Source organism: Loxodonta africana, chromosome 1 (assembly GCF_030014295.1).
Source record: "Loxodonta africana isolate mLoxAfr1 chromosome 1, mLoxAfr1.hap2, whole genome shotgun sequence".
NCBI lineage: Eukaryota > Metazoa > Chordata > Mammalia > Proboscidea > Elephantidae > Loxodonta > Loxodonta africana.
In genome coordinates this window covers 111005949-111078037 of record NC_087342.1, presented here as the reverse complement: position 1 = coordinate 111078037, position 72089 = coordinate 111005949, and the positions used below count along the sequence as shown (strand labels likewise).

At 40.4% G+C, this 72089-nt stretch overlaps 1 protein-coding gene across 1 annotated transcript; it reads right to left on the bottom strand.

The window, feature by feature from the left end:
* Positions 1–32564: 32564 nt before the first annotated feature.
* Positions 32565–60236, bottom strand: OPN5 (opsin 5). The gene is made up of 6 exons (XM_064287154.1): positions 60107–60236; positions 55591–55710; positions 52460–52624; positions 48469–48803; positions 35915–36156; positions 32565–32628 (listed from the first exon to the last, which is right to left on the bottom strand). Exons 1-6 carry the CDS (start codon positions 60234–60236, stop codon positions 32565–32567), a joined length of 1056 nt encoding a protein of 351 aa, XP_064143224.1.
* Between the last annotated feature and the right edge of the window lie 11853 nt (positions 60237–72089).

The window sequence follows — 72089 nt, the reverse complement described above, 5'->3', positions numbered from 1 at the left end:
GGAAAGTTCGTGGAGGAGCCACCTGGGCTTTCGAATATATGCAGCAAGGTGTCACTCAATTGCCACCAAGATGAAGAGCATTGTATTCTGTCATAATTTTTCTAATATATTCTGAAGCCAGTTGAAAGGAAATACCTAAAATTAAAATTATACACAAAATCTCAGGAAGAATATTTTTGCTCTGCATCTGAAAGCAGACTTTCAAAGGCATTGCTATTCTAGCATTAGACTTATTCTTATTAGTGGAAAAGAAAGATATATCTAGTTATGATGGGCCCTGAAACTTCTGGATCTTTTGTCTGGTGGGCAATTTTGCTTCCTTAAGCATTTTGATAAGTTAACTTTGCTCACCTGCCAAAAGGCCTCTGCGGAGACACCCAGTTATTAGTACAAATCCAAAGAGCTATCACCCTGTCCTATTTTCAATTGAACTTGACCTTGAGGAAATATTAAGTATGACTTGTTTAGAGGGAAGAAGAAGAGAATTACTTCCTTCTCCTGCCTCTGTCCACTCTTCTTAATCAGAGGAATTTCACACCAAGAGGAGCCTGTGACATAATGAGTTACTAAAGTGTGAAATCCTCCAGAGGAGGTGTGTTGCTGCTTTACCGTTACAGGGCTGAAAATGTACTACTGTAAATAGATTTTCGTAAGACAACCCCCCTCACTTTCCTAGTGTAATGAAGTAATTTCTCCATCACTGAACCTTTGGGCATAAGAGGAAAGAGAGAAAATATTTGGATCTTTATGTAAGAAAATTTTGTTATTATATTTCACCTTCAACTTGATCTTCAATTATATGAAATCCATATTACTTGCATTTTCCAATAAAAAAAATGAAAGCATGGACATAGATTCAAAAATCCTCAACAAAATTTTCGCAAATTGAACTCAACAATGTATTAAAAAAAAAAAAAAAGATACACAACAAAGTAGAATTTATCCCAGGTGGGCTGGTGCAACATTTGCAAAACGAATAATGTAACTCATCGTATAAGTAGGCTAAAGAAGAAAAGCCATATGATCACGCCCATAAATGCAGAAAAAGCATTTGACAAAATATAACACTCATTTATGATAAAAGCTCTCAGAAAACTGGGAATAGAGGAGAATGTCCGCAACTTGATAAGGAACGTCTACAAAAAAAACCTATATCTAACTTCATACTTCCCTTACACGTTTGTCAGTTTGTTATACTGTGGGGGCTTGCGTGTTACTGTGATGCTGGAAGCTATGCCACTGGTATTCAAATACCAGCAGGGTCACCCATTTCAGACAGATTTTAGCTGAGCTTCCAGACTAAGATAGACTAGGAAAAAAGACATGGTGGCCTGCTTCTGAAAAGAATTAGCCAGTGAAAACCTTACAAATAGCAGCCAAATACTGTCTGATATAGTGCTGGAAGATGAACCCCCCAGGTTGGATGACACTCAAAAGACAACTGGGGAAGAGCTGCCTCTTCAAAGTAGAGTCAACCTTAATGACGTGGATGGAGTCAAGCTTTCAGGACCTTCATTTGCTGATGAGGCATGACTCAAAATGAGAAAAAAAAAAACAGCTGCAAACATCCATTAATAGTCAAAACATGGAATGTACGAAGTATGAATCTAGGAAAATTGAAATTTGTCAAAAATGAAATGGAGTGCATAAACATCAATATCATAGGCATTAGTGAGCTGAAATGAACAGGTATTGACCATTTTGAATTGGACAATCATATGGTCTACTACGCTGGGAATGACAACTTGAAGAGGAATGGCATTGCATTCACCATCAAAAAGAACATTTCAACATCTATCCTGAAGTAAAATGCTCTCAGTTATAGGATAACATCCATAGCCCTACAAGGAAGATACCCATGTGCATCTGTCAGTTTGTTGTACCATGGGGGCTTTTGTGTTGTTGTGATGCTGGAAGCTATTCCACCATATTCAAATACCAGTAGGGTCACCCATGTCAGACAGGTTTCAGCTGAGCTTCCAGACTAAGACAGACCAGGAAGAAGGACCAGTGGTCTACTTAGGAAAAGAATTAGCCAGTGAAAACCTTATGCATAGCAGCAGAACATTGTCTGATGTAGTGGCAGCAGATGAGCCCTCCCAGGATGGAAGTCTCTTAAAATACTATGGGGGATGAGCTGCCTCCTGAAAGTACAGTTGACCTTAATGACATGGATGGGGTCAAGGTTGTGGGACCTTCATTTGCTGATGTGGCACAGCTCAAAATGAGAAGAAACAGCTGTAAACATCCATTAATGATTGGAACATGGAATGTACAAAGTACGAATCTAGGAAAACTGGAAATCATCAAAAATGAAATGGAATGCACAAACATCGATATCCCAGGCATTAGTGAACTGAAATGGACTGGTATTGCCATTTGAATCAGACAATCATATCGTCTACTATGCCGGGAATGATACCATGAAGAGGAATGGTGTTGTATTCATCTTCAAAAAGAAGATCTATCCTAATTTACAACACTGTCAATGATAGGATAATATCCACAATCCTACAAGAAAGACCAGTTAATATGAGAGTTATTCAAATTTACACACCAACCACTAAGGACAAAGATGAAGGAACTGAAGATATTTACCAACTTCTGCAGTCTGAAATTGATGGACTATAAAATCAGGATGCATTGATAATTATTAGTGATTGGAAATGCGAAAGTTGGAAACAAAGAAGAAGGGTTGGTAGTTGGAAAATATGGCCTTGCTCATAGAAACAAAGCTGGAGGTCCCATGATACAATTTTGCAAGACCAACAACTTCTTCATTGCAAATATCTTTTTTTAAAACAACATAAATGGCGACTATTCATGTGGAGTGGTGTAGTGGTTAAGTGCTACGGCTGCTAACCAAAGGGTCGGCAGTTCAAATCCGCCAGGTGCTTCTTGGAAACTCTGTGGGACAGCTCTACTTTGTCCTATAGGGTCGCTATGAGTCGAATCAACTCGAGGGCACTGAGTAGGTTTTATTGGTTGTATTCATGTGGACCTCGCCAGATGGAATACACAGAAATCAAACCGGCTACATCTGTGGAAAGAGACAAGGGAAAAACTCAATATCACCAGTCAGAACAAGACCAGCGGTGGACTGTGGAGCAGGCCATTAATTGGTCGTGTGCAAGTTCAAGTTAAAACTGAAAAAAATTAGAACAAATCCACGAGAGCCAAAGTATGATCTTGAGTATATCCCACCTGAATTTAGAGACCATCTCAAGAATAGATTTGACAGGTTGAACACTAACAACCAAAGACCAGGCGAGTTTTGGAATGACATCAAGGACATTATACATGAAGAAAGCAAGAGGTCATTAAAAAGACCAAAATGGATGAAGAGACTCTGAAACTTGCTCTTGACTCTTGAGTAGTTAAAGTGAAAGGAAGAAATAATTAAGTAAAAGAGCCAAACAGAATATTTTGAAGGGCAGCTAGAGAAGACAAAGTATTACAGTGACATGTGCAAAAACCTGGAGATGGAAAACTAAAAGGGAAGAACACTCTCTGCATTTCTCAAGCTGAAAAAACTGAAGAAAACATTCAAGCCTAAGTTGCAATATTGAAGGATTCTATGGGAAAAACATTAAACAACTCAGGAAGCGTCAAAAGAAGATGGAAGGAATACACAGAGTCACTATACCAAAAAGAATTGGTCGGCGTTCAACCATTTCAGAAGGTGGTATGTAAGCAGGAACCGATGGTACTGAAGGAAGAGATTCAAGCTGCACTGAAGGCATTGGCAAAAAACAAGACTCCGTGAATTGATAGAATACCAGTTGAGGTATTTCAACAAATGGATGCAGCACTGGAAGAGCTCACTGGTCTATGCCAAGAAATTTGGAAGACAGCTACCTGGCCAACTGCCTGGAAGAAATCCATATTTATGCCTATTCCAAAGAAAGGCTATTCAACAGAATGCAAAATTATCAAACATTATCATTAATATCACCCACAAGTAAAATTTCCCTGAAGATCATTCAAAAGTGGCTGCAGCAGTACATCGACAGGGCACTGCCAGAAATTCAAGCCAGATTCAGAAGAGGACATAGAACAAGGGATACCATTGCTAATGTCAGATGGATCCTGACTGAAAGCAGAGAATATCATAAAGATATTTACCTGGGTTTTACTAACTAAGCAAAGGCATTTGATTGTGTGGATCATAACAAATTATGGATAACATTGCGAAGAATGGGAATTCCAGAACACTTAATTGTGCTCCTGAGGAACCTGTACATAGATCAAGAGGCAGTCGTTCAAACAGAACAAGGGGATACTGCGTGGTTTAAAGTCAGGAAAGGTATGCATCAGGGTTGTATCCTTTCACCATAGTAATTCAGTCTGTAATTTGAGCAAATAATCTGAAAAGCTGGACTATCTACATGAAGAAGATCAGAGCATCAGGGATGGAGGAAGACTCATTAACAATCTGCGATATGCAGATGACACAACCTTGCTTGCTGAAAGTGAAGAGGACTTGAAGAACTAACCAATGAAGATCAAAGACCACTGTGGCCTTCAATATGGATTACACCTCAACATAAAGAAAACAAAAATCCTCACAACTGGACCAATAAACAACATACAATAAAAGTAGAAATGATTGAAGTTGTCAAGGATTTTATTTTACTTGGATCCACAATCAACATCCATAGAAGCAGCACTCAAGAAATCAAATGACACATTGCATTGGGTAAGTCTACTGCAAAAGACTTCTATAAAACGTTAAAAAAGCAAAGATGTCACCTTGAAGACTACAATGCACCTGACCAAAGCCATGGTGTTTTCAATTGCCTCATATGTATGGGAAAGCTGGACAATGAATGAGGAAGACCAAAAAAGAATTGATGCCTTTGAATTATGATGTTGGTGAAGAATATTGAATATACCATGGACTGCCAAAAGAACAAACAAATCTATCGTCAATTCCTACTCATGGAGACCCCATGTGTGTCAGAGTAGAAATGTGCTCAATAGGCTTCTCAGCAGCTGATATTTAAGAAATAGATCACCAGGACTTTCTTCCGAAGTGCCTCTGGGTGGACTTGAACCTCCAACCTTTTGGGAAGCAGTTGAGCACGTTAACCATTTCCACCACTCAGGGACTTCTATAATATAATGCGATGTTCAAAAATATCATCTGAACTGGCTTCCTAATCCTTTATTTGGAATTGTGATCTTTTCTGGCAATGTTATAATAAATAGAATACGACATCTTTATTTAGATTTGTAGACCAAAACTGGAAAAGGAACAGACCAAATACCTAATTAATGGTGAACCTAGAATAAGGACTTTCAGAACTTGACACCACTGATCATAACTCCATCTCCCTTAGCACTAGCTACATTTTGAGATGGTCAAGAAGACATGATCTGTGTCTCAGTGTTTACCATGATACTCTCAGTTGCTTACTGCTACCACTAATCCCAAATTCAACCATTAAATGCAAAGATATTAAATTAAACTGCTTACTTTAATTTCTTGTAGTTTCATTTCCATGAATTTGTCCTAAAAATACATACACATTTATGGAAATGATATTGTAAAAATGTAAGAGACAATCTCAATGTCCATCAATTGGAGACTGGTTAAATAAACCAGAATATATCCTTACAATGAATAACTTTGCAGCAGATAAAAAGAACGCTGCAGTTCTATGTATAGACTGATGATTAAACTAAAATGTTAATTGCAGAAAAAACAAGGGGAAAACTCTACATAGTATGCTACTATTTCTTTTCCCACAAGGGAATTATATATAAAAACACAAGTTTTTACAAGTATAATCTGTCTCTTGAAAGATATACAAATGAAATTAATAATATTGATTGACTCTGTGTTGAGGAAATAGGCGGTGAGGGAACAGAAGTGATTAAAAGACCTTTCATTCTATATCCTTTTGTGCCTTTTGAATTTTGGATCATGTGGCTATATTATGTACTAAAAAAATAAGTCACATTTTAATTATAAGAATACAGTGCAGCCTTTATTTGAAAGAACATAATAAACTCCACAGCTGTTACCCCATTTGGTTTGAATGCCAAGCAAGTAGGAGGTGGGTATTTTTGCCCCTCTTTTGTAGATCACATACATCAGACACAGAAGGATGGAGCACCTGGTTTGGAATCAAATAGGGTAGCAGTAAACTCAAGCAAATATTTAAAGGACAAATGTTTATTTAGTCAAATAATATGGCTCAGTGAGTAAGACCCCAAGCCCTAGCATCAAATGGCCTGGATTCAAAACCCAGCTCTACCACTTACTAAGAATATTCTTGGTAAAGTGTCAGTTTCCTCATCTGTAAAATAATTATAATAGCATCTACCACATACACATAAGGTCAGTAAGGACTTAATTATACAAACATCATAGACTACCCAGTGTGTACTAAGAACTTAATAAATATCGAACATTATTAATCCTCCCACTTTATTTCAACAAGTGCTTAAAAACATCTGCACTAATATTGAGAGTTGATATCTTCACTGATGTCAACAAAACAACAATAACAACCATATGTGTTCAACAAAACCATTTTATTTTTCTCTTGTGCACACAAGGAAGATGCATTTTTATGTACCTCCTTGCAGTTAGATTGGGCCACATGACTCAGTCCCAGCCAATGGAAAGTGGGTGGAAGTGATGCATAACACTTTCTGGCATGACCCTCAAAGCTTCACTCACTGAGTCCCCACTCTCACTTCCCACTTTTCAGTGACCTTGGAGACTGCATGTTGAACATGGAGGGGTCACAAGATGGAAGGAACCTCACCCTGAAGGACTGCATGGAACAGAGCCCCTTTCCCCACTGGCATTGGATTGTGACCTGAGCTATCCATAAGCTTGTATTGTGTTAAACTATGTGAAATCAGAGAATTTTTGGTGTGATTACTACAGTATAGTATAGCCTCTATTTATAAACAAAATTTGTCAGTAGAAATATTTTAAAAGGTTTTAAAATATGGCTGCCAGTACATGGGAGTTGGTTTACTTCTATGTGTTTGTGTTATTCCCTCTTATTTGTGTGTATTACTTGCGTATATGACTCTTTCTCTTTGTTTCACTCTCTCTCTCTCACACACACACACACACAGGCATGCACACATGAACACACACATACATTCCCTCTTTCTTTGTCTTCTGTTCTTCAATGCTTCTTATCATGTTCTTTTTGGGGTTTTTTTTGTTGTTTTTTCTTTCTCAAATGGCCATAATGTAGAAGTGAGATATATGCTATGATGGTGGGTTTATTGGATAAAATTTCTCATTAAATTTCTGGCACCGTATGAATCAAAAAAACAGGAAATAATAAATGTTGGAGAAGCTGTGGGGAGATCGGAACTCTTATGCACTCCTGGTGGGAATGCAAAATGATACAACCATTCTGGAAAATGATATGACCATTTTGGAAAATGATATGGCACTTCCTTAGAAAGCTAGCAATAGAAATACCATATGATCCAGCAATTCCACTCCTAGGAATACATCCTAGTGAAATAAGAGTTGTCACAGGAATAGACATGTGCACACCCATGTTCACTACAGCATTGTTCACAATAGCAAAAAGATGGAAACAACCTAGATGCCCATCAACAGATGAATGGATAAACAAACTGTGATACATACACACAATTGAGTATTACACAACCATAAAGAACAATGATGAATCATGAAGCATCTCATAACATGGATAAATCTGGAGGGCATTATGCTTAGTGAAATAAGTCAATCACAAAAGGATAAATATTATATGAGACCACTACTACAAAAACTCATGAATATGTTTACACAAAAAAGAAACGATCTTTGATGGTTACGAGGGAGGGTAGGGATGGGGATGGAAAAACACTAAATAGATAAGTGGTAACTTTGGCGAAGGGTAAGACAGTACACAATACTGGGGGAGCCAGCACGACATGTACAAGGCAAGGTCATGGAAGCTCCATACCTAAACCTATTGCCATCAAGTTGATTTTGACTCATAGCTACCCTAAGTAAGGACAGAGTAGAACTGCCCCATAGGGTTTCCAAGGAGCACCTGGTAGATTTGGATTACTAATCTTCTGGTTAGCACCCATAGCTCTTAACCACTACACCATCAGGGTTTCCATAGACACATCCAAGCTCCCTGAGGGGCCGAATTGCTGGGCTGAAGGCTGTGGGGACCATGGTCTCAAGGAATATTTAGCTCAATTGGCTAACAGTTGATAAAGAAAATCTTCTATATTCTACTTTGATGAGTAGAGTCTGGGGTCTTAAAAGCCTATGAGCAGCCATCTAGGATACTCCACTGGTCTCACCCCTTCGGAAGCAAGGAATAATGAAGAAAACTGAAAATACAAGGGAAAGATTAGTCCAAAGAGCTAATGGACCACTGCTACCATGTCCGCTACCAGGCTGAGTCCAGTACAACGAGATGGTGCCCGGCTACCACCACTGACTGCTCTGACAGGGATCAGAGTAGAGGGTGCTGGACAGAGGTAGAGAAAAATGTAGAACAAAATTCTAACTCAGAAAGACCAGACTTCCTGGCCTGACAGAGACTGGAGAAATCCTGAGAAGATGGCCCCGCAGGCCATTTCAGCCTAGTAACAAAGTCACTCCTGAGGTTCACCTTTCAGCCAAAGATTAGACAGGCCCATAAAAAAAAGGGGGCTAAAGAGGCACACCAGCCCTGGGGCAAGGACTAGAAGGCAGGAGGAGACAGGAAAGCTGGTAATAGGAAACCCAAGGCTGAGAAGGAAGAGTACTGACATGTTGTGGGGGTTGTTAACCAATGTCATAAAACTTTATGTGTACTAACAGTCTGATAAGAAACTAGTTTGTTCTGTAAATCTTCATCTAAAGTACAAGAAAAAAAATTCTGGGGCCCTAAAGCAAAAGCATAGAAGTTTCCTAGACACATCTAAATGCTTTGAGGGACCGTAGTCTCAGGGGACATCTAGGTAAATTGGCATAACATAGTTCATAAAGAAAATGCTCTGCATCCCACTTTGGTGAGTAGCGTCTGGGATGTTAAAAGCCTTCAAGTGGCTATCTAAGATACATATATTGGTCCCAATCCACCCGGAGCAAAGGAGAATGAAGAAAACCAAAAACACAAGGAAAATACAAGTCCAAATGACTAAAGGACCACATGAACCAGAGACTCCACCAGCCTGAGACCAGAAGAACTAGATGGTGCCTGGCTACCACCACCGACTGCCCCAATAAGGATCACAACAGATAGTCTTGAACAGAGCAGGAGAAAAATGTAGAATAGAATTCAAATTCACATAAAAAGACCAGACTAATTGGTCTGACAGAGGCTGAAGGAACCCCTGAACTATGGCCCTCGAATGTACTGCTAACCCAGAATTGAAACCATTCCCGAAGCCTACTTTTCAGAGCAAGATTAGAAAGGCCTATAAAACGAAAAATAACCCATGTGAGGAACACGCTTCTTAGTTCAATCAAATATATGAGACCAAATGGGCAGCTCCTGTCCAAAAGCAAGACGAGAAGGCAGGAAGAGATAGGAACTAGACAAATAGAAACAAGGGATGGAGAGGGGGAGCGCGCTGTCACGCTGTGGGAATTGCAACGAATGTCACAAAACAACATGTGTATAAACTTTCGAGCAAGAAATTAACTTGAGCTGTAAGCTTTCACCTAAAAAAAAAAAAAAAGCGTGATTAAAAAAAAAAAATGTGCTTATTGCAACATACAATGATGGCTCTAAACACTCATAGTCAGAGAACCGGCTTTTGTTACTAGCCAATCCCCTCCTAAGATAAAGACCTAAAGGTTACAATAAACTATTTATTGGTTGTTTCAATTTTTAGAGGGTGATCTTGGAAGATTTGTTTTTGTTTAGACGTGGAACCCAGTGACTTAACTCACAGGGATATTCTACGTTGTTAGGATAATTCCCAGTGCTATCAAATGTTTAGAAATATTCCCAACCAGTGAGCATCTTTACCTAAACCACTGGTTTTAGAAAGGTCCACACAAATCACCATAATGGGAAAAGGGAGAATTACTGAATTGTGCAATGTGGCTGGTTCCTTTAATGTAAAGTAACCTTATTTTAGTTCTGTGAAAGCCTGTCATTTATAACCCACCGTGCTGCTGAATTTTAGATTTAAAATAAACAATACTAACAAAACCAAAATGATTCAGAATGTCAGTGCAGTATATTTTCTTTATTGGGGAAAAAAATACACTTGAATAACACAGCTGTGGCTTAAAAAGAAAGGAAATATTTTAAATGTGTGGATAAAGAGAAACTGACAGAGATGAAAATAACTAATCCATTTTTTCCCCAGTGCAGTAGTCAAATGTGCCCTTCAGTTCAAAACACAACTGGTCTAGTGATAATGAATTAGAAGCTAAAACATTGTCTGAATATTCTCATAGAGCGTACTTACAAATGCTTTGTACAAGTTAATGTGACAGATTATATTTCTAGAAGTTTCCCAGGTAATGTTCATAATTCTATCCATCTACATTAACACATAATTGGTGGTTGCAAGAACATTTTTTTACAATAATAAATGCATTAAGAGCTCAATCGCAATCACAATGAAGAAAAAACTTAAGCAACCCCTTGCCTTCCCGTTGCTTCAAATGTTCTTTTTATCCTGGGTCGCTATTTTTCAATCAAGTATGACGAATGAAGAGTGAGTGGTTAGCAACATATGTTACATAATGATGACAAAACTTCAATAACACTTCAGACAGCATTGGCCATGTATTTTACCAAGCTTAAAAAATAAATACAAATAATACACTAAAATTTTACTCATCGTTCAAAAAAACTTTTTGACTATGACTGATGCCTGAAGAACATGTGTGTGGTTTCTTGGCCTCAGAATATAGGCTCGTATTTCTTGCCACAATCACCACTATTACAAAAACTCCTTCCATCTAGATCATGGGTACAAGTAAATTTGTACTCGCTCTGTGCAGGGAACAACGTTTTTACGGTGTAACATATCCACTGATTTCAGCATCTATCCAACAGTTTCTATGTTATTCACTGAGGGCAAACAATGTGGACACTACAATTCCTGAGCCATGCTCTTGGAGGCCAGATGTCATTTATTTATTTACACACATCTCAGCAATGAGCACTAGGGTGGAGGTGGGGGTTATGTGATTTTTTTATAGAGCAGTAAGTCTAATGCTTGCCTTAGGTAATGTCGGCTCTTTCCTAAAGATAAAATCCCAATGGGAAAAAGAAAGCTTCTAGAGTAATGTTCAAACCCAGTTGAACCTATAACCAGAATGGTCTACTGCATTGTGTCCCACTAGGAGATGTGTAAAAGCAGTTGACTGTCAAGTTTTCTGTAAATAACACCAATTGTCAGAAGTGTAAGAAATATCTAATTTTCCCACTTCAAAGAACTCTGAAAATCATTCAGTTATTACTCACCACATGTCTTTAAAGAATTCTGGGGCGAGAGATAGGTCTACTGTACTCAGGCATACGTACATGTATATAAAGATATATATACATACCTACATATTATATAAATAGATGATATATAGGTAGGTAGGTAAGAAGGTAGGAGGCAGGGAGGTAAGCAAGTAGGAAGAAAGAAAGGCAGATAGACAGAAGGGCTGTTTCCTCAAATTCTCCCATGGTGTGGACAGACACATGGTGTTAACGATCTATAATGGTGTTTGTTATCTTATAACTTGGATAGTACACTGCCTGTTGAAAACACCCAAACAATTAAAAAAAGAAATCTTTGGTACAGTGGGGTTGTGCCCCATTGGATGTAGATTGAAGTTCCATCTTTGCGTAAGAAAATCACCTTTTATTCCTGCCCTTCCCCATCTACCTCCTGGGCAGAGGATGCAGACTGGCTGGAAGTGAGGCAGCTATTTCTTTCCAGGCCCATCCTTTCCAAACGTGTATCTCCTCCAGAGCATCCTCCCCAGCATCCCACAGAACACAAAACACACACCGCAAATATACTAAGTCCTTGGTTTATTCTGCTTCTTATTTTACTGGGCTCATCTGCCCCTAGGTCCTTGCTTTCTCTTTGTATGCTCTAGATGTCAGGGCTGTGACTCTTTAGCACAATTTTCTAAGCTTTGCACCATATAACCATGCCCACATAGAAGCATACTAAACACACTTTGATGAAAAGAACTGTCCTAAGAATATATGATGGCAACTGACAGATCACTTACTATATACTCCTTTCTGTGAAGCTACATTAAAGAAATGGGAGATAAGGATTAAGGGAAGAAGTCTGATTGCCTAGCATTTAGGATTCCACTCAGGGCTAATTTTCTAGAGCTAAATTTTTCTAGGTCTGCTCCTCTAGGTGCCCATTTTTGATCTCCACGTGACTCTAACCTCAAAGAGTTCAATCTAGACTCTTCTAACTTAGAACTGAACCCAAAGAAGGTAGTTCAGTTTATCTCTCATCAGGCAGAAAAGTCTCAAGCACTTTGAGATTCTCTCAGTTTTATCTAAGGTTTGGCCTCTTTTAAAAAATTTTTTTAAATGTGTGGATAAAGAATTACATGTTGTTGCTGTCAGGTGCCATTGAGGTGGCTCCGACTCATAGCAACCTTATGTACAAGAGAACGAAACATAGCCCAGTCCTGCTCCATGCCCACAATTGTTATACTTGAGAATTACACGGAAGGGTCCATGTCACACAGATAACACTGTGATAACTTTGGAGGGAAGGTGATTATCTTTTACACATCTTTGTTCCAATTGGTTCAATAATATTACATTACTATTTTAACTTGAAAACATCCAAAAAAGAAGTAAAAGAAAATCTTTAACATTTTCTGTAATGCCTTTAGTCTCGTTAGAATGATCAAAAATCTGTCTACATTATTCTTCATTTTGGCATTTGTAACATAAGGGGCAAACTTGCAGAGGCAATAGTCTTCCCCCAGCAATTCAACTTGCCACTCAAAATACTTATAATCTATGTAAGGCTTGATCTGAAAAGTAACTGGAAATGTTCCTTTTTGAGAGTTACCAATGGAGATCCTCAAATGGCAATTTCACCCTGAATGGTATGACGACAACAAAAGGAAAGTTACAGCCATAAAATTGCCAGAGCCTATTCTAAGACCATTGGGAAACCCTGGTGGTGTAGTGGTTAAGTGCTACGGCTGCTAACCAAAGGGTTGTTTGTTCGAATCCGCCAGGAGCTCCTCAGAAACTCTATGCGGCAGTTCTACGCTGTCCTATAGGGTCGCTATGAGTTGGAATCGACTCGACAGCACTGGGTTTGGTTAGTTTGGTTTTATTCTAAGAGCACAGAAGCCTCCCACCCATTCCTTTCCACCCTCACACCAACTTAAGATGTCATTCCTCACTGCGCCAGCTAACTCACCTTTAACTGAGTCACCCTTTTCATCTCTCCACTAAATTGTAAGATGCATTCTTCCACTGCTAACCTCCTGTTTTCCCTGGGACTTTCAGTCAGACATCATCCCCTTTTAATTTGGAAAGATTAATACCTTACCTTCTTCATTTAAGAGACCATTGCTGCTCTTCCTAGCTTCTCTTACCAGACCTCTGAAAATCCCTTCGAAAATTACCCTCAGCATATTCCAGACACTTCTAATACCCTTGCTATGCTTTAAAGTCTTTTTTTTTTTTCCTTAATGATACTATTTTTGTGGAGTAACAGCCATGCCTATGATATTTTACAAAACGCCCAATTAACTTCCAGTAGATAAAGCAGGTAGAAAAGCCACGAGTCACAAGTACTCTGTAGTTCTATCACTAACTTTCTGTGATTCCAAGAAGACTTTGGACCACTCTGAGTCCCAGAACCTCAGTGGATAAGCTGATGGACTTCCTATGGCAAGTGAGGGCTTTGAACACTCACTGATCTGTAAGTGTGGTGTTGACAGAAATTCTCTAGGAGCATGGAATGGTCATTTCTCATTGTGGCCCCTAAATTAAACCAATCAAAAAAAAAAAAGAGAGAGAGAGAGAAAATTACATTCTTATATCATAATGACCATGGACTACCATTACACATACTTGGAACAGAAAGCCTGGTGACGAGGCCAGAAAAAAACACCTATCTTTGTTCTTAGTATCACAGACACAAAAGTCAATATTAAGCACATATCTTAGGTTGATATTTAGTGCGTGATTGGTTCTTCTGTTTTGTCACAGATCATTGCTCTTGGGTGGCTGAACTTCCATTCATCAGTGAACCTGGGGGCAGCTTCCTGTTTCAGAGGAGTGGGCCTAAACCAGATATGTCAGCTCTTACTGGGGACTCTGTTGTTCCGTTTGTAGCCACCTTTCTGTTCTGGCTTTATTGCTTTCTTTCTTTATCATTATTATTAATAATAATTAATAAGGAAGGAGCCCTGGTGGTATAGTGGTTAAATGCTTGGCTGCTAACCAGGAGGTCAGCAGTTCAAATCCACCAGCTGCTCCAACAGAGAAAGAAGTGGCAGCCTTGGAAACCCTATGGGGCAGTTCTATTCTACTCTGTAGGGCCACTATGAGTCGGAATCAACTCGACTGCAGTGGGTTTGATTTTTAGTGGAGATTATTAATAACAACTTCTTTGGGATTTTGTAGGTTCATGTATCATATTATTTAATCCCCAGAAAAAAAACATTTTAAGGGTTTATCGTTATCTCTGTTTTCAAATAAGCAAACCAAGGCTCAAAGAGACTAAATGATTTTTCTGAGATCACACTGTCCAAACTACCGAATTTTTACTCAAATAATGACATTTGTTTGCCAACTGCTCCCTCCACCTGTAAGATACTTTCATGACTGCTGCTGTGCCAATTTTTTTTACATGTTGTTATTAAAAAAATATATATATACTTAAAAAAATGAGCATACTGTGCTTAGGAAAATAACTCTGGGTGGGGGGAGGGAATGATTGGCAAACAAAAGTAGAAAGCATGAGTTATCTGCATAAAAATAAGGTACCAGAAGTGATTCCTTAACCCTGGTTGTCTGGCTCCAGGTCCAATGCTCTTTTCACTAAATACTGGTGCCTTCACATGTTTAGCAACAAGTTTTAAAACTTATTATTGGATGTAATAAGTAGTAGAATCATGGTACTTTATTCTCTATTTCTCACTCCTCTTTTAATCTGTCCTGAGAAACTGATTTTAATCAGCTGCAATGAGTAATTGTTTATTATATAATTTTATGGTCCAGATATACACAAGACTAAAACCTATTGATTTGCCCTTGGTAATTATAGCATGTGGGGAAAAACTATCACATTTACTTACCTTGACCTATTTTAATGAAGTGATAATGTTCAGTATTAGTGGCTGCAAATCCAGACATTCCCTATCTCCATGCAAAGTGTATCTCAGCCAGAATAAATACCCAGTCAACCAGAAGTGTTTTAGTTTGCTCTGCTAAAGCTCTAATAATGTCGGTGCTTAATTCTCTGTTGTTATCACACAACTGCCTCACTTCCTGTGATACACTGGAAAATGATTGTATAATTTTTTTAAGTTTTGCATAATTTCGTATTCAGGGGAGAATATATCAAACACGTAATCTAGAAGGAAACACTCTGACCTTGACAAAGAAAGTGAAACAGTAAAAGATGCTCTTAAAACCCTCCAGTCATTGCTCTCTCCAGTTACATTACGGACCCTTTCACTATGTGATTCAAGAGAGCCTCTTTGGGGCTTGGGGGTTATCACAGTGAGCATTGATGGAATTTTCCTGGGTCTGAAGGAGCCCTGATGACACAATGGTTAAATGCTCAGCTGCTAACCAAAAGATCAGAGGTAGTTCAAAGCCACTAGCCATTCTACAGGAGAAAAGGCCTGGTGATCTGCTTCCATAAAGATTATAGAATAGTAAACTTCGGGGCAGTTCTACTCGGTCATACAGTGTTGCTATGAGTTGGAATCGACTCAGTGGCACACAACAACAAAAGGAACAAAGAGATAACTGTATTATATTTAGTTCCTAAATTGTCCTGAGAAAATGAAATCACCAGATTTCTCCTTTCCTATCATAAATAAGGAGCCCTGGTGGCACAATGGTTAAGAGCTTGGCTGCTAACCAAAATGTTGGCAGTCTGAATCCACCAGCCGTTCCTTGGAGACCCTTTGGGGCAGTTCTGTCCTGTACCTGTTACCCGTTGCCATCAAGTCGACCGTGGCTCATAGCAACCCTATAGGACAGAGTAGAACTGCCCCATAGAATTTCCAAGGAGCGCCTGGTGGATTCGAACTGCCGACCTTTTGGTTAGTAGCTGTAGCTCCCAATCACTATGCCACCAGTGTTTCCTTCTGTCCTGTAGGGTAGCAACATTCAAAATTGACTTGACTGCAATGGGTTTGGTTTTTGTTTGTTTGTTTTTTTGTTTGTTTGTTTTTATCAAATATAAATCTAAAAGCTTACAAGTGGCCATCTAAAATACATCAATTGGTCCCATCCCACTCGGAGCAAAGGAGAATGATGAAAACCAAAGACACAAGGAAAATACTAGCCCAAAGGACTAAAAGATCAAATGAACCAGAGACTCTACCAGTCCAAAGACCAGAACTAGATGGTGCCTAGCTACCACCAATGACCACCCTAACAGAGAACACAACAGAGAGTCCTGGACAGACCAGGAGAAAAATGTAGAGCACAACTAGACCCGACTTAATGGTCTGACAAAGACTGAAGGAACCCCTGAAGCCACAGCCCCTGAATGCACTGTTAACGCAGAACTGAAACCATTCCCAAAGCCTACTCTTCAAACAAATATTAGACTTTTTATAAAATAAAAAATAATACACGTGAAGAATGTGCTTCTTAGTTTGACTGGATCTATGAGACCAAATGAGCAGCTCCTGTCCAAAAGCAGGATGAGAAGTCAAGAAAGGACAGGAACTAGACAATGGATGCAAAGAACCCACGGTGGTAAGGGGGAGTGTGCTGTCACTTTGTGGGAATTGCAACTAATGTCATGAAAAAATATGTGTATAAATTTTTCAACGAGAAATTAACTTGAGCTGTAACTTTCATCTAAAGCATAATAAAAAAATAAACCCATTGCAATTGAGTCCATTTGGTTCTGACAATAGCAACCCTACAGGACAGAGTAGAACTGCTCCACAGTGTTTCCAAGGCTGTAATCTGTATGGAAGCAGGCTGCAACATCTCTCTTGAAGAGTGGCTGGTGGAATCCAACCACTGACCTTTCAGTTAGCAGCAGAGCACTTAACAACTGTGAACATTAGAAGCCTTTATTTATCTAGTAGGTTTTCAGGACAGGATTTCCCCGGACCATACTTTGGGAAATCTTTCTCCCATAAATCAGACATTAATTACATTTTGGTAAAATTCCAGGGTTTTATTTGCTTTAAAATAATGCTGGGCGGGGGGGGGAACAAGTGTGAGAGGAAGTGGTATGCATGAAACAAGATCTGGCTATGTTTTCATCATTTTTGAAGCTGGGTAAGGGGTATATAAGAGTTCATTCAAATATTTTTTTCTTCATTTTTATATGTTTGAAAAATTTCATAAAAATTTTAAGAAAATATTTTAAAAATCAGAAAAAAATTGTATTTTCTATGTTCATTTAAAAATAAATAAATAATACATATATATGTAAATTATATGCACATATATAATTCATATAGATGTTGTTCAGTACCATAGAGTTGATTCCCCCTCATAGCGACCCTACGTGACAAAGTAGAACTGCCCCATAGGGTTTTCTAAGTTGTAATCTTTATGGGAGCAGACCTCTAGGCCTTTCTCCCACAGAGTCACTGGGTGGGCTTGAACTGCTAGAGTTTCACTTAGCAGCGGAGAGCTTAACCATTTGCACCCCTTAGATTTACCAAAGTCTAAGAGAAGCGGCTAAATTCCTGAGGTGCACAGACTCACTCAAGCAAAGGTAAATTATGTGCTTCTGTCACTAACTTGGAGATGAAGCTACTCTCCTACCTGAAAGAACCTGGAGAGTTCAGCACTCAGTTGTCTATGGTGACAGCAATCAAGAAAAACCCAGCTAGGTCATTCAGAAGCAAGCATTCTCTCTAGACAGACTCTCAACCATCTTCCCCATAAAGCCTTCTGCAGAAGAATCAATGGAATATAAATTATATTTTTTGGTTCTTCCTTCTTTTCTCTCATATGCCTACTAGAAGTGCTGCTACAGTCAAAACCAATCAAAGGTTTGGAAGGAGGAAAAACAGAATCCACCTCTGGATAGCAGAGAATTTAATACATCAAACATTGAGTTGGCCCTGTGCGATAGTAGGCTTGACTTGAAGACTCATGCACAGCTTTCATTTTATTTAAAGTTGCTTTTGGGCATGGTTTCTAGCTGCCAGGGAACCTCAAGGAACTTACAATTGGTCTAAAACCCACTTCACTTGCCAAACTCACTGCTGTTGAGTCAATTTTAACTCATAGTGACCCTACAGGACAGAATAGAACTGCTCCATACAGTTTCCAAGGAGCAGCTGGTAGATAGATTCAAGCTGCCAACCTTTTGGTTAGCAGCCAAGCTCTTAATCACTGCACAGAGACTTATCTCTACTGATAACAATGAGATCACCAAGCAACTATCACTTTTGGCTTTTTAGACTAATTGCTGTCTTGTTCTGAATGTCATTATTTTAAACATACTTCATTTTTTTTTAATTATGCCCAATTAAAGGTGCATACATCTTTGTGTCATGTATTTAATGGTTGAAACTCACTTTGGGGCATAAGAATTCTATTATCATTCATTTAACCTTTAGAAAGTTTACAGATAGCTAGCCCCACTGTCACCAAGATTTGTGTTCATGCATTAGTCATTTCCCAACCGGACCATCTCACAGTCTCCTAGTGGGCTGTTTCTATTCATCTATTATGTGTTAAAATCCACTCAGCATTTACAAGGTACTTAGGCTGTTTCTATCCTCTAAAGTTTCTCTTTCTACTCTCTATCTGGCCAGGCATTAATGACTTTCTTCTTCACCTAAGAGTTACCTTTGAAATTAAGGTAGACTCTTCTTATTTTGTTTCTATTGTACAGTTCCAAAAAAAAGAAAGGAAGGAATGCAGGAAGGCAGGGAGGGAGAGAAAGAAAGAGAGAGAGTGAAAGGAAGGGAGGAAGGGAGGGAGGGAGGGAGGGAGGGAGGGAGGAAGGAAGGAAGGAAGGAAGGAAGGAAGGAAGGAAGGAAGGAAGGAAGGAAGGAAGGAAGGAAGGGAGGGAGGGAGGGAGGCAGGGAGGGAGGAGAAAGAAAGAGCTATTTTACTGAGTTACAGAGATAATGGGTCTCCAGTCTCCTCTTCACAAAAAATTAATTCAGGTTGCCCTGATAGGACTCCTTATTCTCCCAAGACTTCTGATACTTGCATTCCCAGGAGGCAAAAGCAAGAAGGAAAAGAGGAGAAAGTAATTCAACTGCAAAAATAGGATAGTTTCTGCTATATGTGGCCCACATTTGGGAACTTGCAGCTGGGACATGGCAATAACCTACAGTTAATGGCATTAACTGTAATGAGTAAGAACGTTCTGGGCATTGAAGGTCCATGCAATCCTCATGGGGTTAACCATCAACCTCAGAGAGGTGCTCAGTTCCTGTAGTGAAGGCATCAGGGCTAACCCTGCCACGTTAAGCTAGGATGACACTATCAGAAGACCCCTTTGCATGGCTTTGCTAGCTGTAAATATATATCTTCACCAATCCACACTCACTTCTGCCCCACACCTATCTGCAAGGTAACAGTGGAATTATAGATGCGGAGAGAAGCTACCTCAAAAGGAGACACAGCCTGATCTCCTTTAATCAAAGCTGTGTCCAGATCAGCTTTCACAAGCCCCAGCTCAGCAGACGGGGAGTCTCACACTCACTCGACCTATGATGTGCACCAGAGGATGTTGAAAGCTCGGCTACCAGCACCCTCTAGCCGATAGCTCCGCCATTATCCTAAAAACTAGTTGTCGTCGAGTCAATTCCAACCCATGGAGATCCCATGTGTGTCAGAGAAGAGCACTGCTCCATAGGATTTTCAATGGCTGGTTTTTTGAAAAAAGATTACCAGGGCCTTTTTTCCAAGGTCCTTCTGAGTAGGCTCGAACCCCCAACCTCTTGGTTAGCAGGCAAGCATGTTAACCATTTCCACCATCCAAGGACTCCACTACTATACTACAGGAGATGATTCAGCTAAGATATTTAACTTCCATGTTCCTAGGGCACATTGTTATTTTAATATCCCTTGTTAATCACTTTTCTCCCAAAAGGGTAAATAAGGTGGGGATGGGTGGTCGAACAATTTACATGTGTAAACTAACTTGTCTGTATGTGCCAGACACCATGTATGCACTTTAGATGCACTCTTCTCAAACAGTGCATAAGGCGAATTTCTTAGGTCCATTTTAAAGAAGAAATTGAGTTTCAGGGAGAGGCACACAGCCAGTAAGGAAAGAGATTCCAAAACCGTAAGTGGAAAGACTCTACAATCCTAAACACACCATATACACATGCCCGTGTGCACCACAAGGACAGGAATCGGGACGGGCACCATCATCAAGAACAACTTTTCCTTAAATTCCTTTCTCCTTTTCCCCACATGAAGTTAGTCCTGCAGGTTCCAGCTGTCCAGATGCGTCTCAGCCTGTTCCCCTCCTGGATGTTCTAATGGCCACTATTGTCGTTCAGGCCTCCTTTTTTTTTTATCGTACTTTAGATGCAGGTTTACAGAACAAACTAGTTTCTCATTAAACAGTTAGTACACATATAATTCTATGACATTGGTTGCAACCCCACAACATTTTAACACTCTCCCTTCTCAGCCTTGGGTTCCCTATTACTACCTTTCCTGTCCCCTCCTATCTTCTAGTCCTTTTCCCTGGGCTGGTGTGCCCCTTTAGTCTCGTTTTGTTTTATGGGCCTGTCTAATCTTTGGCTGAAGGGTGAACCTCAGGAGTGACTTCATTACTGAGCTGAAAGGGTGCCCAGGGGCCATACTCTCGGGGTTTCTCTGTCTCTGTCAGCCAAGAAAGTCTGGTCTTTCTTTTTGAGTTAGAATTTTGTTCTACATTTTTCTCCAGCTCTGCCCAGGACCCTATATTGTGATTGCTGTTAGAGCAGTCAGTGGTGGTAGCTGGGCACCATCTAATTGTACTGGACTCAGTCTGGGAGAGTCAGGCTTCCTTTCTCATCTGTGCCACCTCTCAGTCTCTCAACTCATTTTTTGGCTTCTGCTCCTACTCATTGCCTAGGATGAAATGCAACCTTCTAAAGGAGCCCCGGTGGCACAATGGTTAAGTGCTCAACTGCTAACCAAAAGGCTGGCAGTTCGAACCCACCCAGTGGCTCCACAGGAGAAAGACCTGGCAATCTGTTCCCATAAAGATTACAGCCTAGAAAATCCTACGGGGTAGTTCTACTCTGTAACATGGGGTTGCTATGAGTCAAAAATCGACTCAATGGCACCTAACAACAAGACTAGCCCATAAAGCCCTCCGTGATCTGCTCCCTACTCACCTTTACTGCCTGATTTTCTCCCACATGTCCTTTGGTCCATCTAACGCAAACTTCCCTCTGTCCTCTAGTCAGACCTTTGCAAATAACTGAGGTTTTGACCTTTTATACCACCCTTAGTCATGGAATGGAGCCCTGGCGGTGCAGTGGCTAAAACACTTGGCTGCTAACCAAAAGGTCAGCAGTTGAAACCACCAGTGGCTTTGCAGGAGAAAGTCATGGTCCTCTCTTCCATAAAGGTTCACAGCCTTTGAAACCCTATGGGGCAGTTCTACTCTGTCCTATGGTGTTGCTATGAGTTGGAATTGACTCAATGGCAGTGGATTTGGTTTGGGTTTTAGTCTAGTCACGGAACTCACACTATAATAAGAACACGTCTCTCCTAGCCATATTGATTGAAATCAACACACAACAGGCTACCACCTGAGGCTCAGAGCTTCAGATTTCCCACTACTGCTCATTTACATTTTTCATCAAAAATAAAACCAGAAGGGTATTTTCTGGGATGGTATGCTTCCTCTGCAATTTTAGTCATTCCGAAGGACAGAACTTATACTTAATTTGAAAAACCTGTAAGATACTATACTGGGAAATATATACCCAATAACAGCAGCCTGACTGATTTGAATGATTTTGGTTTTATTCATGTGGAAAATTATTTATGTTGAATGACAGTGTTAATTAATAATTGTATTAAATAAAACTAAGATGATTCTAAATGAAATCAACTAAACTGCTGAATAAGGGGTAACTCTTGAGATAAATTTCCTCCCTCCAGTATTACATTTCTCACTTTCTAGTGCCAAAAGAAAGAAAAGCATTCATAACTCTCAGAGTTGTTCAGGTATTTCAGACCAGAAAGGCATGGCATTAATGTCACTAAGAAATTTAGGAGCCCTGGTGTCATGATGGTTAAGCTCTTGGCTGTAAATTGAAAGGCCAGCAGTGGAGCCTACCAGCGGTTCCACAGGAGAAAAGACTTGGCCATCTGCTCCTGTGAAGATTACAGCCTAGGAAACCCTGTGGGACAGTTCTACTCTGCCACATTGGGTTGTTATGAGTCGAAATCAACAGCACACAACAACAACTAGAAGGGATGAGCCCAATGACTGGATGGCCTAGCATAACACTGCTGAATTGTGGGCTCAATGAACTTAACCACTTCTGATATTTTTCTCCAGGAGCTAAAACTAAAATAAAACTAAATAATTCAACATTTTTAAAATGACTTTAAAGAAGCCACACCTGCCCCCTTTTCATATCAACTTTTGCAGGCAGTATATTTTTTTAACAAGAGTTTTGCAGGGTTTGCCTAGAAGAAGTTGTTATCCTCTGCCCATGCAGTCCCCAACTCATTAGATTCTCCAAGTGGCTGTCTCCATCTGCAAGGCCTGGGCCAGCAGCAGTTGCTATGGTCCGGAATGAGATAGGAAATTCCCTTGTTCATCAACTCTTTCAGACACCCACGTATTTTTAATTCTCCTTCTCTTTTTTGCCTTGTCTGCACAACCCCAAAACACTCCACCTGCTTTGACTCCTGCTGTAAACACCTGTGAGCCAGTCTTGGCATGTCTCCTGTCTCCTGTCTGGTGTCCTGGCTCCCAGGCTGGCCTGACTGCTAATTTTTGGGCCCACCATGCTACCAATCTAAGCTTCCATTGCTACTCATTGTTGGTGCCTGCCCAGGGACCTCACCTAACAATAACAGGAAAAGTTTCCTAGGATCCCTTGCTCAAAAGAGGAGGCTAGGACCTTCTCTCACTTTGGAACATCTTCCTCTTTGGAGAGGTATACTCTGTGTGGAGTGCCTGTTTTCATCTTCATCCTGAGCTAACAGCCTCATCTGTGCCCCAAATTCAGTATCCGTTGCAGAATTACATTATCTTTTGGATAGATACCTTGCCAATTCCCCACTGGCAGTGAGTTTCTGCAAAACACTAGCTTGGAAGTGTGTAGACAATTTTCAGGCCTGCTGCTATATTTAGTGAGGGGTGCCAGTTTCTCCAATCCCTGGGAGTGTTGAGAGTGACTTACTGCTATAATGCTATTATTCCTCACTTCCAATTGTTGGAAAACTGTTGATCAGCCTGGGCTCACACATGGCGTTGCTTCTACATGGATGGAACGTCAAAATTTGTCAATGCAGATCTAATTCTAGACAGTTGTTATAAATCTCGCATTCTTGCTGCCAAATTTGGCTCAATTTTCGAATGGATCAGATGCTATTCTTTTGCTCTAACAGAATTAGATTTTGTTCATTTGGGTGTGTGTATATGCGGGGAGGGTGGGTGTTGGAAGTGGTTGCCTAAAAGTTTAAAATAGAAAATAAGAAAGTGTAACTCTCAGATTTAAGGAAAACTATCCTTCTAAAAAAAAAAAAAAAATTTTTTTTTTTTTTTATCCTTCTGTCTCAACAAGTTTGCTCTGAGCAGTCAATCCTTGCTAATCTAGCTGTACGTGAGATAATGCTGACTCAACAGCCTCATGTTCCCCTTCCCTGGTTTTTTGGGGCAGTACATGGGTCCTCATCTCCAGCATTCACACAAGGTGGTCACTTCAGGGTCCTTCACTCTGAGACACCTGCCACCATATTGCTCCTTTGTTCTAAGGGTAGAACATAGCTTAAAGAGCATCCTTCTCACAGAAAACTCACATCCCCAGTACACAGAGCACTTTCAAGACTCCAGTTCCCTGCTCTTACACCAGATGTCCATTGGCTGGGGCACTATTGCTCAGGTAAGTTCCAATTGTTACCATGTCCAGTGGGAAAAGACTCATAACCACATTAGTCTTAACATAACCACTGACTTAACCAATTTTAATGGCATGCAAATCACATTGCTACAATACAGATTCTGGTTCAGTAGGTCAGGAGTAGGGCCCAATCTCTGCATTCCTAACAAACTCCCAGGACATAGCCACGCAGACTGCACTCTGAGTAACAATGATTTAGGCCACACTCTCTATAACATCATACGTAGACATTAACCAGTTGCCATGGAGTCAACTCTGACTCATGGTGACCCCACATGTGTGTAAGTAGAACTGTGCAACATAGGATTTTCAACAGCTGATTTTTTGGACGTAGATCGATCACCAAGCCTTGCTTCTGAGGTTCTTCTGGCTAGACTTGAACCTCCAACCTTTTGGTTAGCAGTCAATTGTGTTAACCATTTGCATCACCCAGGGACTCCATATAAATCATACCAAACCAGGTGCCTTCAAGTCAATTCCGACTCATAACGACCCTAAAGGACAGAGTAGAATTGCCCCACAGGGTTTCCAAGGAGCACCTGGTAGATTCGAACTGCTGACCTTTTGGTTAGCAGCTGAGCTCTTAACCACTGTGCCATCAGGGCTTCAAGCATGCTAACCATTTGCATCACCCAGGGACTCCACATAGACATTGCCAAAAAACCAAACCAAACCCATTGCCGTTGAGTCAATTCCAACTCATGGTGACTCTGTAGGATGGAGTACAACTGTCGCCATAGGATTTCCAAAGCTGTAAATCTTTATGGAAGCAGACTGCCACATCTTCCACCACATAGACATTAAAAAAAAAAAAAAAAAAAACCCTGCTGCGGTCCCTACAGGACAGAGTAGAACTGCCCTATGGGGTTTCCAAGGAGTACCTGGTGGATTCAAACTGCTGACCTTTTGGTTAACAGCCATAGCTCTTAACCACTATGCCATTCGATTTTCCACATAGACATTGTCAGGTTAAAAATCCTAGATAAGCCTTCAAAGTAGAGTCTTCTCTGCTCTAAAGATACTCTCCAGCCAAGAACCAGTGAATCAGGTAACTATTTGAGAATTTCTATAACTGGGTTGAAACCCTCATATAATTTCTGCACCTGCCTCTACTCACACAAAGATTCATAGTGGGAAACTGTTCTCACCTCAGTGAAATGTCTAATGAAAGGCTGATCACCTAGATCCTCCCACCAGAGCCAAATAGACAAGGTGCTCTGGCCCCCTTCTCCTCCCAGGATGACTTGCTGAAATGGAGAAAGCCCTTACTCTCCCCAGCTTTATGTACCATCTGCTGTCCCCATCCATGGCTCAACTGGCAATTCCTAACATTAGCAGTTTCCTGTAACAGAGATACCGATGACTAATCCCACAGAAAGCTGGTGTTGTGTTTTTCTCACTTTGCGAAACAGCTTTGAACATTTGCAAATACATGACGACCAGACATTTCAAACAATGCTGTCTCTCATACCACCTTTAGAAAAAAGCTCACAGCTGGTAATAGGGAACCCAGGGTTGAGAAGGGAGAGTGTTGACATGTTGTGGGGTTGTTAGCCAATGTCATAGAACAATATGTGTGGTAACTGATGAGAAACTAGTATGTTCTGTAAATCTTCTCCTAAAGTACAATAAAAAAATGTAAAAACTATACAAAAAAAAAAAGATAAAAGCTCACAGCTGTCCATATATAACCCATTTAGAATAAGTATGTCGTTCTGATGATAATGATAATAATAGCTTCCATTTATTTTATATTTCAATGGGCCAGAACTGTCCTAGGATCTTTACACAGTTGACACAAATTATTTACAACAAACACTAATGAGGTAAGACAGTCCCTGTTTCACAGCTAGGGTAACTGAGGCCATGAGAGATCATGTCATTTGCCCACACCCATGCAGCTGGTAAATGACTGTACCTGAGTTTGAGGCGAGATCTGTGGCTAAACTCCTGTACTATGCTGTGTCTCTGATGTTTAAAATGTGTGATAAACAGTGCCTCACATCACCTGACCATCTCCATTTTGTTGTACTCGGAAGAAAACTGATTCATGAACTTTTCCTTTGCTCTAATGGAGAACTGAAACACCCAAAGTTGACCTACAGGAGATCACTCACTCCTGGAAATGAATGAATTCAGCTCTGAAGGGTTGGGTAGAAGCCCTACATTTCTCTCCTGACCTGGAGCACAGAGGCCCATATGCAAATCAATTCCCAGAGGCTGTCCTGATACTTCACAGTACAGTCAGGCGCCACATAATGTCTGTTTGGGCAACGTTCGACTTCACGTAGTCCATGGTCTTGTAAGGTTATAAGAGAGTTCAGAAATCCCAATCAGAGAACGGGACTTAGCGGACATAAGCAGATGTACAAAATGCAACAGCTTTCCGCACTCAACACATGTTTATCTCGTGTCTCTTGTATACAAAGCAATTGCATTGCCAGGCATAGAATGGAACACTACATACACAACCTATAATACATATGTCTTGATAGTCATCGTAAACACCTATGTTACTGGTTTATGTATGTACTGTGGAGCCCTGGTGGTACAGTGGTTAAGACCTCGGCTGCTAACCAAAAGGTCAGCAGTTTGAATCCACCAGCCACTCCTTGGAAACCCTATGGGGCAGTTCTACTCTGTCGTATAGGGTTGCTATGAGTTGGAATTGACTCGACAGCAAAGTTTTTTTTGTTTGTTTGTTTTTGGTATGTACTGTACTGTACGTTCTATCATTATTTTAATGTGAACTTTTCCTACTTAAAAATAAAAAGGTTACTGTATATCAGTGTATGCTTCAACTCACAGGCAGCGGCAGTATATAATATGGTGTTCATACAACACCCCAATCACACACCCTCCTATTTCACAGAGTGTATCATAGACATAAGCAACACATGACTGTACTCAAAGTAGCCCCTCAAAGTAAACCTTAGCGGTGTCCATAGGTTATGCATCTAAAAATGATTAATATTAAACAATTTACAATTCAGATAGAAGTCAAGAATCTGCCAAAACTCCCAAATTCCTTGAGAACTGAAAGCACATACCTTCCTTATTTTTGTATCTCTCAAAACATTCAGAACAGCATATGCTACAGGCACTTAAAAAATCCTTGCTGAAGGAGTGAATGTACTATTTGTCTATGTAGATTTGGCCAATGCTAAAACCAAACCAAAACAAAACCAATAAAGCACATATACAATTTGGAATTATTTTTTCTCACAGACATGTTTTTAGTAATGTATATCTGCCTACTCTAGAGCCCATGGCACATAAAAAAACAAAACCAAACCCATTCCCATCGAAAGGATTCCGACTCATAGTGACCCTATAAGACAGAGTAGGACTTCCCCACAGAGTTTCCAAGGAGCACCTGGTGGATTTGAACTGCTGACCATTTGGTTAGCAGCCGTAGCTCTTAGTTACTATGCCACCAGGGTTTCCCATGGCATATAGAAGAGCATATATATCTGTGATCAAACTGGGAAGGTTGCTACTTATAATTATTACAGGATTTCATCTGTTGGCATGGTGAAAGAAAGCAGGTTCAAGGTAATTGAGAAAAGCAGTTTAAATGCCAATGCTTGTTTTGATTTAAATGACTTGGATAGAAATATCTTCAGAATGTATTTTACATAGTCCCATAACTTGATGAACACAATACGTTGAAAGTTACACAATCTCATTTGTAAAAAATCATTCAAAGTCACCTCGGGGACCACTGGTTTTGCTATGTGGTGGATGCTAATAGCTTGAGAGTTTAAGTCTAACCTGGGGGCATGCCCTGGAATATGGTTTCTTACTAAACTGCCTATAGTTCTTATATTTCTTGCCATTTATAGAAGAGGAGTACAGAGCAGTCACCACTTTGGTCTTCGGAGCAATGAGACTTGGGCTTCCTTCCTATAAAATTAGTTACTGAATCAATAGCAGACGCAACCTTTGCTAACCGTTTTGCTATAATGGCTTAATATCTTCACTATATAATATCCTCTGACTTTTTGGCAACCTTTAAGACATTTTCATACGCCAGCATCAGTAGTCCCTTCAACATCCTGCTAGTTGGCTTGCTCTCCATCTTTTCCTGTCTCCCTCCCCTCCTTGTCTTTTCCCCCTCGTTTGCACTGACTTAATAGAGAAGCATTTCCATTGGTGGATGTGGGGCTAGTATTGCTAAAGACCGTTAAAGGTAGCAGTATGTTTTTCAAAGGAAAAATAAATGAGACTTAAAATTTCTAGTTACCATTTCAGTTCTTGATTCTTGAGGCAATGGCATTACTGAGTCAAATAATTGAAGTTTTACTGTGTAATATATTTCTACTGCCTCATTCTTCTTGGAAAAATGAAAGTATATTTGGATTTTATTATGATGGTTGAAATCCAGCCTTTCTGGTTAATAGGACATTGCTACTCTCAATCCTCTTTTAACAAATGTATTTATTCATTTGTTTATTAATGGAGAGGCCATGTTTAAACTGAGGTTCATAGAAGCAAGGGAGCTTAAAATAAAAATAAACCAGAGATGGGAGATTTTGCATTCTTGATTTAATAATTTATTCCATGTTTCCAAATTCTCCCACTTATACATTATACATAAAATATATATTATAGGTACATATATATTATCTATTTTTGTTATTGTTAGTTGCCATTGTGTCAATTCTGACTCATGGCGACCCCACGTATTACACATTAGAACTGCTCCATAAAGTTTTTTGTAATCTTAATGGAAGCAGGTCTCCAGGCCTTTTCTTCCATGGTACTGCTGGGTGGGTTAGGTTAGCAGTTGAGGGCAAACCATTTACACCACCTAGGACCTTATATATTATACATATAAAATATATATTTTACATATATATATACACACTAAAGTAAGCGTAAATCAAATTTGTGGAAGTGTTTGGGGACTTTGCAGAGCTTTCTCAAATCACTGGAAGCTCCTGGGGAAGCAAAACCCGTGCAGGAAATTATCCATCCACACAGAGTCTGGTGTATGCAAGCAGACTCTCAAGGATCACTCATTTTTTCTTCCTTCTTTGTACCCCAAGGCCAGCTCTCTCCTTCTATATCAATACCAGTAATAATTCTGGTGCTCCTAAAGTATTATAAAAAAAAAAAAATTCTGGAATCAGAGCATGGAGGATCACTTTTTAAATCATATTTTTCAAATTGGAAACAGAAGTTAATTCTAGGATCTTCCCCCAAAGCTCCTATTATTTAAACTCCTTTTTGGCCTATAATTATGCTAATCCTCTCTTATACCTGCTTTTTTAAGCTATTAAGGACTGCCTTTTAGTTAAACAGTTAATAAATGGCAGGGTACAGCCTGCCTTGAGGGATTTTTGTACAATGTTAGTGTTGAATTCCACCATCAAGACAAATCTACACTAACCTGACTTCTTTTCCCTGTCTTCCACTCATCATTCATTTGCACACCCTCCCATCCAGTAAAAATTTCTCTGTCAGTTCATTTTCTTCAAGTATTTTGAAACCAGCTTTGAAAAGGTACTTAACATCCTTTCCCTACCTGCTCTACTCCCTAAGTCTATAATCCCCTATTATCAGGTATAACAACAGAGTATCTTTACCTATGTTGGATATCTTCACCTGTGCTAGGCACCCTGTCTTCTACACGTCCCAAATATAATTCATTATGTCCGCTCAACTAGACTCATCATCCCTCCTGCATCTTGCCCTTCTGTGGACACCATCAACCACACTAAGCTCCAAGTCATCCTTGACTCCTCTGTCTCTCATGCCATCAATTGTCAAGACCTACTTCTTAACATATTTTAAACCTATATTCTGGTCTCCATCTCTACTACCCTTCCTCATTTCAGGCCCTCATAAATTATAATTTTTTTATAAGGCTCCCTACCTTATATCTCAGCCTCTAGGCTTGACCCACTCCCCCTTCCCATATAATCCATCCTCCGTAGTGCCAGACTCATCTTTATAAAAATTATAAACATCATCATTTCCTTCTCTTCCCTGAATTCCTGAAAGTTTTCTCCCTCACCTTTAAGGTAAAATTCATATAACAGCATAAACCACAAGGCCCTTGGGGTCTGATCTGGCCCTTGGCTACTATTTCCTGCCCTACTTCTGGCCCCGCCACCTGCCTAAATAATAATAACCAGTAACCAGCTGCTGTCCAGTAGATTCTAACTCACAGCAACTTCATGTTGCCAGAGTAGAACTGTGCCCCATAGGGTTTTCAGTGGCTGATTTTTTGGAGATAGATTGCCTGGGCTTTCTTCTGAGGTGCACCTCTGGGTGGACTCAAACCTTTCAGTTTGCAGCTGAGCACATTAACTGTTCTCGCCATCCAAAGCCAAACCAAACCAGTGGCTGTGGAGTTGATTTTGACTCTTGGTGACCCCATATGTTGCAGAGTATAACTGTGCTCCATAAGGTTTTCAAGGCTGCAACCTTTCAGAAGCAGATTGCCAGCCCTTTCTTCTGAGGTGCCTCTGGATGGGTTTGAATTATCAAACTTTTGGGTAGTAGTTGAGTGTTTAAATATTTGTACCACCCAGGGACTCCAATAATAATAAACCCATTTCCATCTTGTCAATTCTGACTCATAGTGACCCTGTAGGACAGAGTAGAATTACCCCACAGGGTTACCAAGGAGTGGCTAGTGCTAACCTTTTGGTTAGCAGATGAGCTCTTAACTACTGTGCCATCAAGGCTCCATATGTAGAGGGTTATAGGCACTCCGTTATACGCACACTGCTATGTGACTTCTATGGGCATTACCTCTCTAATCCTCACTATAGCCTGTGAGCTGTTGTTAATACCTCCATTTTATACACTCACCAAAGGGTACGAACCCAGGCAGTCTGACTGTGCAGTCTAACCCTGCTCCCCCTTCACCTAGAGTGCACGCTCTCACAATTCTATACTTCACATGTTTGCCTCTCTGTCCAAATGACAGTCTGCCTCTTTTCTACAGACTCTGGGAAGCAATCCTAAGCTACAGGCTGAGTTGATCCCCGTTTTTCCTTACACCCAGAGTACGTGTGCACACAAGCCTATTTAGCACTTATCATACTGTTGACACACGTCGTTCCATTCTTCATTCCCCACCTCAACTCTCAGGAAAACTAAAACACAAAGACACCGAAAGGGCATGTACTGAGGGCTGAGCCTTAAAAGAGAGTCCAATTCCCCATATGCCCTCAGTGGAAGGAGTGGAGGATGATCCATGGCACTGGAGGGCCACTTGCTTTCCATTTTCACTTGCCTCATCCGCTGTTAGCAGAAAGGAAGATCAGAAGAGGTGGATAGGGCTTAGGTTCACAGGGGGCAGGCAAGCAAGGAGGACCAATACCTCGGCCTTTAAGTAAGGTATCATGGGGATCCACTCCTAAGAATTGCAATGCAGAAGGCCTCCGGACAAAAACAAGACAGGTATTGAATGAAAGGCCTGTTTAGACCTAGTTTTACCTGCCGGCCCCTTTCATTAGCTCTTAAAGGGCAGGGATCTGCCTTTGAAATCGTATCATCTCTCATTCACATCTGCATCTCTCTCCCTGATTCTTACAAGGTGTTTGTTAAAGAAAGAAGAACAAAGGGAAGGACAAACACAGATAACAAGGAACAGCCAGTGAAAGAAATAACACATGTAAAAAGCTATTTTCGCTAAATTTGTTGGTTGACTGATTACAATTAGTAATAGCTTATTACATCCAGTATATTAGTAAGGAGAACTTAATGACAAAAACCCATGTAGGTAAAATTATCATCAGAAAGGTTATTTTTGTCCTCACATTTGGAGGAAGTTTGCTCTTTAGGGAATTAAGGTGAAACTGAATTTGCTAGAAGAGTAGAAAATCATTGCCATGAGAATGTGACTCTGTGCCTATGAGAAGAGATGGCTACAAGAATCACCTACTAAAGAGCCATGGTCCAACACTCTGTCTCAATGATCACCCACCTAACAGGATACCAGATACTGTCTCCCTGACCCTACATTAAAAACAATAATAGTGATGATGTGATAAAATATAATTACGCCTTAATAATACAACTTTACAACATTTTTTCTTAATATCCCAGATCGAATACTGTTTGGCATGACAATAAGATTTAAAGTGTGAGACAAAGGGAATTCAAGGGAGGCTCATACTAATGATATTCCTTAAAGTAGTATCATATACTTCAGTTTTCATTATGCCATTGGAATTTCCCAGCAAACCCCGGCTTCAGGAAAAAGAGGAAATGTGTACAAAATATAAAAATATAATATAAAGAGAAAACTGTGGGCACAATCAAACATAACAGCGTGGGAGAGGCAAAGAAGTGGATAAATGTGTCCATGAGTGATGCTGTGTGTCCATCTTCATACCTCTTGATGGATTTCCAGCACAGCAGAAGACTTCCTGACTGTGGTTACAGTGTGCAGCCTAGAGTAGGGGAGAAGAAAAGTGCAGTGATATATATATACAATGTCAACCATGACTACTATGAAGGTTATATGCACAAGACTTGAATTAGAAAGACACTCAAACGAATAACACAATTTAGAATATTCAAAGTCAAGGAATTCCTTGGTCCAAGCTTTCCGATGTTTGGCACATCGAGTGACCATCCTGCTCTCTTATATAAAATTCATTGCACACTTACCCACCACTAAGGTGGCCTCTGTGACTCACCTACTGAGAGACATTCTTTGGAAAGATAACTATGGCAAACCAAGGGGAGGTTTGATTATGATAGCAACACCAGAGTCGGGAGCTTTGTACTCCTTAGTCCTTTCTCTTTACTAAAATACTAGGGAAATAAAATGTCTCAGTCCTTCACTGTACACCCCCAATGTCTTTTGGATATGTATTTTCCATCTAAGATTGGTCTAGCATTTGAAGCCTGGTTTTACTTGTCACTGACCAGATGGTGGCCTCATCAGTCTCTATGTGTTGTTGTTGTTAGATGCCATCCCTCTCATAGTGATCCCATGTGGCAGAGTAGAACTGTCCCATACAGTTTTCTAGGCTGTAAACTTTATGGGAACAGATCGGCAGGTCTTTCTCTTATAGAGCCGCTGGGTGGGTTCTAACTGCCAACGTTTAGTTTAACAGCCTGCTTCAGCCCTACTGCTTATTTCCACCAAAAGCTAAAACTCTAGAAATAGCCTTTGCCCCCCTTCAGCAAAGCCGTTGCTATATTTCTTCTGAATGTCTAATGGGAACACGTGAGCTGAGCTGTCTCTTGCCTGGCTGATTTTTCCAAAGCTTTGTGGCCCAAAGTCACTTTCATCCACATAAATTTCCCTCTCCCTACTGCAGAGTTTTGAATATATATGTGCTGCTCATGCTTGTGAGGAAATGTACAGAACACAGAGCTAGTCTGCGGCAAAATTATGAGGTAGGTAAAATTTGCTTTCAGCCATTCCTTTCAAATTCCCATCCCCTTCAGATCAGGAAGTGCCCCATTATTTTTCCCACAACTGCTCTATTAAATATATTCTCACCACCTGCATTCATAATAAAACATTAACAGCTGATAAGGGCAAAGTGTTATTCCTTCCAAAATAGAAGCGTTTTAACATTTGAATGTAAGTACTCAATTTAACAGAGAATGGATTAACCACCAACAATGTGGAAAAAAAATGAAAAACACTAACATTTGTCTCCAAGCCCTTTCACATATCGGTTTTGTCTAATTCTTACAACTTCAGCAGAGGATATTATCATCACCTCATCCCAATCCTAGGCTCTTAGTAGTTAAGCAGTTTGCCCAAAGAGCTGGTCTTGAACACTGATCTTCTGCCTCCGAATCTTGTGTTCTTTCCACTGTACCACTTACCACTGTACCACAGCAACAGTGTACATTTTTGTAGTCTTTTTCTTTGTTCCTGTACCTACATGGTGAAGAAACTAAAGTTCAAAAGATTCATCACTTGTTCAAGCACCAAGAAAGAATAAGATAAAAACCCACATCTTCTCATAACCATTGTTGTTGTTGGATGCCATGGAGTCAGCCTCTGACCCATGTGGAAATCGTGCACAACATGGTCAGCCCACTAAAATCCATAGGGTTTCCATTAATTAATTTTTTTTCCAGAAATAGACCAACAAAAGGTAGAGTGAAGAAAACTAAAGACACAAGGGAAAGATTAGTCCAAAGGACTAATGGACCACAACTACCACAGCCTCCACTAGACTGAGTCCAGTACAACTAGATGGTGCCTGACCAGCACCACTGACTGCTCTGACAGGGAGCACAATAGAGGGCCCTGGACAGAGCTGGAAAAAAAATGTAAGACAAAATTCTAACTCATAAAAAGACTAGACTTACTAGCCCGATAGAGACTGGAGAAACCCCAAGAGTGTGACCCCTGGACATCCTTTTAGCTCAATAAGGAAGTCACTCCTGAGGTTCACCCATCAGCCAAAGATTAGACAGGCCCATAAAACAAAAGGAGACTAAAGGGGCACAATAGCCCAGAGGCAAGGACCAAAAGGCAGGAAAGGACAGGAAAGCTGATAATGGGGAACCCAAGGTCCAGAAGGGAGAGTGTGGACATGTCATGAGGTTGTTAACCGATGTCATAAAACAACATGTGTACTAACTATTTAATGAGAAGCTAGTTTGTTCTGTAAACCTTCATCTAAAGTACCATAAAAATAAAATAAAAGGAAAGACATAGATCAACAAGCCTTTCTTCCCAGTCTGTCTTAGTTTGGAAGCTCTAATAAAACCTGTTCAGCATCATGGCAACACACAGGGCTCAATGCCAGATGACTGGTGGCTGTGCTTGAGGTACATTGTTAATTCAACTTTTTTCCACTGGCTTCTACTTCATCAAGGAAAGACGTATTTAAAAATTGAATCTAGACATCAACTGTGTAAGAATTAAAGGGCTCAGAGAACCTGGGGCTTTCCCAACACCCTCACTTCAGACCATGAATTCAGGTGTCTGCTCTATCTTTCTACCACTAAGACTGACCCTAAAAGAACCCAGATCACCTATCATTCTCAAGTCTTTATTCACCCCAAACCTTTAGAACCTTTTGGAAAAATGGTGCTCGATTCCAAAACTCACTTGCTCATCGTGTAGCTCAAACAGCATAGTGAAAAAATCATGGGTTTTGAAGCCCCATAGACCTGAATTTAAATCCTTGCTCTGCTCCGTCATGGCTATGCAAATATGGACAGCTTACTTAACCTTCCTGAACCTTAGTTTCTGCATGTGACAAAGAGAAGGAATAATATGGGCTCTTGAGAAAATAGCACAAAAAACCTGGCACAAATTAAAAATGTCATCTCTATCTTCACCTTCCTTTGCCTGCCCAACTCATTTACTCTTACCCAATGATAGAAATGCCCCAGATAAGAGATCCTAATTTTGATCAATGCCATGTAGAGCAGTACTTTTGGAGTTAGATGGATTTTGGTCCCAGATAAGTGAGAATAGAGCCACTGATCTATAGTTGTTGTCCAAGTGGAAGTAGCCCCGTGTCTTAGTTGCTCTAGGATCAAAATCGGAAGAAATTTTCTTATTACCTACTCATGTTGTCCAACCCCTACTTATCTGATTACTGGATTTCAGGAATTTCAATGAACAGAAAATAAAGTCCGCCTTATAGTCCATCTCAATGGCAAGTTCTAACCCTAATCCAAGCGGCTTGAATTCCATGGGTTGTTGAAATACAGAGAATATCATACATTTCCCAGCTTCCGAAGTTTTACCTGAAGCCTTCCAAAGACTTCTTCTTGGTTGCTCTCAAACCGCCAGTTTGGCAACAGGCAAATTTGTAATCGATGACCTGGTAAATGATCGGGTTGTACATGGCTGCTGATTTTGCAAGTAGGGTTGGCACCACAGAGAGCTGTATGGGGATGGAGTCGGGCCTTCCAAAAGCTGACCACACAGAGACCACTGCATAAGGAATCCAGGCAATTAGGAAGCCAGCACAAATCAACATCGCCACCTGGTGAGAGAGGGCAACAGAGAACAGAGTCAAGAAACTCCATGGAGGAAAAGAGCTCAAAGTAATGGGACGGCAGGGGGCAGGCAGCTTATTTACACTCAAGAAAGTTTACCTGTTTCCATTTATCTTGCTCATAAAAATAATTTCACATATACTTCTAAAAAGTTAAGTCAGATGACGTTGTTACAATTCTTTATCTTATTTCCTTCATCCTACCCTTTCTCCACTCTAGATTTTGAATATACCCAAAGACCCTAAGTATAGTCCTATAAAAGCTGTCAGACTGTGCTTAAAAGACAGAGGTGTTCCCGAGCTTTTCAGGCTTCTCAACCCATATTCACTTAAAAATTAGACTGAGACTATGTTCACCTTGAGGAAAATTTAAATCATCCATATTTGCCTCAGGAAACTTAGAAATTCTGCCCTGTTTTGAAATTTTAATATAAATCTTCTTCAGAGATTTCTATTAGGTGTTATTTCTTTTGGCTTAAGTTTTTCTCAAGCTTGATCTTCACATAGTGGAAATTCACTAGGTATAAAGTAAAACAGAATCATCGAGCTTCAACCAAAAGTGACACAGTTGTATAAACAAGGCTTTTCTAGAAAGCATCTTTCTCCCTCACAAAATGATAATTACTTTAGGAGATTTTTAACTTTCAGACAAAAGAATAATTAGAGATAGGGATTAAGTCACCCATACTGGTTCATCACCATATTCAATTTCGTCTGTTTAACAGTGTCCCAGTTAGTCGCCTGGTGAGGGCAATGGTGGCTCAGTGGTAGAATTCTTGCCTTTCATATGGGACACCCAGGTTAGACTCCTGGCCATTGCTCCTCAAGGGCAACTACCACTTGTCCGTCAGTGGATGATTGCTTGTTAATATGATGCCAAACAGGTTTCAGAGGAGCTTCCAGCCTACAATAGACTAGGAAGTAAGGTCTGAGAATTTACTTCTGAAAATCAGCTGATTAAAAACCTGTGGATCACAACAATCCAATCCTGTTGTACATGGGTTCACCACGAGTTGGAGGCCAACTTGACAGCAGATAACAACAATTAATGTCCTGCAACAGGTACTCTCTGCTTGACCCCTATAGATCATCTCACTTAAATCCAACAAAACTTTTTAGCAACTGCTTTGTGCAAGTCACTATGCCAAGAGCTGTGGAGAATACCAACACACCTGAGTGCCTGAGCTGACAGTGCCTCCTAGAATGCAAATAAGTACACTACGAGGCTGAGTATGATTTAAGGACCAGCTTCGAGAAGAAAAAATTATATCTATTGGTCAAATTAAGAGCTTTTTGGTGAAGGATATGGCATATAACCTACACCCTGGCAAGTGAAAATGAAATAGTATCCCAGGAAATGAGACAGGCATGAGCAAAGGCATAGAGACAGAAGTGTGTGAGGTTGTATGGGGACCAGTGAGCAATTCACTGATGGATGAGAAAGCAATAAAGGGAGTTGAGGCTGGAAAGAAGTGTAGCACGCATGTATGCAGTTTTCTATAACAGATTACTGAGCTTGCACTTCATTTCATGCTCTTTGAGGCATCAATAGATTTTTGAGGAGGAATGTTTAGGAAGTTAACCTGTAGAATGAAATGGAGCAAGAAGAAATAGAAAGTACAAAGAACACTGCTCATTCATTCAATCAACAAGTATTACTGAGCACCTTCCATACATTTTGCATAGAGAATAAAGCAATGAACAAAGAAAACACAATCTCTGCCCACATAAAACTTCCATTCTTAGCAGGTTTGTTTAGGTAGCAAGAAATAATGAGGAGTCTTAACTAGGGTAGTAGGGCAGGCAAATGGAATCCAAGCTTTGGCTTTTGTTTTAAACTTGAACTACTTCAGGTCCTAGTCAAGAGACAGTCTATTAACTTCCAAGTATCCTTATACTGCTGTCTACCAGAATATTCTGTATGCCAATCAGCCCCCTGTGTAGTGGACATTTGTTTTTGTTCTCATCTTCCCAGTATTCCTTCTACCTTAACATTCCTAGCAACTTTTCTACCACCTAGGTTGTTTTTACGGAGTGTCTGTCATAGGTATCACATGACCAGAGTCTACCAATCAGAGGACTACACGCCCCTGGCTACAATAATAGGAGCAGGGATTGGCACGTGACTGAAAGAGCATAATTAGGCCCTTCCTTTGGGATTTTATAAAAGAGTTCTAGGCAAAATGGAGTTCCTTTTTATCTCTGAATTCCCAAAAATCCTCCAAGATGTAAGGGCGGAGCTATCAGAGGCCAGGCACCGCTTCCTCTTTCCCCCAAACCCATCCCCTTGCCCTTGAGTCGACTGCAACTCATAGCAACCCTATAGGACAGAGTAGAACTGCCCCATAGAGTTTCCAGGGAGTGCCTGATGGATTTGAACTGCCTACCATTTGGTTAGCAGCCATAGCTCTTAACCACTACACCACCCGGATTTCCCCTCTTTCCCCAGTCCCCTTATTTGAGAAATAAAATAACTGTTCTCAGCATCGAGGTCTTGACAAGCTAGTGTGGAGGGTCAGTGAGGAAGCACAAGACACAAAATGTTTTACTAACAATAAAGTAACAATATTTGTGAATCCTTTGTTTTAGAAATTCAATTGGATGTAAATTTTTTTCAGAACAAAGTCATCTGTGTGCGTGTGAATTTCAAAATGCTTTAGTGGGAGCAAAGCCACTGAATGCAGAGAATGGTCTTCAATGCTCAGTCTACCTAACCTGTAGAATATCTTGTCTGTATGGTGTGTCTACACTGTGAACACCACATTTGCAAGGGCAAGTCAAGAAAGAAGCTTAGAAAAATCTCCCCTGAAGTCTTACCAGATTCTAAAATTCCATTCAATGAGTGCAGGGCTCATCTCTAAAAATTACTGTGTCAGGAAAAGGAAAAAAAAAAAAAAAAAAACTCAACAAAATTCAGTTTGCTCCATTTTGCAAAAAAAAAAAAAAAAACCAGTGCCCATTTTGCAAATAGAGAATCTAAATCTAAATCCCAGAGAGAAATGCATCAACCGAGCCCAGAAGTCCAGCATGTCCTGTACTCCTGCTCGATGGTCCTGAGCCAAAATTCTCACCTGTGCTTAACAGTTATCCACGAGTCCTAATGGAGGCATTGGGTGGTACAAATGCCCAACTGAAAGGCTAGCAATTCAAGTCTACCCAGAGGCACCTTGCAAGAAAGGCGTGGTAATCTACTTCCAAAAAACCAGCTTTCAAAAACCCCGTGGAGCACAGTTCTACTCTGACACAAATGGGGTTGCCATGAGTCAGACAACTCGTTTGGTGTCGGTTTTTTTAAATGCACACATGCAATTCATGCAACTCTCCTGCTGGGCTTGTTTTTCTGTCTTTCTGCAGAAATTTACTCAGGAGAAATGTTTTTTGGGTTTTTTGGGTTTTTTTGGTTTGGTCTGTGTGACTTTTGTTTGTAAATGGAATAGATGCCTCAAGCCTCCACAGTGAGAACATTTTTTCCCAAGTTCCCAAATAAACAAAAACTACATAAATAAAACTTGCTTTAGCAGATGTCTGGGGGCTTAATATAGCTCCATCCTTTCACTTTGGTGAAGCATATCATGATTTTGCAATATCTCAAAAGCTGTTCTCCTTGCTGCTGCCAAAGTCATTGACAAAAAATAAGTTAGCACGTAGCCCATAATATTTTCTACTTTATGAGAGTGTGCAATGGGAAACAGGAAGGACTTCAAACATTTTCATTATGCTATACTTTTAAAAGAACATGGGAGAATTAAATATACCATGGATTTTTTAAACACAAAGCAAATGAATTATTGCTGTTTTCCTGGGACTAGAATAAAGGTAAACACTTCAAATTGAATGACTTAATCGAGTTTAAAGCAGGAGCCGGGTAAAAAACTAGATCTAAAACGTACTTGCAGAATGTTATTTAGGTTTTTAAAGTGAATGCAAGGTTCATGGGAGGCACATCCTTTTTCTACAACCTTCTCATTTTAAAATACACTCCACAACATATTACATATGAAAACTATTTTAAAATATACTCCACAAAAATTTCCAAGACTTTCGTTTACACCCAGTTTTTCTAGCACTTTCTGCTCAACGTGGAACCTGTTTAATCTTTTCAGCCGTCTCTTCCTTGCTTTCCTCACTTCTAAGTGTGTCCTCATTTCTATTTTCCCAAATTTCTTTCCCAGATACCCTTAATGAAGTTCTAACTCAGGTACTTGTGTTCAACAACTTTTTTCTAAGTTGTTTATTTCTTAATTGCTTTGCCTTTTTATCACTGCCTTTTGGTTCACTAGAAAAGCAATACAACTTCAAATTCCTAAATTAGACAGTTTTTGTGGGAGGTGATTCACAGAATACAGGTTTAGCTTCTACGAAAGAATCACACATCTGCCATGGAGTTGATTCCAGCTCCTAGTGACCCTATAAGACAGGGTAGAACTACCCCCACAAGGTTTCCAAGGCTGTAACTTTTATGCAAGCAGACTGCCACATCTTTCTCCCACGGAATGGTTGGTGGGTTCAAACCGCTGACCTTTCAGTTAGCAGCCGAGCTCTCAAGCACGGCACCACCAGGGCTCCTTAACTGCAGCCCAGTTTGTTTTAATTATGTCTTGCTGCAGGGGACCAAGAGACATCGGTAATAGTTCAAGTGGGCGTAATGTAAGTGTCATATAAGCAATGTTGCCCATAATGGATCAATGCAAGTGAATCAACCGGTTAAAGCAATAATGGAATCATTAGGTTGGAAATAAATCCTCCAAATTATATACAGCTCTGCCTTTAGTTCCAATACATCTGAACCATTCCAGCAGATAAGGTTCCAAGGAGGGAGGACCTAACCTCTCTCAGTGTGCTGAGCAATACGGAAAAAGTCATTGATGTGGAGACATTCTGGGTTTTAGACTACATTCATGGTTCACCTCCACTGACCAGTGCGAGTGGGACAGAAACCCTGATTCTCTAAGAAACACCATTTCAGAAGGGTCACCCAGTTCCTCCTACCACGTTCCTTCGCCTAGATAGATATGAATAAGACTTCAGCCAGCATTTGAGGCTTCATGCTACCTTGAATACTGAAATAAATGAGAAGAGAACATGAAATTGATATGGAATTGAAGGCTTAGAAAGAGTGCAAAGAGTTGGAATAAATTCTCCACCAATAACAAGATCATATCACATTGCAGAACCAGGTAAACCACTGATAACAAAGATGTTTCAGTGGCTGGGATGAAATAAGGTCACAAAAGGAGAAATCACCGCATCTGTGCATTGAGAGGACTGAAAGAGGGAGAGTCCCTGCCTGCTTCAGGAAAGGGTGCAATTGGCAGAAGCACAGGGGTGATAAGGTTTGTTTTTTCTATCTTGGGTCTAGCTAGCAAGTATATGGCTTTTCTCCTAACCAGTGGGAAACTGGTATTTAAAGATGGTAATAGAGCAAGCAGGCTCACTGTGATGTCAAGTGACAGAGTAGCACCGCCCCATAGGGCTTTCTAGGCTGTAATCTTTATGGGAGCAGATAGCCAGGTCTTTCTTTAGGGAGCCACCGGGTGGGTTCAAACAGCCAACTTTCAGGTAGTAGCTGAGTGCTTAACCGTTGGGCCACCAGGGCTCCTCTAGGAGTTGAAAATTGACATGATGGCACCTAACAAGAACAACAATAAATGCCAGTTATAAGACAATTATCCTCCACATGTGGGACAGCCTGTCACTGAGTGATATTACTAATGGCATGTAGGAAAGTGGGGACTTGACAACCATGATCTACCTTCTTTGGCCCTTAGTTCCCTCAGATATAAAAACGAGGGGGGTGCTACTTAGCTCTCATACCACTTTTAAGAAGCTAAGTAAATTAGTTTGAGTTTCTCCCTTCCTTCTATTTTACCCGCAGAATGACAACTAAGCAAACTGCCCCAGACCCACCTCCATATACTTGCAAAGAAAAAATTTCTGAGATCTTTGGCATGCCTGCCATGTGTTAGCCCTGGTTGTGATCCAAGAGGAAAATACTAATTTATACTAAAAAAGATTTTTAAAAAAATTCTGTACTTCCTAGTTGCACTATTCTGGAATCTTAAAATACTCTATAAACAATCAAAAGCTGTGATTGAAAAGAGAAGATGCAAATTAGGTCATGTCACGCTATGCATCTGTGTTTTTGAGTTTTGCTCTAAAATTGAGCACAGTGCTTCCCAACTAAGCAGTGGCTGGCTTCAAGAACCAAAGATGAATTATAAATGTCAGGTTCAATAAAACAGGGGAGACTTCACTGTTCACCATAGATTACCCAAGGCCACTGAGGTAGGGATGCTTCACTAGGAGGGAAAGGAGTACTCAGGCAGAGGGACCAGATGGTTTTAGTAATTACAGATATTGCCATAGACCTTCAAATAATCAAATCAATCTATCCATTTTCATGGAACCTCAGAGTTTCAGGAGATAACTTAGAGATCATTTAATCCAGAAGAGAAAACTAAGGCTCAGAGAGATTAAACGGCCTGCCTAAGGTGAATCAGTTGGGATTTCTGAATTGCAAGCAATAGAAATTGACTCTTGCTGAGTGAGACAGAAATTTCCCATCAGGTATAAAAAGAAGAGAGGTATTCATGCTCTGTGAAAAATAGAACCATGATGGCCAGGGATCAATGCTCTCTTTAAGGTAATTAGATTAACTTAGTTTATTCAGTTATGCATTCATTTAGGCAATCTTGATTAAGCACCTAGCAGGTGGTAGGCTGTAACATGCAGTAGCAAAGAGGTCGCACAGTGCCTGCCCTCACCCAGCTTAAAAACCAGTAGACTCCGATTCACGGCAACCCCATGTGTGTCTCCATTAGATTTTTAATGGCTGATTTTTTCAGAAGTAGATTGACAGTCCTTTCTTGTGAAGTGCCCCTGGTATTTCAAATATGAGCAGAGTCACCCATAGTGGGCAGGTTTCAGGGGAACTCCCAGACTAAGGCAGACTAGGAAGAAAGGCCTAGTGATCTACTTCTGAAAATTAGCCAATGAAAACCTTATGGATCACCACAGAACATTGTCTGACTTATTTGTTTTTGACTCATGATCAGGAAAGACGAATTGCTGGAGAAGACCACCATATTTGGCAAAGTAGAGGCCAACAAGGGTGAGGGAGACCCTCCATAAGATGGACTGGCACAATAACTACAACAATGAACTCTAATACGCCAGCAATTGTGAAGATGATGCAGGACTGGACAATGTTTTGTTCTGTTGTACATAAGGTTGCCATGAATTGGAGTCCAACTCAGTGACAATGAACAACAAAAATGGAAATTAAGAGAAATTCAGGTGCCCACAGGATCTGGATACTAACTATAGACCTGAAACCTTATACATAATCAATGTGTGGTGAATGAATGAATAAGAAATACCAACAAGTACAGCATAATAATATTTAGAAATGAATCTATGCTTTTCATATTCCCTACCATCCCCACACTTCCCCTCCTTCAAGGAGCAGTAAGACTGTTCTATGTGAAGATTGTGTGAGGATTTTTAGAGCAGAAATACAAAAACAGATGTAAAACATGCATTTCTGAGCTCCTGGATTTCAAAATTGACATTTGAAACTTGTGGGAGAGACAGCAGTTGATGGAAAGGGGATTTAAGTTTAAAAGCAATGACTTTGAGTATCCACAGCAAAAGGCCTCAAGGATGTGGGACATTCAACCCAACATGTAACCAATTTAGAGTGATACTCACGGATGTCAGAGTCAGTTTCCCCACCCCGGAGTGAATGGGTGAAGGGTCTGCACCCAGAGATGAGGAAGCATGTCAGAGGAGCTGGTCACTGACCTTGGAAAGGGGTCCTGAGCCTACCCAGTGAGCCAAGCACCCAGGCCAGGGCTGAAGTGGGGAAGCATTAGGACCCTCATAGTTTGGGGATATGAGAGCAGAAAATGCATGCCTGACTTCCCAGGGCCCTAGCAGAGCCCCCAATGTCCACATGGTGTGTTGCAGGAACAGTGGGGAGATATAGCATGGAATGCTACCGACACAAAGTGACCTATAAGATCTGGTGACTAAGAAACCAAAAACAAACAGGAAAGCAAACCACTTGCTGTGGATTTGACTCTGACTCTTGGAGGCCCCACGTGTGTCAGAGTAGAGCTATGCTCCATGACGTTTTCAACGCTGTGATCTTTCAGAAGCAAATCATCAGGTCTTTCTCCCGAGGCACCTTGGGTGGATTCAAACAGCCCACCTTTCTGTTAGAAGCCAAGCACTTAACTGTTTGGACCACCCAGGGACACTACACAAAGAGCAGAGGGGACCATAAATATCTCAGTAAATGACAGAGTCAATAAACAACAGCAACCAGACCAGAAGCCCCTACCCAGTGGTACCAGAGGACTTTAAAAACTTTGCTGGAATGTGTATCCAGCCCTGGCAAAAAGAGGAAAATCCTCCCTCTCACTGAATTTATCCTGATTTTTCTATTATTGCTTGTTTTACAAGGCCAAACACAGGCATAAAAACAAAATTATGTTGAGTCATAGAAATATAAGGAGAGTCCTATGTTTTTCTTGCACACTGCTGTTTGTAACCTGCAAAATTTATAACTGCTACAGAAGTCCTGCAAAACCATCTTTTTTTTTTAATTAACCAGAGGAAAGCTACAAAATGGAGAACGATTTGCAGACGGAAGGCCAATTTTTAGCTTGAGTAGACCTGACTGGCAAAATGCAGGTCCGGATAATAACCCAGCTAGGAATAAGTAGAGTACACAAAAAATTAAATGATCTTGACCTTGGAATCCAGGGAGATGGCCGTTAAGTAATAAGCTTCTAGACCAGGCTGCTCTGAAGAGCAGAAGCACCAAAGTGAACCGGTAAATTGCCAAGCCTGAAAAGTAGTTGAAGGGAAGGAAATGGCTTCCAGAAGGCAATGAGAAGACCCAGTGTGAGGATGTTTCTACTTAGTTTTCACATCAGGGAAAATTGAGGTGAAATAAACTAGTTTAAGGTTAGTAAAGAAGATACCACAAAGCAAGTAGTGCTTATTTTTTAATGTGGATTGAATTTTGACTTAAATCTTTGTGCAAACATTTTACATTCATGTTTAGTATCAGTTTTGTATGTACAAATAAAATATAGACATATTAAGTAATATGTAATGTTATTTAAAATATGCTAGAAGAAAAAAATGTAAAAAATATATATTTTCTGTTTTTTATATATATATTAAAGAAAAGCATACATACATAATCCTATATTTTCATTTAACATTTCTTTGGTTAATCTGGAAACCCTGGTGGTGCAGTAGTTAAGTGCTACGGCTGCTAACCAAAGGGTAGGCAGTTCGAATCCACCAGGCACTCCTTGGAAACTCTTTGGGGCAGTTCTACTCTGTCCTATAGGGTCGCTATGTGTCAGAATCGACCCAGCGGCACCGGGTTCAGTTTTTTTGGTTTTTGGTTAATCTGGTCTGAGGTGGACTGACTATTTGGTCTACGTAGTCAGCTGAATGATAACAAACCAAATGAATTGCCAGCTTTAGAAGCGCTGTCTTAAAAAGTTGCCCACCCTCAAGAACTCAAAATGCATAAGATGCTAGGATATTCTAAAATGGTAGATATGAGCAGGTCAAGTTGAGCAACTCAACCAACAGGAAAAAGGATGATGATAACTCAGAGAAACTGGAAAAGGACCTCATGGGAAGGAGGATCCAGACTCACTTAGCAAGACAAGCAAAATATCTCATAGCTCGTATCACCAGGAGAATGGCAAGCTGAGAGAGGAATTCAGGTGAAATCTCCACAGCTTAAGGTCATGATGTGTCAAATGACAGAGCTGCAAAGTAAACTGAAATCCACATACCAGTGTGATGGACACATGTTACCTCCATAAACTGGGTTTACCTCCATAAACTTTTGAATGGCAATTTTTTACTAATTTTTTTAATCATTTTTGCATTCTCCCAATGCCTAGCACAGTACCTGGTAGGGTTTGGATTAAATGTTATCCAAATTGAATTTGGATTAAATTTATTTTTAAAAATTGCAGACAAGGACTAAAGGGAGTGCTGGAAATGAGGAAAAATTTAATTCATGATACTGTATTTTATGGAAATATTTTCCTGCTTTCAAGTCAATTGTAAGATAGACGTAAATCATGATTCCTGATTCTGCATTTTTGCCCAAGTAGAACTGCTCTATTACTGGGTTATCAGTACAGATTTAGAGTCATGCAAACTTTCCTTAAGGAGCCCTTGTGGCACAACAGTTAAACGCTCAGCTGCTAGCCAAAAGGTTGGTGGTTAGACCCCGCCCAGTGGTTGCATGGAAGAAAGACCTGGCCATCTCCTCCCATAAAGATTACGGCCTAGAAAACCCTCTGAGAAAGTTCTACTCTGCCACCTGGGGTCACTATGAGTTAAAATCAACTGGACCGCACCCAACAACAACAGCAACAAACTTCCCTCAAAGCTTTCTCTTAACTCAGCATGTAGGGGTTGAAGGAGTAAAGGTGAACTGGTACCATCGAGACTCTGTAGCTCAAATATGGAACCAAGAGATTCTTACCCAGCCTCAAAAAATCTGCAGGTTTGGAAAGAGGAATATTCCTGGGACCACGGCCCTAACTTATTAAGGAGTCCTACTTCCCTGGTGTGGAGGGAACTAAGTTTCTGTCAGTCCCTGAGACCAGTGATCTTCAAAATAGGTTGTGAGCACCCTTTAGGGTGGGTATCAGTCAGCATGATTGATCAGGATACAGGTAGGAGCTTCAATCTACATATCATATGTATCTTTGCAAAATAAGATAGAAAATAGGGTTTAGTCGTATTTAATGAGTCCCTGGGTGGTGTAAATGGTTAATGCACTCAGCTGCTAACCAAAAGGTTGGAGGTTCAAGTCCCCGCAAAGTCTCCTTGGAAGAAAGGCCTGGTGATCTATTTGAGAAAAACCAGCTATTGAAAACTCTATAGAGCACAGTTCTACTCCGACACACACGGGACTGCTACGGGTTGGATGGATTCCATAGCAACTGGTATTAATGTTTAATACAAGCAGTCCTCAAATTATGAACATCCAACTTACATACAACCAGTAGTTACAAACCAACCCTCATAAAGCCTATTGTATTAAAAATTCGAAGTACATACAATTGTTTGTAGTAACAAACAGGTGCTACTTTGCATTATATTATTATAAAAATTACTACTATTCTTATGAGTGTATTATTATGTTAAAGATATTTTAGTGTATCTGGAAGTGTTTCGTTTTTTATGCATAGAAAGGTAAACCATATACTATATACTAAGACAAACATTTGACTAACTGGTATTAGATACAAACCTTACTTAACTGTTCCAATTTGGACACAAATTTGAATTAAAGACAGATTTAGGAATGAAACTCATTTGTAATCTGGGAACTGCCTGTTTCCAGTTTGATGGTATTATCTGTATGTCATTTATATTGATATTGAATGTATATACTGAAAATATTTTTTCATCATAAGAGTAAGACATCAAGACTATGTGGGGACCACGGCTTAGACTATACCAGGGATTCCTAAAGGCTTTAGAGGAGAAGGAGGAACTATAGTTTCTCAACACCTACTATGTACCAGGAGACATTTTATTAACACATTTTATTTCATCGAATGCCCATCACAACTCCATAAGACAGGTGTTACTATTCTTGTTACACTAGCAAGGAAATAGACATTCAAAGAAGTTAAGTACCTCGCTCTAGGTCACAAATCTGGCAAGTGTCAGTGATGGGCTTTAAACCCTAATCTGTTTTCAAATTGTGCACTCTTTTCCTTACACTACAATATCTAAAGAGTTGCCAACTCTGAAACTAGCTTTTACCAAGGGACCTAATCCTGCAGAAATTGCTCTTGTGTTAAGACAGGCCTCCCATGGGAAAATATACCAGGTAAATAATATGAGGTGGCAGAATACCCTTAATCAGCCCCACCAAAGTCCACACAAAACAGTGAAGACTGTGAAGCATTTTGTGATTCATAAAAATTACTATTCCTTTTACTAAAATAATTATTAAGACCCAATAAAACCCTACTGAGTAGAGAGATTGAGTCCACAGAATAAGCCCACAATGGATCCATTGTACAAACTTGGTGGATATTACAAGTGCGTTTGTGTGTGTGTGTGTGTGTGTGTGTGTGTGAGAGAGAGAGAGAGAGAGAGGTACAAAGGCTTAAATAAATAATTACAAAGTTCAGAGATTCTAAATTCTCCCAGACTCCAACTTTCCCTATTCTCTTTGCCCTACAAAGTTTTAACTGGTCAGAAAACACCTCTGTAAATTATGACTGAAGTTACCTTGGTCAGTTTCATTTCCAGCATGTGGCTGCTATGAATCCGACTGTCAAAATGAGCTATTTCTTTGGAGGAGGACTTAACCTTGGCAATGATCTTCACATAGGAAAACACAATCACAGCCGTTGGGAGCAAGAGGCAGAAGAAGAGGATGTTCAGGATGAAAATCTGGCCCCCTACGGAGGCCTGGGCCAGCCACCAGTCCAGGGTGCATGATGTTCCGAAGGGCTCAGGAGCGTAGTCCCCCAGACCTACCAAGGGCATGGTGGTCCAGAAGGAAGCATAGGCCCAGATGACAGCCAGGCAGATGTAGGCGTGCTTTCTTTTCAGCCAAACCCCTGGAGGTGGAAGAAAACCATTACCAGGATACAATCTGCCCGACACCAAAATGCCTCCCCCTCGCTATGTAAAATTCCACCTCCAAAGATTTATTCCTTTGCATTCTGGGAGGAGTGGGTGGATAATTGAAGCCTAGGGGAGAGTGGAGTGAAGGAGAAGTTTCAGAGTTTGGGCCTTTGTCCAGGAGAATAAAATGTGAAGAGATTTCACAAGGAAGATTTTCTCTAGGCATCTGGACTTTGTGAGGGGGCAGTGACAAAAGCTGGGGAAGGAGACAGTGTAAAGGTAAGAGGATGCTGAAGACAACCTTGGGGAAGCATCTGGAATGACCTTGGAGATTCTATCCAATATTTGCGGTCAATTGGTAGAATGTAAGAACCAAGTCAAAAAAAAAAGCTCCTGTTCGTAGGTTATCCCAGGTAGAATTCTTTGTGGGAGGAAAGAAATGATAAGATATTCCTTGTGGCTTTAAAATATCCTTCTTCCAAAAAGTTTGTATGTCTCTAATCTCATTTGTCTTCCTAAGAATTTGCCAGTTGAGAGTTGGTAGGCCACGACGATGATGGTACGTTGTGATGTGAAAGTCATTGGCTCTGCATGGTGAATCGTGGAGCAGATTTTGCTTCTTCAGACATTATTAAAACAACAGTCAAGCTCATATAGCCACAGTGGGAGAGGCGGAAAATCTAAGTGTCATGCTCTGCAAAAGTAATTCCGTGAAAATTTCTCTCTGGTTCTTCAGAAAGGGGGGGGGGGGAAAAACAGCTCTGTTTTGCAACGCTAGTTTGTTAACCAAAAAGAAGTTCCAAGAGGAAGAAACACTGTGGTCATCTAAGAAAGCAGAAAAGCGCTAGTGACCATTTGCCAAAACCACCCCCAAAGACAGGCTGGCCTGATGTACTGCTGCAGGCCACACAGGAAATTACCTCCACACCTCACTTGTCACCTCCAACAAAGAGGGCCAGGAAGAAACTCCTTCCCTACTGCCTTGGCAGCTTTGTAGTGTTGTGATTCCGACTCACAGCGATCCCATGTGTTACAGAGTAGAACTGCTCCAGACAGTTTTCAATGGCTGTGCCCTTTCGGGAGCAAATTGGCAGCCTTTCAGCTAGTAGTCAAGTGCTTAACCATCTGCATCGCCCAGCCGCCTTCTTGGCTTTGTAGAAATATTACGTATATATGCTATATATATCAAAATAGATAAAAGCTGAATGATTTCTTCAACACAGACTCAGGGCCTGCCTCTTTTTACTGCAGTGTGAGGTTCGAGAAGTCAGTAAGGACTAATTCTTCTGATTTCTAGTATTTGACCTTGTTCATGAAACCTTCCTAAACATTTGTGTTCTCAGCAGTAAAATGGAGGAAACAAGACTATATTGCTTATAGGTTTTGATGTGGGTTAAATGAGATCCTGTAAGGGGTCTGCTTTGCAAAGTGCAAAGCACTACATTAACGTGAATTTTTACTCCTGCATGAGTTTGTCTTATTTAGTTCCAACAAGGAATATAACAGATTGTTTCTACATTCTATTGTCTTCATTCTTTCAAACACACGGCGTTTTGTGTCGTCAAAGGTAAATTTCTCAAGCCCAGCCAGAGAGGGGTAGCAATTACGTGGTCACAGTATGTGTCAGCTCTTGATTGTCTATAACCACAGGTGAAACATTGGCACAGGTAATCACATAGAGGTATAAGAATGTGCGTAGGCATACGTACAAGCATTTACGGTTAGGGTTACTTGGTGAGGTGTTTTATACTTACATTTGAGTATGGTGAAAGGCTGTCAAGTACAGGAGGGAGTAGATTAGTAGATTGGTTCTGTGTTGCTCCAGAAGTCAGAACTAGGACCAATGGGTGGAGGTTACTGGGAGGCAGTTTTGTCTCAATATAAAGAATAACATTGTGACAATGAGAGCAGACCAATCAGAGAACGGGCTGCCTTGTGCAGTAGTAAGCTCCCCGTCACTGGTCCCTGGAATTACTCCAGAAGAGGCCAACTGGCCACCTGTCAGGGATGCCTTAAAACAATTTACCACAATTACATGGGCGAGAGGTCTACACGCCCTAAGCGATTTTCTAACTCCAACATTCTAGGACACCGTGTGTAGGGTTTTATAGTGCTTCAACTAAACTGATGAAACCATACTATCAAGATCCAATTTTAGAAGAAACTGGAACATACATATAATTCCCATCTGGCATTATGCCGGTCAATGATTCTGGGGTGGGAAGCATCAGCTCCTTAATGGATGCAAAGCCTAAACTCAAGAAAATATTTAAAAAGCACAGATATCCAGGTTTAGGATCCCTCAAATATTCCCAGGGAGTTGAACTTCTTGCTTTCTCTTCTATAAAATCTATGGTTAAATTCAAAACGTATTTAATTATAAAAGTAGGTGATATGATCAAAAATAAGTGTGTAGAAAGAATTTGACTCTGATATCATCCAGAATATGTATAATTGCATATTTTTTATCTTAACGGGAATTTTGATTTAAGGGATCTGCTATTTCTATTGGAAGCTTTAAATGTTTGGAAAAGGAAATGCAAGTTAAAAAAGAAAAATGAGTTCTGGATTATGAAGATGGTGGTCCGTAGTCCCTCCTCCCATCCATGGTTTCCTTGTGGTTCAGAGACTGTAACCTATTCAATTGTAAGGGAAACTTCTGCCACATTGAGAGTGTCAAGTCTACTTGAACTTTTCCCTTCACCCTGCTGTCCATGTCCTAGCCCATGGTCAAAACCACTCTGATTGACAAACAACTGCCCTGAGTTTCCAAGGAGCACCTGGTGGATTCGAGCTGCCAACCTTTTGGTTAGCAGCCGTAGCTCTTAACTATTACGCCTCCAGGGTTTCCAAAACCCCATCAAGGCAGTTTTATTCAGGGCAAACTAATGCTATTCCATGGTTTTCAATATTAAACTTAAAGGCCCAAATACCACTCTTTCAGGTTCCATGGATTCCCAGAACCCCGAGAAGCAGAAGAATAAAAATTATTTTTAACATGTAAAATGTTCTAATTATTAAAAAAAAAAAAAAGTTCTGAAAAAAAATTTTATCGCTGCCTTACCAATGTTCTTAGTCATCGATCTACGATTAATTTTCCACCTACAATTACCACCAAAAAAATGTTAAGCAATATTCCTGTGTCTTTCCACGTGGGCACATCTGCATGGCTGTCTAACCTAAAAGTGGTCCTTTTTTGAAATGGTTCATCTCTAAAACCTCTGGGAGCCTGAGTCTTCGAGGACATTCATAAACATCTTTTCTTATAATTACGCTTAGTGTTTGGGGAACCAGCTAAGCATCTTGAACCTAAGGTCTTTTAAAGCATTCTATCTCTTTTGTTTGCTTGGCAAAACGTGGTAGAAGCTTACACACTTTAAACAAGAAAACGATACTTTTTTAAAGCATCGTTTTGGGTTTTTTAACTAAACAATAGATATTATCATAAAAAATAAGATTAAAAGGAAGCTACATAGACAGGGGTTCAAAACCTTAAGTACATGTTAGAACAAAAAGGCTATAAATAGAAATATTCTTGGTCTCTGAGGTTAGCAGTCATTTTTGTTTATTACAAGGGTAAAGCATGTGCAGCTCTGACACTCAATCCACCTAGCTTTTCCTATCAGGGACCGAGAAACCTTCTACTTACCATAAGATAAATAGCAGATTTTCAGATATCGATCCAGGCTGACAGCTGTCATGGTGATAAGGCTTCCGCAGCCAAAGAAAAATCCAGCCCAGCCATACCAGCGGCAGCCAATCCAGCCAAACACCCAGCGGTGACAGAAGCAAGAGATGATTACGAAAGGCTTGCCTACAACTAGAGCGCCAAGCAATTTGTCAGGGGAAGTGTCCCTTCAGTTCAAATTTCCCCACCCACCTCAACTCGCAGGGCCCTCCCTCCTCGCCCTCAGACACAGGGCACCTGTGAACACATACATACACTTCCACACAGCCTTCATTATACAAAATTTCTGGGTTAATAAAATTACAAAGTATTCTCTGAATATACTGAGTTTGAAGCTACCCAGAGAAGTTTTCAGACAGCGAAAGATAGAGAAAATACAGAGAAAGAAAGAAGTGCGTTTGAAGTTGTTATTATTGAAGAGGCACAGCTACGTAGTATGGGAAATGTGATTTCAGTGAGCAGTGGCAAAGAGTTGTTGTGCCTGGGATCTTGAATAAAAAACTAGTTGCCATAGAGTCGACCCTGGCTCACGGCAACCCCACGTGTGTCATAGTAGAACCGTACTCCATGTTTTTTCTTCCATAACTGATTTTTCAGAAGTAGATCATCAAGCCTTTCTTCCCAAGCACCTCTGGGTAGCCTCAGACTTCCAGCCTTTGGGGTAGCAGCCAAGCACGTTAACCACTTGGCAAATGCTATTTTAAGCCCTCTTCTAAAGCAGAGCTTTTGATGAACTTTCGGAATACTATCTAGAATGCCTCTCTCTCTTCCACTTAGTAGGTTGGTTTGAATCCAGGCTACACACACCAGAAGCCCTGGAGGAGCTGTTTTGTGATGTTTTAAATATCAGTGCACAGGGCTCCCAGTCCCAGGTAATTCTGATATAACTGAACTGGGGTGATTCCAGACGTCAATATATATACACATATACACATATACACACACACACACACACATATATATATATACATATATATATATATTAAACTCCCCAGGGGATTCTAATATGTACCCAAAGTTGTGAGCCATTGATATTTAGACAATTATTAGCTGTATAGGTGCAACACACATGGTCTCTAGCATCTGTGTCCTCAAGTTTTTTAATGGAACATAGTTGACCAAGAAAAAAATAAAACACATAAAATTTTTAAGGTTTACTGAACACGAAAAATGGACTAGAGATGCTTAAAAGTTGTAAAAATGATCTTGGTTAATCACAGAAAGCAGTCACATGGAAGAAAATGCTTCCTGGTGAATCACTCTAAAGACATGTATAATGTGCAATTGTGCAATTCCAGAGCAGACTTGCTTGGTTGAAAGCATTTTCCATGTATCAGACTAATCAGAGACATTTTTAATCAAGCCTAGTCTAATTCAGTCTTAAACATCAGCTTCATATTATTCACTGGTGAAGGATGCGGCTGAAATGGCAAGTTGCATTCAACCATTTTATGTTCAGTGCTAGGAAAAGAACATTCAGGGACTATCAAAGTAGACAGACACCAAAAGCTATCCTTCATGTTGCGACATCGCCATCGTGTGGCAGTTTTGAGAAATGGCAGCCGTTTATGCAACCTGGTAAATTCCCTGGAGTTCTGAGTATTCTCACAGAAAAGGGCCTGATCTGGCAGGCTCCTCTTACAGTGCATATGTATTTCCCATAAGAGCTTGTGACATTTAAGCCTACCCACGCTGAATAAAGCCTGCCCGAAGAACCAAAGCCTTCCACATTCTCTACAAGAGGTCATCACATCTGCTGCTGTGGGGACAAAGGGTGACTCAATCGGCAGAGGCTTATTGGGCCTAATTTTTAGAGATGGACAAAACCACATGAAACTCCACTTAAAAAGACAGTAACAAATATCAGAGCCCATTTTTAAAGAGAGGCATTAGATGCTTCCAGTGACAAGAGCAGCTGTTATCTGTCGCTCAAATGCAATCTCCCCAACCCGAATAACCTAAGAGGTTGCTGGGGAGCGCAAATGGTTTGTGTTCAACTGCTAACCTGAAAGGTTGGTGGTGTGAACCCACCCAGTGGCACCACAGAGGGAAGACCTGGTGATCTGCTTCCGTAAAGATTACAGCAATGAAAACCCAAGGGGGCACAGTTCTACTCTGCAACGTATGGGGTCGCCATGAGTAGGAATCAACTCAGTGCCAATGGGTTTGTTTGTTTTTTTTAATAACCTTAGACAGTATGCAAAAGAGCAGAATGTTGGGGCCAAAGACATATTAGAGTGTATCTAGGCAACCCTGAAATTTTATAGATAAAAGCAAAGCAAGGTAACTTCCCCAAAACCATCCTTTTTTCTGTTTTTAATGCATTACAGTTGAAGAGAAATTTTACTTCATTCCTCCTTGCTGGGTTATCAGAGAGGCAAAAGAAGCAGGGAAGAATCCAGTGGTTCTCAATTTTAGCTGCCCAATAAATGCACCTAGAAATTCTAATGCCCAGGTCACACTCTCAGCCATCCAAATCAAAATCTGAGTATGGAGCCCAGGCACAAGTATTTACAGACGATCCCTAAGTGGTTTTTGGTGAAGCCAAGTTTAAGAACCACTGAACTAGAAGTTTCCTATAGTTTCTATCAGTCCATAAGTCACAGCTAAATGCAGCATGACCAGGATAGCTCTTCCCTCATCCTGTATTCACTTTTCAGACTCTCTGAGCCCACTCGGGCCATTGTTTACCCTTCAAGACTTACTCATGTTCATTTTAACCAAATTTAACAATAAGGGTAGGAGGAGTGTAACAGAGCTCAAAACAGTGATCTGGGACTGCGCGTAAGTTCCTGTCTTCTAAATCACATCTAGCCCGCTGCACTTGGAGCTGTCTAAAGTATCATGTGTTATCCCAAAATTCATCTTTAACATCTAACATGCCTGGCACATAGAAAGAACTCAGTAAATGTTGAATGAATAAATAAATTTGGCCAAATAACACTGCATGCACTTACCACAAACTCAGTAAGATTTGTAAAGAGAAAAGAGGAAGAGAGCTGGGGAGAGGGGGCCGGTATTGATCTCTGAGCCAGTGCATAATTGAGAAAAGGGAATACTTTAAACTCACAAAGAAGAAACGATTGTGTTACCTGAAATCCCCAGATCACAGACTGCTAAATTGATAGTCATTATTTCAGCAGGTCTCAGCTTCTTCTTTCGTCTACAAGACATATAAAGGACATACCCATTTCCAAATGTGGACAGAATCCCTACAAAGAAAAATATAAATTCCCATCGTTAAAACTAGGATTTAGACTTCACTTAGATATGAAGCGCTTCTCAATTTCAAAAAAATGGACACTAAATAAAAATCTCAATTAAGAAGATGAAAGAGAAGACATGAGTTGTGAGTAGCAGGAAGTGGGTTGCCTCCAAAGGGCTAGGAGTCAGAAGTTATGAGACTGAACTTACCCAGGAAAAGGAACCACCTACCTCCCAGTGAAGCTCAGGAGGGTGTGGGGATCCTGGTGGTCAGTTCATATACTGGCCCCCAAGGGTAGAGTATTTTTTGCAGCCATTTTTTGTAGAATACTGGCTTTATAGAACTCCCTCCCTCTCTTAAGTAGGGGTAGCCCCTTGGATCTTGATAAATTCTGAAGACGAAGCAGTCCAAACCAAACCAGGTGCCTGCACTATCCCTGCAGACTCCTGAGGGAGCGCCAGCATTCAGGAGAGGCAGGAGAGCAGGTATAGGCCAGCATGACCCCTGCAAAGAAAGGGGCCTCCCCTGGAGACAGATCCAGGATTCCTGCCTCCTGTGGACACATGGACCCTGCGTGGCTGGCAGACAGGACACCTTTAGGCTGCTACTGGACTAGGCATCAAGGAGAAGTGGCTAAAAATTGATAATACGGGCTCTCCCCCTCCCACCAAAGGGAGAGAAAGTGACCCTCAACCCATCAAACCTAACCAACAATGACATAAATGTCTTCCCACTTTTTTATATCCTTTTATTAACAACTAATTGCCTTTGGCATTATAATGTAACTGTTCAAAGGTTCCTACAAACCCAGTTTAAATCCAAAAAGACCCAATCCCTACTGACTGTATTTAAGAAAAGAATACACCTACTTCCATAGCTTAACATGTAGAGTAGATTTCTTCAGGAATTCTTGCTTCATAGTGTAGCTGTGTATAAATGAGAATCTGGTACAGCTGCCTTTAGTAGTAAGGAATAAGGAGAGTATTAACAGAGAAACCCAGAGTTTTTCTATTTCAATTTCTACTTCTCCACCACAATTCATTTTAGGGGCAAGGAAAGGGATGTGTGTTTCAGCTGATGGCATGAGACCACCAGGAACAAACTGCATTGTGCTCTTAGGAAATGCTGACTCCCTGGAGTCAGTGCTACCTAATGGCTCGTTAAAACCTCTTAGCTCTCTTAAGGCAGAAAGGGAGAAAAATAGAAAAGATTGTGGAGCTCTAAGAACAAAACTACTGAAATGAAACTTGTGTCTCATTAAAGGAAATCAGCTAGCAAGGCACACTGGGAAAGTAAAATGTGAAAACATAGCTTAAAAATTTACAAACCAATGCCACCTACTTCGTATCCAAAAAGAAATTAAAAGCAATAAGTCTGCACAGGCACCAGATACACGAGGTTCATTTAAACACTCTTTATTTTGGCTCACCGTCCACATCTTGCTTTTTCTGTCCACATTTCTTTTGAGGATATTCATTTTCTTAATTTTCATTTCTTGAATTTTCTTTACTAGATCTGCTTCATAAGACTTCACCGAGTACCCAAAGCATGATTAAAATAGTCAACTGTCTATATTAAGTGTCTGTAGATTTCTCACTTTCTAAACCCACAGGACATTTTATTTGTAAGTGAGGGTCAACTGGAGCCCTGGTGGTGCAATGGCTAAGCTCTGGGCTGCTAAACGAAAGTTCAGCAGTTCAAACCTACCATTGGTTCTACAGGAGAAAAGACCTGGCCATCTGCTCCCATGAGGATTTCAGCCTAGGAAACCCTATGGGCCAGTTTCACTCTGTCCTATAGGGTCACTATGAGTCAGAAATAAATCGACAGCACACAGCAAAAAACAACAGGTAAGTGTCAAAAGAAGGCAAATTTATTTTTGATACTAGTTGAAGGGAAACATCATTAAGAAGGCAATAACTGGAAGGGGTTGGGTATTTTTAGGTTATTAAAGTCTTGAATCTTTCTATCGATATGCAACTATTAAGACTTCATGTATAGACTGTTGATAAACTAAAGAGTGGTAGGTAGAGAATAGGTCTCTAATTTATTTTTCCTTTATTTTCCCCTATAACAGGGTTATCTTTTCATTTCCCAGTGCTCCCTAAGATCTCTAGTATTTAACAACACTAGGTATATTGTTCGTTCTACCCTGATTCCTTACGAGGGAGTGGGCCCGCCCACACAAACCTACCCTAGAAGAAGGTGAAAACATGTCCTGAAACACAGCCCAAGCCCAAGCCCCAGACCCAGGATGAGTCCAAATCCCTCTGGACCACCCCACTCTGGACCACCCCACTCTGGATCTCGGTTCTATAATGTCCATTTGACCCAGCATTAGCTCCCTGACTCAGCTGATAAAACCAAAACCAAACCAGTTGCCGTCAAGTTAATTCCGACTCATGGTGAGCCCATGTATATTAGAGTAGAACTGTGCTCCGCAGGGTTTTCAAAGGATGGTTTTTCAGAAGGAGATCACCAGGTCTTTCTTCCAACACACCTCTGGGTGGACTTGAATTTCCAACCTTTCTGTTAGCAGCTGAATGTGTTAACTTTTTGCACCACCCAGCGGCTCCAGTTTACCAGATACACCCCTTGTTACGTGACTCTTTTTGGACCCGATGTTCTGGCTCCACCTCAGCACCCTCGTTTGATTGTGCATCTTCCTTCTAACCCCACACACATCAGTGAGAGAGTCTCCTAATTTCCACCCAGACAATCTGGTTGCCTCTCTTCCTCCATTCCATCATGCCTGGGTGGGGAGGAGATGGATATTTCTCCCACTTTTGTGCCCCCTGGAGAAATTTGTCAGTTCAAGATTCTACTTCTTAATTTATTCGTTGCAATTGAGTGAGGCAAATTAAGATGGCTGTTTTTGTGTCTTTTCTAGTAATTGAAAGTACTTAAGCTTAATAAAAATGCAGTGTGGATTTTCCTGCAACAAAATCCCTATACCAACAGAGTTTGCCTGTTTTGTTCACATCAACTTAAACGGTGGAAAAGAGTGGACACTGAACGTATATTTGTGCTTAAAAGGACATGGAGTCTGTTTATAAGAAGTAGAATTTAAACGAGTAAGACGTTAAGTGATAATAAAGACACCCAGGGAATCACTTTGCAGAAGAATTTCTGATTCAATCTGGTAGATTTCCTTTTGCCTCATACTGGCCAAAAAGAATCTCAAAACTGTTCTAATGAGTTTTACTAATATTGGGAAGTTAAATGAAATTTTACCAGCAATAAATAAATAGATACAGAGAGAAAAAGAGAGAGCGCTTGACTCAACATCTGACATGTCTGAAAATTAAAATTAAAGGCAGACACACCTAAAGATACAACCCACCTGCACATTGATTTTCTGAATTTCAACCAATCATTTTAAATGCAGGAAAAATACTGTGGCTAAACCCTAATTGTCTAGATTAGTGCTGTCAAACAGAAATTTAATGTAAACCAGCAATGCAAGCCACATATCTGTTTACTTTTTATTTTCCTTGCAGGCAAAATAAAAAAAGTAAATAAGTGCATTAATTTTAATAAGATACTTTATTTAAGCTAATAGAACCAAACCATTATGGGCTCAAAAATCATTAAGAAGCTATTTCACATTGCTTTTTTCTGGTACTAAGCCTTCAATATCCAGTGTATGTTGTACACCATACCATACCATAGCACACCTCAATTTGGACAAGTCACTCTTCATGCGCTTAGCAGACACATGTGACTCGTAGCCACCACGTTGAATGGCACAGGTTTGGAAACAAATTCACGGCATTGTGAATGAGGCCAAAAAAAAAAAAAACTTTTGACCCTGGACTGACTTCCGTTTATCATCAATACATTTTCTCAACTCTCACCAAAGTCACTGAGGTATACTGCTGTAACAGAACCTTATTTTTAGGTAACCTCATGGAGCCACAGTCACTGAAGCACTAGCCAAGAGTTCCCTCAACTGAAAAGAGGAGGCTGAACTAGATGATTCCTAAGGTCCCTTCTCAGTCTCAAATCTATGATTCTATCAAAAAGCATTTAAAAAAAAAAAAAGTGTAAGAAAGTGAAAGCCTTCTATTTAAATGAGATATTGTTACTATTAACTTTGTTATTTAGAAGCTAAACCTCTTACCAAAGTAACCAAAATAGAATTTATTCCAAGATGAATTATTTTACTTTAAATGTTCCTCAGATGATCAAAGGCATATATGTAATGATAAAGATAATAAACAGATGTTTCCATGAACCATTTATTGAACTGCGTAGTGCTACCCCTATCCACTGTCTTCCGCCCGTTCTCCACCTCCACTAAAAATAGTCACATCAGTGTTGGAATTTTTGTGCAAAACCATTGTGTTAGCACACGAATTTTCTAGATGCAGCCTTTGAACAGAAGAATTAAGGAAGCTTACCAATTATGGTTAGATAAAAGCCAGCCACTAAATCCGCTTCCCAGGAAAGTTTGGATGTAAAGGGATCCCCATCTTGAAGGTATTGTGGAAGGCGGTCATCCTGGGGCGGGGCAGTGTGGTTTAAAGTCATGTCGTTCACCAGCCACCAGGGTATCTGAAAAGCAAATCAGTGCAGATCTCAAAAGACCCGAACGAGCCAGCTTGAACCATCTTATAATCAAGTCTCTTGTTTTATAACAAAAAACAAATTCCCAGGGCAATGCTTGATTCTCTAATTAATAACTGTTGAAAATTTAAACATTTTTCTTTACTGCTCCAAATATGTCAGTCCTTAAGTATTCAGTTGGCAGATTAGCCAAGTCTACGTTTTCTCCTCATCTTCATCGTGCTTCCCTGCTTAGGCCACTTCACCCCTCACTTGGATAAATAAGAGAGTGAAGGCCAAATATGGAGCCCTGGTGGTGCAGTGCTTAAAGCATTCAGCTGCTAACCTAAAGGTCAGCAGTTTGAATCCACCAGCCACTCTGCAGGAGAAAGATGTGGCAGTCTGCTTCAGTAAAGATTTTAAAGCCTTGGAAACCTGATGGGGCATTCTCCTCCGTCCTGTGGGATCTCTATGAGTTGGAATTGACTCCAAGGCCGTGAGTTTGGCTTTGGTTATTTAATGTGTATATAACTCAGGCCTGAATGAAGTGTCTGTATCACACACATTTTTCCCATAATGCACATCACAGCCTTCCTGGGCTCAGGAACACTAGACAGCACCCCAGCACTATGCTTGGAAGCCATTTTAAACAGCAACGCCACCCGCAGAAAGAACAAAAATGAGAAAAAAATGTGGCATTAAATAAACCTTGAAAAGGGCACATGTTTATATTATGAGAGTTGAAACAAGAAGGTAGAATGTCGCCTTGTTCTAACTCAGCTGAGAATGTGCACTTCAGACAACTAAAATTTTTTGCCACTCTGCATGTCCACAAACGACCGCACAAGTGCTGCTGGTATTGATTTTGGGAACACGACTACATTTTAGCTAGTGAGCAATTTCACACATGCAGAACCTGTGAATAATGACCATAGACCATTTATTTTTAATTTGTCAGAGTATAGTATTTTTTAATTGTCCAAATTGCCCAGAAAATCATCGTTACGTGTTTAGTGAGCTTCAAAGTTTTACTAAGAAACAGAGTTATTGATTATTAGAGCATTCATTGCAAAGGAACATAGAAACTGACTTAACTGAAGTCAAAAACTAGGAGATTTTTCAAGGATACCTTGAAATTTTGGGTTATTTAGGAAAGAACTTCATCTTGGTGGTAACTCACAAGGCTTGTCCACTAGAAGATGCAGATCTCAGGGTTCCTAAAGCAGAAAGAACGTCCTCATTCCCCACCACTGCCCCTCCTAATCCATTCTCTCCATTTGCTCATTCCTGCTCCAGGGTGAAATCTGGAGCAATGAGGGTCCCCCAGAACACACAGGCCTTTGTACTGTTTTTATGGAGTTTTGATTTTTAGAAGCTTTTTACTAAAAGTCTTTGATGGAACCTCTGCAAAAATAAAAGTCACACAATATCCCTCATACAAAACACGGACCGGTGTGCTGTTCCTAAGACACAGCGTGCTTCCGATGTCACAACTTCTTTTGGAAGGATCGTTACGATTTGTTTTGAAAGAGGGAGAATTACTGATTGAAACGCTAACCTCGGCATTTCAACCACTTCTGTACTTTTTTATTTCAAATTGAACCAGTAGGTGTCACTGTTGAGCCCTCCGGTTAGTGATTTAGGCATGCTACTTTTGCAGCGTAGTGGTTAAGTGCTACCGCTGCTACCCAAGAGGTCGGCAGTTCAAATCCGCCAGGCGCTCCTTGGAAACTCTATGGGGCAGTTCTACTCTGCCCTATACGGTCGCTATGAGTCGGGATCCATGGCAGCGGGTTTTGGTTATAACAGCCTGCAAGGAGTCTGGTGGCACAATGGATCAGCGCTTGGCAGCTAACCAAAAAATTTGTGGTTCCAGCCCACCAGCCGCTCTACTGGAAAAAGACCTGGCGATCTGCTTCTGTAAAGGCTTCAGCCAAGAAAATCCTATGGGCTAGTTCTACCCTGTCACATGGAGTCACTATGAGTTGAATATCAACTCAAAAGCACCCAATAGCAATATGAGCCTGCATGTGGAAAACTGAGCGTGCCTCACACTTGGTCACAGAGTGAGCTGTAGATGTCTGAAGGTATAATTCAATTTCTCCGAAGAGACAGATGTAACCCTGTCCTAACTGTCAAAATACAGCTTAAAGAGGACCTCTCAACCCACCCTCTCAGTGGCCGCTGAAGAAGCTACGGTCCACTTCACACACAGTCTGAGGACACACTCACGTGGTTATTGTGCATTCAAAAACCTTGGGAGTACTGGGAAGTGGAGCTCTGAGAAAGAGAAGCCTCTCTCTGCCAACTTCATTCCATCTCAAGACAGCCCCAAGTTGAAATTTATCTTTCAAATACCTAACTTCCGTTTGGTTGCCCCTCCCTCTGATAAATTCTCTCCTCACTGCAGATTCCCTATTCCCACTGGCAGCTCAGCCCTATTCTCCACTTTAGATTCCGAACTATAAAACTAAGGTCTGAGTCCAACTCTGACACTCACCCTCTGACCTCTAGCAGATTATTTAAACTCTCTGAATCATAATGGCTTCATCTGTAAAATGAGGAATATCATTCTTATCTACCACTCCTCATTGTAAGAAACCATAAAATACCGAATTTGAAGTTTTGTAAAAGGTGAGTGTTGCCTAGTTATTGGAGCCCTGGTGGCGAAGTGGTTAAGAGCTCGGCTGTTAAACAAAAGGTCGGCAAGTCAAATCTGCCAGCCGCCCCTTGGAAACCCTATGGGGCAGTTCTACTCTGTCCTACAAAGTTGCTATTAGTTGGAATCGACTCTATGGCAATGGGTTTGTTTTTGTTTTCCTGTGTCTAGTTATTACGTGATGAGGCAGTTACTTTTACTGAATTTGCCCATCCACCAAGACATAGCTATTACGTGCCAGATTTCCTCAGGGCCCTATGGTAAATATATGTATGTTTGTATCTTAATTCATGTATTTATTGAATAGGAAGCCGGCACTACGAGATAGGACAAGGCAAGAGTAACATGTTGCCTAGGTTTAAGGAGTACAACTACTGGTATTGTTTTAGACAGAGAAAAGATATAACTAATGGTCAGGAGAAAAAATACAAGAATATAAAGCAGTAAAATACTAATTTATCTGGTTTTAGACAATTTTCTAAAGCAAAGAAATAATCATATAATCTTAGAGATTTACTGTATTGTATGTGTGCATATATATATATAACATACACACACATGAATGCATGTATATATGTAAACTGTTGCCATTAAGTCAATTCCGACTCGTAGCAGCCCTATAGGACAGAGTAGAACTGCCCCATGAGTTTCCAAGGAGTGCCTGGTGGATTCGAACTGCCAAACATTTGATTAGCAGCCATAGCTCTTAAACACTACAGCACCAGGGTGTGTGTGTGTGTGTGTGTGTATGTATATATATATATATACATATATCTAGTCCTTGGGTGGTACAAATGATTAACTCATTGGGCCGCTAACCCAGGTTGGTTAGCAGATTGGAGGCTGGAAGTTAGAGTCCACCCAGAGATGCCTCAAAAGAAAAGCCTGACAATCTACTTCTGAAACAATAGCCATTGAAAACCCGATGTGACACAATTCTACTATGACACCCGTAGGGTCTCCATGCAATGGCAACTGGTTTTATATACATAAGTACGTGTGCAGGTGTGTGTGTGTGCTGATATCAAGAACTGCCATTTCTGTATCTAGAGGTCCCCAAGGCCTTGCACACCCTAAGACTCCCTATGCTGATATTGATAATGATGATTTAAAACTGCCAGGCCCAAAATGACTTTAATAGTCAGGAATAATCGACAAGGGTATTTTCAGTGTGGGGAGATGACATTAGCAAAGATTTGGAGGCAAATTTATTTGAACATGAATCATGGAAGAGATGGGAGAAGACTGACTCCATGGGAAAAGCGAGTCTATGATGGTGAGAAGTGATAGCCACCTTCGCTTGGTAAAAGGGAATCTTGTTCTGTAGAGCTGAGAATGTCTGGCAGAAGTGTTGATTTTGACATATCATATGGGGTCTTACTGATGAAAGTTTGCATTATTGTTCAAGTTTTGCAATAAAATATTTGAGAATGTTTCCACTTCTTTTCAAAAATTCCATTTAGGTAGTTTCCTGAGACACAGTGAAAGGAAGAGGTAGAAAACCCTAAATACAGACCCTTTACTCTTGCTCATAGACAACAAGTTCATTTACAACTCTGCACTTTACACACGTTGTTCCCCCTACATGTAATGTCTGTTCCCTTTCTCCCCAGTCAATCCAAATTGACCTTGACCTTCATGTCCTTGTCCAAAGTCTACATCCCTCAGAAGATAAACCTGGCTCCTCCAGTATCTACTTGAGAGATGAGTCCTTCTTCTCTCAATTCCTTAAAGCAGTCCTTAAAAAAAAGAAAAAAATTGCCATTGGTTCCTACTGACCAGCCCAAACTGACCAAGTTGCGGTTAATTTACTTAGTTCCTAATTTACTTAGTTCTTAATTTACTTAGTTCTTCCTCTTGCTTATTTACACATGCATGGAATAACTTTCAATCCATAAAGAAAGAAGAAAGAGATACCGATGCATAGAGGAGAGAGCATTAGCTATGGGATCGTTACTGTTGCCATTAGCGTTATCACTACCATTGATAGTGTTTTGGGATGGTGGCTATCACAGAAGCAGGCCTGGCACTAACAAAAGCAGTTGTAGCAATGTGACCAACAGAAGTGTTTCTGCAGAACAGCACTAACTGTACTACTTGAAATAATCAATTCATCATATAAAACCCACTTCCGTCGAGTCGATTCTGACTCATAGTGACCGTATAGGGCAGAGTAGAACTGCCCCATAGAGTTTCCAAGGAGCACCTGGTGGATTCGAACTGCTGACCTTTGGGTTAGCAGCCATAACTCTTAGCCACCAGGGTCTCCATGTGACATATAGTCATGAATAGTTTACACACACCTACGCATGCACACATGTATATATATATAAAACCAGTTCTGAGGTCTGTTTTAGGGCGTTCTTTTCTTCAGTATTGAATGGGCCTGTGTACAGTTAGCTCATTGTGTAAATAAAATTGCTTTCTTCCCTCTTCTACCTCCTGTGTTTGAAAACTGCCTCCTTCATGTGGTATGCCATTCAATCTTCCCAGGTGGTCAGGACCCTCACCACGGCCTCCCCCAGTTCCCTAAGATGGTATCCTATGTACAGAACCAGGTTCTCAGCTGCACATCTGAATCATCTTTTGTTTTGTTGTTATTGTTGTTGTGTTTTAGTTATTCTCTCAATAACATGGTCTGGATATTTACCAAAAAAATCATTTTCAAGAGGGCTCTATAGCATGTAAAAAAAAAAGAATATGCCAAAGTTTGTAACCATGGGAACTTTCTTTTCTGGCACAGTATCTCATGGTACTAGTGCTCGGAGTGGCAATATATTTTGAAAAATGCTGCTTTAGTAAAAGTGCATTAAAAAATCCAGAATTAAAGTGACACATACTTCTGACTGGGGATCCTAAAAGCATATTGCATGTAGAGAAACTGAACTTTAAATTAAAATAAAGGAGATTTCGGATGCTGCTGACATATTGCCAATTACTGGAAGTGCTTCTTTTAAGAGCCTAATATTTCAGGGGAGGTGTGAGGGGATGAAAAGAAAACATCCTGCTTAAAACTGGAGGATAAAATAATTGCCTTCTAAAAAGCCCCTCTAATTTATGATTCTATGCACAGATATAAAGTAAACCTCTTGGAGTAAATTACATGTGATTATTCATGTTAGCACAGTCCTTTGAGTAATAAAATATACCCCTCTCGGTCTCAACCCACCTGAATCAAAGGAGAATGAAGAACACCAAGGTCACACGATAACTATGAACCCAAGAGACAGAAAGGGCCACATGAACCAGAGACTTACATCATCCTGAGACCAGAAGAATTAGTTGGTGCCTGGCCACAACCGATGACTGCCCTGATAGGGAGCACAACAGAGAACCCCTGAGGGAGCAGGAGATCAGTGGGATGCAGACCCCAAATTCTCATAAAAAGACCATACTTAATGGTCTGACTGAGACTAGAGGAATCCTGGCAGTCATGGTCCCCAAACCTTCTGTTGGCCCAGGACAGGAACCATTCCCGAAGACAACTCAGCAGACATGGAAGGGACTGGACAATGGGTAGGAGAGAGATGCTGATGAAGAGTGAGCTATTTGTATCAGGTGGACACTTGAGACTGCGTTGGCATCTCAGGTCTGGAGGGGGGATGGGAGGGTATAGAGGGTTGGAAGCTGGCAAAATTGTCATGAAAGGAGAGACTGGAAGGGCTGACTCATTAGGGGGAGAGAAAGTGGGAGTATGGAGTAAGGTGTATATAAACTTATATGTGACAGTCTGACTTGATTTGTAAACGTTCACTTGAAGCTCAATAAAAATTAAAAATATATATATATATATATATATACCCCTCTCCCTTTACATCTGCTCCTCTAACTGATGGTCCTTTTGACCATGGATAAAGCTTCCTGAGATGGGTCTCATAACAATTTATTACAGAAAAGTCTGATATCACCCCAACTTTTCATCAATCATAAAAATTTAAGTCTCTTTGGAGTTACTAGAATTAACCTAAGGGGGGGGAATCCTATATGATTCATCAATGAAACTTAAGGAGTAACAAGGCATAGCCAGATATGTCTTCATTCATGTCCAAACAGAATGCACTCCCAAAATGGCTATTTAGCAGACATGAAAAAAAAGAATGGCAAAAGGTCACCTCCCAAGAGGAAATAAACATACCAAGTATCAAAGAAAAGAGTCTGACTCTGTTCGGCTTTGTTGTTGTTAGTTGCTGTCTAATCAGTTCCTACTCATGGTGGCCCCATGTGTGCACAGTAGAACTGCTCCATAGGGTTTTCAAGGCTGTGGCCTTTCAGAAGTAGGTCGCCAGGCCTGTCTTCCAAGGTACCTCTGGGTGGGCCCAAAAGCTAACCTTTTGGCTAGTTATCAGCACTTAACCATTCGTACCATCCAGGGACCCCCTCTTCAACTTTATCCAGTCTTAAATATTATCTTCAAAATTTTCCCTTTGACATGACGAATTTCCCTTGGTTTAAGGCAGGCATTGGCTGACACTACAGGCACCGTGGATAGCAACTAACACGGAGTGACCAAAGCTGTCCTCCTTCCTGCCCACAAGTGTCTTCCCCACTCACCTGTTCTGGCCTCTGACATATCTGCCCTCCTTTTTTTTTTTGCCTTAAGGCCTTATCACCAAAAAATTCCTTTCTGGGGATAGATTACCTGAGAACATAAGACTTGAATCTATCAGCACCCATGAAAACTTTAACATGAAATGAATTAATTAACTGATACCTAGCGGAAGCCAGAAAACCAAAAAATGGGTGTGACACAGGATTCATCAGTTATGACAGAGCAGAGAGTTGGAAACAATGTAATTAATGGACGACCATGAAAGGCAAGCCCAGACATTAATAATGAAGTACCAAGAGCAAGGGGAGGGATCTCAGAAGAAAGAAGATAAGCAGTAAGAATTAAAATTTTAAAGCTCTTGGGGCAAAATACATTTAGTGGTAAGCCTGATAAAATAGAATTAAAAAAACCATTTGTTAAAAAATTAGAAGTCCTTTTTTTGGCTGGTTTACCTGGTTTACAGAAGTCTTTGTCAAATGGGTTTTGCTCATTTTTCCTACAGTCCTAAAGGATTCGCCACGCTAAGCCTACAGGAGAAAGGATGTGTGGGCAGGTGCATTTTTACATCAACCCCAGAAATCTGTGCTACCCCCTTGACTAGAGTCTTATGATGGTGGGCCAGCAACTCAGAACCAAACTCCTTCTACCCTAACTGGCGAGTCAGCCAACGTGCCAATCACATGTGCAGGAAAGACTTATTAAAGACCACGAGGCGGAGTTTTTCTGTGGCTTCTTGGTTCTAATCTCTCTCCTCTGGTCCTTCAACCTCAAGTTTTCCCTGCCCCCACTCCAGCACCACGGTGGTCTTACGCCATCTCCTCTTTCCCTTCCTATTCTTCTCTAAACAAAATGAAGTTGGTCCATTTTGTTGATGGAGTAGGATAGTCACAATATATTTAGTAGAAAAAACTAACGAAGAGCTATGAATTTTTTTTTTTTTTTTATGAAAGGGGAACATACAAAGAAAAATGTCTAGAAAGACACACACCAAGGGGTTAAAAAGTTATGTATAGTGATATTAAGGGTAATTATTCTTTCCTTTTTACTGGAAGGAGGGGCTTGGTTTGGTGATATACACATTTTCTAATTATTTAAATAACAACGATATGTTAGTTTTACAATATTTATTGTCTATATTTTTATATTTTTAAAAAGAATTTGTTACAGGTTACTTATTAGTGAAAATTTTACACCCATTCATTCATTCATTCACGTAATAAATATTTATGGACCACAGATTATGTGGCAGGCCCCTACCGAGTCCATGAGTTACTTCCCTTGGGGCTTTACCATTAATAGCTACCTCATAGGAGCTGTGGTAGAAAGGATTTGTTTTATTTTGTTTTGTTTTGTTTTCTGCAAGGGACCCACTCACAGCCCTAAAATCCATTTATGTTCCTGACCATCCACCTAGCACTGCTCTGGATGTGAGTCAGCCATACCTATGCCACAGATGACACCCTAGAGATTTTCCCCTCAATAGTTGTGTTTTTCCTTACTCATGAAGCATAAGCCATGTTCTTCATACTGATTTTTTTTCCCTGTATCACCAGCTACCAATGCTTAATGCTCAGAAAGTAGTAATAACACAAATACTGATATGTCATAGATCAAATCTATGTCCTAGTGAAAAAACTGTATTATTTTGGCATGTCTAAGTATATACTATTTTATCATTTTTACTTTAAAAAAGAAACCTGCGAGTACCTTAACAGGCAAAGTAGCAACCAAGAAATAAAATAAATAGTTTGGGGGCTCAAAAATTCCCAGTCCAGGTCTCCAGAGCAGTAAGCTTTATCTCTTAGCTAGTGTTAATGAGATCCTTGCCTTCTCCACAGGGGAAAAGTTCACAGCCACAAAGAACACTAGTGAGCAGCGGACTCCGGCTCTCAAACAGAAATGCACATACTCTCTTCAGGGGTTTTCTGCCGTGGTTGAATATGATGCTAGAGAAGAAAATAAAATAGTGTTTCCTTCAACCCACTTCACTAGAAATATGGCAGGAAACATGAGGAGGGACAGAGTGATGGAAGGAGGGAGTGGAGGGGAAGGACAGAAACTTTCCAGAAGAATAGTTACCTCTACAGAACCAAGGCAGCAAGACAACAATCAATTCAATTCAATATTTTCTAAGCCATATAAAAACAAGGCAGAGTTGCCTGTTAAGAAAAGTAACCTCTGTATCAATTTATTCCTAACAACTTCAGCTTGAAGCAAATTGACAAGTATAAGGTAATTGGAGGATTGTAAGCAATAGAGAGGCCTGTTTTTATATTTTTTCAAATTGTTAGTATTATTATTATTTTGTAAAAGCGTCAGCTGTCATCTAACTCCTTCCTAGTTCATCCATCTCCTCCTCTGAACTTCTGAGCAGTAACTTTCTAATTAATTTATGCCCACACTCTCTCCTACCCCGGCAAAAAAGGATAACTACAAATTTCATACAAAAATTGCTATTTGAATTACCGGCTCCTGCTTTTTTTTTTTTTAATAATACCTGTCATTCACAGAATAGGAGCCATTTCCGACTCCAGGACCAGACAAAGATGGCCAGCTCTGGCACGGAATTGAATCAACTATTCCTGCGTTAGAGAACCTTCCATACGTGTAACAGCCTTTCCTAGGGAAGCAATCAAATGACTTAAACTTCTGCAGATCATCAAGCAAGTGCCTGGCCTAGAGATTGGCTCAAGAGCACACAAGAAACTGTAAACCCCAGAGACAAAGCCACAATCCCAGGATTCCTGCAGCCCCAGACCCACAATTCTTGCTCAAGTTGGAAGCACCTTTTAACTACGCCCTCACAATGGACAAATTTGTATCCTCCTCTGGCCCTCAAATTCTAGTGTAAAAAAAAAACCTGGGCAAAAATAAATAAAAATAACTTTTTGAGTGGATCAGAAATCTCCTAACTTCCTTCCTAAATTTAAATGCTCCAGCTCTGATCTCACCCATCTATACAAATCACGTTAGCTGCGATTCCGAGTTAAGAAGTTGCCCTTGATAATAACTGTCAATATGAAGCATGAACAGAATTTTCAGCAATTGAATCTGCTTATTACTTCTCAAAAAGAAATGCACTGTACCCCACGATGTTAAAAAAAAAAAAAAAAATCCTGGGAGAAACAAATAGCCTAAAGACACGCATGTAGTTTGGCAAGAAATCCAGAATACTTCAGAAAGATCAGAAACTGCAATTTTCCAGTCTCTCCTTATTCTACAGTGGGGTGCTTCCCTTACTCTATTTCTGATATGAAACCTTCTTTCTGAGATGCCTTTTTATAAGCATTAGTTGATAAATTTTGGCCTAAACTCAACGGGGAAAAAATATATATCCAATTAATTTAATTAGTTACACAGTGGCATTCAGAATAACGACTCAGAATAGTTCTAAACTTGTTCTGTGTTCTTACAGCCACAAAGATAGTGAGAGAGAAAAAAATCCCTTAAAGGTGAATTAAGAACCGTTGTCTCTTTGCCCCAAGAAACGGCTCGGCTAAGCTCGTAACTCTCTTTAATTGACCATTCAATTCAAAACCCTATTTTCCAGACAGTAAATCTTAGAATTTGTTTTCTCTTAGTTGTTTTTCCCCTGGTTAAAACTCACCAATTTAAACAGCTGTCAAAAAAGAATTTTCTCTCCCTGGGCTTCTGGATGGGTTTGCCAGGTCTTGCCACGTCTTCCTATTGGTTCTTTCCAAAGCAGCACTCTAGTACTCGGCACCTCGGCTGATTTTAGACATTATCGCATGAAAGGCGTTCATTTTCTAGACATTCCTCCCCTCTCCACCCCTTTCATGGAAGGACCAATCATATCTTTGGGGAAAAAAAAAAAAAGGAAAGATGCAATTTTTGGAAGATTAATTCATTGGTGATTAAAAAACCAGCAGCAACTACCTGGCCTTATATTGATCAGAAACGAGAAGAATAGTGTTGTTTGCTGACTGTAATGCTGATTGCTGACTATATATTTGGTTTTATTTCAGATTTTAAAGCCTTAGATGAATCTTTGAATAATCACGAATTAAATCTTAGAGGCTTTACTAATTATTTGTCTTGTTATTTTTTTTTTTTTAACAAAACACACTTTTCAGTTACCTAATATAGCTGTTTTAGAAAGATCACTTAAAATAAATGAAAGCTCACACATAATTTTTACAACATAAGAATTAACGCTTGTCCTTGCTGGGGTGACAATTCTAAAGATCTATCAGGATTGAAATGAGGTATTCTTTGACATTAAGCAGCTGCAAGATTTAATATCTAGCATGTAACAGGTATCCTCCCAGCAACTGGTACTGTGCTTGCTGTTTGCCATGTCTCCTTCCATTTCAGCTCCACAACAACAATGCCATGAAGTCGATTATTGTTATTTTCACTATTTTATCCATAAGAATACTGAGATTTAGAGACTTTAAATTGTTCGCTCAAGGTCACATTCCCTAGCTTCTACTAGAGGAGCCCCTGGTTGGTGCAAACAGTTAACACCTTGGAGGTTAACTGAAAGGTTGGAGGTTCGAGTCCACCCAGAGCTGCTTGGAAAAAAGGCTGGTGATACCCTTCCGAAAACTCAGCCATTGAAGCAATTTCTGCTATGGAGCTGTTCAACTCTGACACGGGTGGTGTCACC

What these genes read in the sequence shown, in the direction of transcription:
- OPN5 (XM_064287154.1), bottom strand. Translation starts at nt 60,236, where the DNA reads ATGACTTTAAACCACACTGCCCCGCCCCAGGATGACCGCCTTCCACAA. An exon ending in CTTTTATCTAACCATAATTG is followed by an intron (nt 55,711 to 60,106) that starts GTAAGCTTCCTT and finishes TTTTCTTTGTAG; the next exon opens with GGATTCTGTCCACATTTGGA. An exon ending in CTGTGATCTGGGGATTTCAG is followed by an intron (nt 52,625 to 55,590) that starts GTAACACAATCG and finishes CTCTAGTTGTAG; the next exon opens with GCAAGCCTTTCGTAATCATC.